Below are 72,089 nucleotides of genomic sequence, written 5' to 3' on the forward strand. Positions count from 1 at the left end.
AAAATGACCACGAACTGATAGCTAATGATGATGCCCACCAAGTACCATCAAAAGTACATAAAATCAAGATGATTCTGTATGAAAATTCCACATCATTCCATGCATAACCGCTTGCTATAATAAATTACAACCAGGTATAATGAGAGCAAACTGTAGGAAAATGAGTGCACCAAGTCAAACATTGACTATCAAAGCATAACGGGCATCAAGCGGGCATAAATCAACAAGTGACACTCATACGGACATCGAGCAAACACCCAAGTATGTCAAATGAATCCATCAGTAAGCCGGCACACCCCCTGTGTAATAGGGCAAAGTGTACACAACACCGGCAAGACCTAACACAAATAGGTGTATGCTCAGGAAGTGCAAAGCCCAAATCAGCCCAAATACATCTATGAGGACCACAGTATATCGACCATGCAACATCCAAGTAAAGATCCCAGTCTCAAGTATCCGAATGCTCAAGTAGCATAAATTGCCTGCTCAATGCCGTCAAGCGTATCAAGACACTCCCATTGGCATCAAGCAAAGAAGCTCAACAAGGGCATATGATAGTACCAATGCCAGAAGATCCAAGATCAAGGAGCAATAAGACCTCATGAGCATATAGGTCGTGTAGCTCCGTGTATAGCATCCATAGACATCAAGTATATCCAAACTGTAACTCTGGCAAGTCGAGAAATAGCCAAAGTAAGCTCTGAGAAATCAAATGTCAAGCCAAAGCAAGGCTCAATAGCATCCAACTCCAAACAATGTAATGGGCATGTAGTAGTGGCATAGGCCAAGCATATCAAGACCGGTCAGACATAAGCAAAGTACATGCCATAAGTACATTAGAGATGAAGATTCAAATGCTATGCAAAGCGAGCTCAAGATCAACTAATGATTTGAGAGCAAATCCAAGCTCCATGTCGATCCCTGAGAGTCACTACATCAATGTATACATCCAACACATAGCCCAAATCCAATAGGCATATCCAAACATAAGCAAAAGAGCTTCGGCCCCCTGAATATTCCAGCAGCAAATAAATGTCCAAAACTGAGCACAATCCAAGCTCAAAACCATAGACAAACCATACGCATATTTTCCCATATGTATAGGCATCAACCGAGCATAATCGGGCATCAAATGTCTATGTAGCATGAGCATAAAGTGTAATGAAAGGGGGTTGCCCTGTTTTGGGTTGCCTGTGGACTGTGTAAAATAGTCAATGACTGAGTAAATTCAGCCCCAAAAGTATCTCATATCATAGGCATACATTCACCTAGCATTCGGGACCAACAGAGCAACCAATGTCAATGCCAAAGTGGTCCATACATAAAATGCTAATGTAGCACTCCTGTGGACTACCTGTAAATTGTGTATAACAGTCCCAAACCTAAAGTAAATCACATCAATGCTCAATGCCAAGGCTCGGGATCAAATGCCAAGCATAAACCAAGTGTATAGTGCCCAAATGAGGATACCAATGACTGGAATGAGTTGGAGGAGATCAAACAACTGATCACATGCTGTAAATGCACCTGGAAAAATGATGCAAATCTACCTGGGGTTGTTGCTCACATTTTTGTGCAGGTCAGAGTGGTAGGAAGCTCAAGTGGGTGCCAAAGAAGGCACACAACAGGCCTGAGGTGCCTCAGTAAAGCCTATGTCAAGATATGGAGCACCAAAGCTTCAATGGTGCTGCCCCCTTTCACTTCTCAGACCTGTATACCTATAACCAACATGAAACCCTGAAGCAAATGAAGAAATACCTTTGTTGGAACATGAGGGTGCACAAAGGGGCCGAGTAGGTGCTCGAGAAGCCAGGGATTGACGAGAGCTTGAGAGAGTCGGCGATGGCTGCCAGGAAGGAGACCCAATGAGTATAGGTAATCAATAGGAAGCTGAAGGAGTCATGAACCAAGTCGGAATGCTCGAGCAACCATGCTCTGACACCAATTGAAAGGTGAGAAGGATTGAAGCTTGCTTGGAAGAGCTATGGCGAGAGAGTAAGAGCAAGAAAGAGAGAGAGAGAGAGAGACCAAATGGGAACTCCAACAATCACAATGTGTGATCGGGCCTTCCTTTATTCAAACTGTCACCAAAAGAATAAAGAATAAAGTGATGGTGACGGGCGCCCGCAACCTGTAGTGTGCAGTGAGGAGTATTGTCAATATAGTAATACACATGCAACTAGGCGGATGCCAATATAGTAATACACATGCGACTAGGCGAAGGTGCCTTTACCCCCAATACTTTGCAGCAGGGCCAGCACTACATGCCAACTTCACACCAAACTTTGAAGCACCACTATTACTATTGGTCTACACATTAAAAGGTATAAAAGAAGGAAAGAAGGGTGGTCTAGACAAAGACCAACCCATGCATGATACCTCTTGCAATTTCTTATCCTCAAGCAATCACATATGTAAAATAGGGCCTCACATAAAGTACTACACCATCACCTTGTTGATGGGGAAAGAGTGTGTGTGTGAGATAAGAAAGAGAGAGAGAATGGGGTAGCAATGAGATCAATGCTTCGAATAGAAGATTATACATTAATTAGGTTGACACATATATAGTCGAGAGTCTAGGTGTGATTGCAAGTAAGAAATATATATATATATATATATATATATATATATATATATATATATATATATATATATATATATATATATATATATAATTATTATTATTATTATTAACATGATATAGATATATAAGTTCATAATATGTTAAGATATAATATTATACATAATATCTTAATTTATATTTAAATATATGAATAATATGTTTATCAAATATTATACATATTAAATATTAAATATATTAATATCTTAACATATTATCTAAACATAGCTTATCATATTATTAAAATTTTATATTAGCACATTATTAATAAATTATTAAAAATATTATCTCATTAGTGATACATGTATTACTAATCTTATCATATTATTAAAAATGCATCATATTATCTAAGTGTGGCTTATAATATTGTTAAAATTTTATCTTAATGTATTATTGATAAGTTGTAAAATACCTTATCATATTATTAAGAATATCTTAACATATTATTAGTAAATTATTAAATATATTGTCATATTGATAATGTATTTATATGCACATATATAAACGCTCGTATCAACATACTATAAGGTTATTTTGTATATGCATGACCTGATGGGTCATTGATAACAATGAGACGATTCAATGAAAGCACACTTGCATATGCATTGAGTTACTTGTATTAACTTCATTATTTGATACAAATGTTTTAAAAGTTGACATAAATTTGAAAGCTATTGTTATAAGCATTTGGTTATTAATACATTTATGGTTTTGTATCACTTTGATTTGCCACTTCAATTGCATTGTTTAGTTCAAAGCTAGAAATAGAAGCATGAAAGCTTACTCTGGGCCTCTCATTTTGCACATTACATTATTATGTAGCTTATAATTTCACTTAAACATTGGATTTTTGTTTTCATTATATATTTGGGCTTTTATTGCAAGAAAATATAAAAACTAAAAGGATGATGCAATAATTGAAATGATTTAACTTGTGATTTGTAAGTGTGGATTGCTAAAATAAAAAGTATATATATCCCCACAAATTATACCTCATTAAGAGACAAAGCACCTCTTTCAAAAAAACAGACCTATTGCTTAATGCAAACCTAGAGCACAAAACATGTTTGGCAGCTTGGAGGCAACTATGGAGATTTATGAGGAAGGGGGTGGGGGGGGGGCAGCGGTGGTGGGGTGCGCCTGGACAAGCATGTGGGAGGGGCTCTACCCATGCCCACTAATAAATAGAATAGCTTTAGAACTATTAATTGTAGACAATAGAAAGTTTGTGCAAAAAAAAATTTAAGTCAAATTTTACAACAATATATGATTCAAGTAGAAAGCCCAAGGATCTACAATGAAAAGTATGGGCTGATTACAAAGTCCAAGGATCTACGGCAAAAAGTATGGATATATTTCATTAGCTAAAGCTCAAAGTATTTCAAGCACGAGAAATCAAAACTAGAAATATTAAAATTTTCAAGGGAACTCCATAGTTTCTAAAATATATAGAGCAAAACACTCTATAGGTAATTGTATTCTCAACTTGGCTCTACATTTTGTACATCTTTGTTTTTCAAAAAAGTTAGTTGATAGGGTTGTCTATCAAATTATGCTTATAGGCTAATCATCCTTCATCTACAACATTTGGGGCTAATGTCCTTGACAAAGAATATGAACATCTATAGCTCTAGCCTCACAGTATCCTAGTCAAGTCTATGATATTCATTATTTTGCATCTTCAATTGGCAATACTTGAACGTTGGGCATAAAGTTCATCACCATCCAAAGTTCCTACAATTTAGAAAATAAATTAATTTGAGAGTGATACTACAATTATGTCAATACAAGTCAAGACTATGAATTTTTTTTTTCATTAACAAATTTTTCATTGTACCCTTTGTGTCAAAATATTTAAATTTAAACAAGCCAACTTAAGTAGACATTTTTGGGTTCCATGCTTGGCTTCATTGGCTTCAACATATCTTCATGGTATATATACATGTAGAATATCACAATTGCACATTGGGCAATCCATTTGTTTCCAAAGTTGTAGTAAATGCTTCATCACTCTCTATGTTTTGATGGATATACATAGGAGCACACAAGTAAAGAGAGTAGTTGGTCTTGATTTTCAACCACAACTTTTAACAAATTGATAAAAATGTGTTGGAGCTTATTGTTAGCATTGTGTCATTGAATCCTTAAGTTGGATTAAACTTGATTTACTTGTGCAAGAAGACATGTTGCACTAATGCTTCAATCCTAGTGTAAGATCTCTGTATCTCTTTCTAAATGATCTATTATTCTAAGGCAATGATAATTTTCCCATGTTAAAGTCCTTGGATTTGAAAACTCTCTTCATACTTGGCCACATGTTCATCCAAGATGAACAATGGTATTTCCAAATGATCAAATTATCTTCGTCGTTTCTATTGTGCACTTTCATTGTCATATTATTTTCTCTTCTCTCTAACATTGTAGCCTATTAAAAACAAAAACAAATTTCTTAGTTATCACTTTGTATGAGAGAGTTTCAACCAAAGAAATATGAAATGCATATAGATCTCTATTAAAGAGATTGTCAAAGCATTTGTAGTATGGAGGAGGCAAGTGATTGAGAGTGTCAAAATCAAATTCCCATTTTAATTGTGCATCAATGATAAAAAATAGATGAGAACTTACCTCAACAAAGGTACTTCTCAAGGGAAGTGGAAGCTTCAATATATACTACACATATAGCAAGAGTCAAGGGCTTCAATACAAACATCACAAAGAACCTAAATCCTAAGCCCAAAACCATCAAAAGAAAGCTATTAGGGAGCAAGAAACTAGGAGTGTAGAGATCAAAACCTAGTTTGACAAAACATCCATGATATAAGATGAAAATTTACTTTACCAAAGGGACCCTTTAAGAGAGGCAAATGCTCTAATATATCCTTGTATCACACATAGACACAATCTAGATCAAGCAACTTAATCTAAACAAAAGAAGTGACAAGTGATCTTGAAATATTGACCAAAACACAAATTCACCTCAACAAAGGAGTCCCCTTGGAGACCATTAGATGTGACTCTATTGGCCCCTTTGCACTACATGGCCTCTATGTTTGCATCTCGTGCCAAGACTCCTTGCATCCTCATACTCAAGAGGGCATAATTTCGGCCAACATGCACTATTGCTATTTGAACATCAGCCTCCTGCTCCTAGAGATTTTACCCTTTTCTGGCTGTTGTGACCCAATCCTCACTCCCAATAATCAATCATATACTTGATTCTTGTAGTGATAAAGGCAGCATTCACATATTTGCAAGATTTCTCTCAGTTATTCTGAGGCATTTAGCCAATCAAGGTGCTTTTGCCTGCATGTATTTTTACAACATTGAAAAGTCAACAGGTCATTGTTGTTGAGATGTTTGATGTCAGTTGCAAGTATAAGCTCGTTTTTGCCTTTGATCACATTGTCTTTTTATTTTTATGTATGCACACGGGTGATTTCAGACAAGCACATACCCCCATGAGTGCAAATACTCGTTCGCATTTGGTGATCAAGCACTTCAAGTTGCCACCAAATTTGTTTCTTTTTTTTTTCTACATTGATTATCTTGTGTTTGTTAGGCCTCTTGTCAGATGCCACAGCTCCAATAGCTGCCATTATCAAATAAATATTACAGCTCAAAAACCAGATCCTGAAGGATGCATGACGATGAAACAACCCTTCCCCCCCCCCCCCCCCCCCCGGCAAATACTCTTTGGCATTTGGTGATCAAGCACTTCAAATTGCCACCAAAATTGTTTTTTTTTTTTTCTACATTGATTATCTTGTGTTTGTTAGGCCTCTTGTCAGATGCCACAGCTCCAATAGCTGCCATTATCAAATAAATATTACAGCTCAAAAACCAGACCCTGAAGAATGCATGATGATGAAACCCGCGCCCCCCCCCCCCCACCAAAAAAAAAAACCCAAAAAAGTTTTAAATTAAAATTAAGAGTTTAGCCTCTAGTCCTTTCCCTCGACAGACTATATTCCAGTTTCACCTTGGGGGTCGCAGAAAGCTCAAGCTTGCCCTTGACATGATGCATGCAAGGGGTATTAAGCAGCCTATTATACCAAGCATCAAAAATAAAAAATCAGGACTTCGTGAAGTCCCTCAGATAGATCAGTCCATATCCTCATCAGTCCTGTCAGTTCCTTAGTAAGGCCCTTCCCCCCATATCAGGTGTTGGAACAAACCATTCAATGCAATGCATGCCTGCCCACCTAGTGCCACACAGAAGTCAGTCATATTCAACATGGTGTGTATTCCTAGTGGAACCTCCCATGAGGGAAGCATACTCGCTCCCAACACCCCCCAACCCACCCCTGCGGGCTAAAAAAACTAAGATCATGCATTCCTCAGTCTTTCAAAATCCATGCTACTCTGTTGACCAATGGATATCCATTCACAATTTTTCATTAGGGCCTTCGATTGGGATATAATCCGTTTGACAAGTGTGACAAGCCAAACATTTGAATTCTGTATTTCATTTTCCTCTCTCTTGACAAAAGTTACAGTTTGCAACAATCAACCACTAGGGCTACCCCCTGGCAGGCTAAGAATTTGGAAGCACTCTGCAGGCCACAAATAACAAAGGCCTCTGCAGTAGAAAATGAGAAACCATTTACATGAAACAAAACAGGCCTCAGGACGCTGTTGCATTCTCACTCAAAGGAATAGATGGTGGAGCTCTTGTAGCCCACTTGCGAATCCTCTCCTGCCAAATGCTCCTCAGCTCCTTCATCTCTGAAGACCTCTTCAAGTATTGAGCTATCCAATCCATCATTTTCTCTTGCTCCTCCCAGACGATGTTGCTCTTTTCCCAGTCCCGCACATCTTTCCAACTTTTCTCACTGGCCACAGTGGGTGGTTTTCCTCTGAAGACCTTCAATGCTCACAAAGCAGACCCTCAGCCAAGTAAAATCAAAACGAAAGAGGAGAAAACACTATGTTTCAACATGCTGGATATTTTATGTACTACCGCACACACCTGGCAAAACAGCTTCGTACAATGTTTTGATCTCCTATATGGCTTCTTGGAGTTTTGAGCAGAAGGACCTTTAGATATCTTAACTGGTTGGTCCTGTGCCATCAAATGCTTAACACATGAGTTCAGAAACCAATCAGATTCATCAAGGCACTTTTTACCAGCATGCCCTACAGAATAAAAGAATAAGAATGACTGCATTGAACCTGGACCTTGCACCCTCTTAGCAGGCACATCTTGTATATAGATTGCATGACCTGTTGCCAAACTGGTGCTGCATGAGAGGCCCCCGTACCTTTACAAACAACAAGAAACATGTTCAAACCTGATGTCAAACTTGATTGTTTCAGAAAACCTTTTCAGGATTCAACATCACTCCTAAACCTGGATTAAGCCCCCCAATAGGACTGTTGTCATCATAGCCTAACCACACCTGTCACAAAGCCGAAGGAGAATATCACATCATTAACAACATTGACACCAACCACTAGACTGATTGTCAATACACTTCTTCTGTTCAAAACTTGAGATGATGAGTTTCTGCAAGACACTAACCACAGAAGTAAGGTCACATGTAAAGCCTGCAAACCATGCATCCCTAGAACCGCGTGACGTACCACTTGTGCCTGCACAGGGATGTTCTATTTGTGCTTCTCTCCCTGTCCTCCTTTGTACCACAGCCTGCAAAATTGTTAACAGTGCAGACAACCATGCAACTTGACCAACAAACAGTCAATCTGTGTGACCTGACTTATTACCTGTAATAGCTTATGTAACTCTGCAACAGCATGGTCATCATTGATGACATTTCTGTTACCTGCAGGATGCTGCCTCAAAAGGGGTTACATGACATAAAGCTTTAGACTAGAGAAATTATGGTTTCAGAGCTGGAAAACATACATTATGCACGTAGGAATGTTTACCTTAAACTCATCAAGCACTTCACCTTCCTTTGTCTCAACTCGGGTTATTAAATGTGGCTCATGATGAAAGCCTCCTGATGCAATAGTGCTATACAGTGTTCCAAGTTCTAGAGGGGTAGTCTGCAGATTCAAGGATAGACACATATGTAACTTGTTATTGCATATACACTGTACAGAGATAAACACGGACAAACATTGTGAACACTCAAATTGTTGAACATCTAAAGCAGACCAACTGGGAAAATACATGTGGCATCACAGCAAACGATCCTTGTGTGAACACTGAAGTTACGTTGATGATTGGAATAGATCCCTCTTCTAAGCCCAGCAGTTACACTGAAGAATAGGCAATGGGTCCTTCTATAGATGTGATGCCATAAGGCATCCCCAGCTCCTTCAACATATCCCACGCAATATGAATGCCAGTCCATGGCACATTACATACATATACTTGCCTATAAGAAGAAAGCATAAACTTATTGCTCATAGAAATGCAAAATTATAGACAGCAGAAGATAGTTTCAACGTTTTACTTCAGAGGATCCAGCCCCAAATCTGCAGCCAAGACACCTTGCCTCCTAAGCAAGCCTCCAAGGCCAATGCATACCACAGCTCTATGTTATTAGCAAACCCTTTTCCCATTACTTCCCCCAGTTTTTTGAGATTTCCTAGCAACCATTTACTAGTATAAAACTAGCTCTAAGAACTTTAAGTGACAAAGTAGCAAGTCGGGGTAATGCCCGGATTATAGTTTCTAACCTCTGCTAAAATCTAGTATCTTCTTACACTTTGCCCGCATTACACTATTCTAGAAGTGACAGACACTTTCAACAAGTGCAGAACTGCCAACAAAAGGAATATAACAAGCCAAATGCCTGTTGTGCATTGATTTCTTCCCCATATCTATAAATAGCATAAGTGTTAAAACACAGATCCAGCTTCAAAATGCATTGACAACATGTCACTAAAGAACCGATATCTTGTACTGCAGTGAATAGGAGTAAACTGAATGTACTTGTGCTTGTAAACATCTGTTAGAGTAGAGATAAAGATAACATACCTCAAAACCTCCCAAAGACACACCAAGGTCATGGGGAAGAGAAGCTTTGACTCCTAAAAGTTGAGTCATTCTACAAACCTGCACCAAGAGTTACAATCTGATTCTCCTGAAGAAAAGTTAGAGAAGCTGATGAGCAAATAATGATACCTTATCAACTCCAGCTTTGGCACAAAGCTTAGCAATTGGTGAGCTTAAGGGACTACGAATTTCTTCTCGCATTGTCCCCTGTAGATGTTTCATTAGAGATAATAAGTCAACTAAGACAGCACAGAAAAGGCAGCCTTCTCCACATATAGTAAGAGGTAAGTTTACTGTGTTGTTCTTTATCCCTTGAATGCTAGAAATGTCTAAAAAGTATAGGCAACGAACCTACAGCTTATTGACTCCCATTATAAGCTGCCTAATTCATGACATGCTCGTCACTGGATGCAAAGAAAGTAAAGAGGGTGCCCAACTCAAAGGCATCATTTTTACTAACATTGTGCACTAGGATTAGTCTCATACAAAAATGATAGCCCATTCAAATCATATGCAAAAGTTTGACCATTGCATACATTGACTACATTTGCATGGCCAACAAACAATCCTTGAAAGACAGTTCAGAGATGCCACGAAGCATGCGTACACATACCTCCTTGCTGGGATTTTTGCCTTGATTCTTAGGGAAAATATCTGCAACAGCTTGTTTTTCACCTGAGAGAACATGTCTTGGATCTCTATTCACAAGAGAAAAGCAAAAGCAAGAATCTTGAAGGACCAGAAGATCATCAGAAAATAAACAACACTCTTATAAACTGGGAAAATTTCACATACATTCCCTCCACCAATGCTGTTAGATAAACGACCGGCTTAAACATTGATCCTACAGATCGATAGGCCTGAGGGTACAGATAATAGCAAAACAATCACATTCCCATCAAGAAAATCATTGTAACAGTGTCCAAAATAAAACCTGCCAGACTCTCAAGTTCATTAAGAGTGAAGCTAACCTGTGTGACCCGATTGAAAGAGTTTTCAAAATACTCCCTTCCACCAACTAGCACACGCACAGCTCCATTTGAATGATCCAGCACAACCATTGCTGCTTCTAACCTTCCCATAGTGGCACATCATAAGATTTGTGACTGCATTTATGAAGCAGGTCCATTGCCTCTTAATACCACTGTGCTTTTCTAGGACCCCTTACCTTGATTTCATGGCTCTCTTCAATTCTACCTGATAGTTCTGAAGAGATGACTGAAGGACATCTTCTCTGCAGTCAACCTCCAGATAAGTTTCTGAACCACAATTGTTTTTGCGTTTACGATGGTTCTCCCTATGCTTACCTTAAAGAAAACTTCTGAACAATAGATGCAACAGCTTTCTCTGCCAATGTTCTAGTATCATCCTCACTCATATTTTTACTGTTGCAGGTAAATTCAGACGTAAGAATGAGTTAGAAAGATGAGTGATCCAATCATGTCACCAAAAGTTAGGAGTACAAGCTCTTTTAAGATGTGATGATAAGTGTTAAGTGACGTGTCAAGAGTGAACCTAGGATTAACATGTTGGGATTGAGCATGCTTATAGTATTCAAAAGTAAAACGGAAGAGACACACATTTGAGGAAATGTACTAATCAATGCCAAACAGCCCTGTCAGAAGCATGCCTGAGGTCTTTCTAAACCTTCAAGACACAGGAATGTGACGTACTGATCTAGATCATCTAAACTGGTAAGGAAACTTAACTCAGTCCTGAGAGATTTTGGTCATTGTGCAGTCTTTAATACCTAGTCTGAAATAACTCCTATGAGTGAGAAGTTGGAAATGTGATACAACTAGTCACACTCTGTCATTTGCATCAACTAGAAGTTGGATCAAGATCATAAGACTTTTTGCAAGAAACAGCAACAAAAATTGTGCCCCCACCCCTCCAAAGAAAATAAAGTTTATCTATAAGGTTAACAATCCATTTGTTGTGCATTTTCAAATGGTTGTACAAAATACCATATACTCTTATCTGCAAAACTTTTGTGTACGTTCAATACCAGACTAAGTTTGCATATGGACACATTGAATAAATCGTACCTAACTCCACGCTTAAATTCAGCCCCAACTAGACAGAGACAAGGAGGAGAAGTGTGCTTGTTTGAAGGGGGCTCACTCCTCACCAATCCTTGAGTTTGTGTGAATTTTCTCTTCATATATAACACCTACTCTGACAAGACAACTTTGAATGCAAGTAAAGCCTGGTTATCAGGCAATTTTTCCTTTTTTAGTCTGAGTAGAGATATTGGCAGTGGCAAAACTTAAAACCATTTTAGAAGAAAATATTCACCGAAATCCAGGACACTTAAGAATTTACAAATTATAATCTGAATTCCATGTCCATGGATGTTCAGAGAGAGTCATCCATGCGAGAAGAACTCTACAATTTATTATTTTAATCATACATCAAGTGTTGATGTATTGAAGAAGATTTAAAAACTTTAAAAGGTCTCTTCCCCTATCTAGTCTTTGTGAAAACTACAGCAGTCAAGTCAATACATTTATTTAATCGTCATAATTAGGTCATGTCCATATCTGAGGCTTTTCCAGAAGGAACACAATTCAACAACAGAGACATCCTCAAAATGCTAGCCTCAACACCTAATCAGTGGAGACTGCATGCCTGTAGCTAGGACCTAGACATACACTTCCAATAATTGCTCAAATAAAAAGTAACCATGAATCCTCGAACAACAGGAGGGCACAACCTTTACCTACATCATGCACAAGCGTTTTTGCACACAAGTAATATGATAGCTCCTATTAAGCTATCATTCAACAAGCTTAAACCATTTGTATTCTATTCACTAAAATCAGAGAAATCATAATCTTACTCATATATATAGGTAAAAGGACAGTGTTTTGATTGACATGATACTTGTGAACAGACATTGACCTTCAGCTGAAAGGAACGTATCTTCCAGAACTTTGAATTTAACTAGAAAGGATGATCAACTCTCGAAATTAAAGTAAAACAAATTGGGCCAATTGCCTTTGATCAGCAGACAGGAACCTCTTTTCCAACCTTAACTGACAAGCAGATGATCTATCATATAAGTCTCAAATTCAAGGAAAACAAACTTAGACCTCCCACAAGGGCCATTGCTAAGCTTTACCTATGCCAATGCATGGTAGTTTTCTTGCAAGACTTCACATTGCAAATGCTAAAGTTTACCTATGCCAATGCAGGAGAGCCTTACAAGTTTTCACATTGCCAAAGCTCCAGCAAGGTACTGAACTTCAGAACCAGGCAGTTATTAACACATCCTGTTCAAAACTTCAAAGAGAGGTGAAATGACATGTTGAGTGTGAGATATTTTAGTAACAAATGTGGCAAATCTTACGATAAAGACACTTGTGAGTTAGCTGCCACAATCTCAAGTTCACGATCTTTGCGACAACTCTCCATCTTTTCACAGATCTTCTGTAACTCTCCTTCAACAAAAGTAATTCGTTCATTGTCGTATTCAGTCAACTTAGCTTGAATTGCTTTCTCAGCAAGTAGTTGCATGTCAAGATCTAGTGTGGTATAGACCTACGACACAAAGATGAATTATAATCAACACTTTATCAAGCCTGAACTTGCAAATTGTGCATGTCCTAAGACAGGCATAACAGGCTAACAAATAACCTGACTGTTTCAGATTCCATCCATGATACAAGATTTATGTGGTAAGACTTCAGACTTCATCGCTCATGAGGGTACATCACAGCAGAAATGCCAACAAGGTTACACAAGCACTATTGCATGACATTAATGGCATGTCATTGCAGAAGTCATGACAAGATTACGCAAATCAACAAGTCATCAAACCAACCCAAACTCCTATGCTAATTGAGAGCTGAGCTAAATTCTGATTCAGCATAAGATTTTGGGCCACGAAATCAAGGCTGGCATTAAAAATTGATTATCATGCATTTATGCCTAATTTTTGCTCCTTAAATCAGCCTGAAAATGCTCTATTTATGTCAAAAAGGTTTTCATTTTGCAAAGTAGGACAAATGCACCAAAATCCCCCATAAAAGGGCATGTTGTGGGCATCCCATGGTCACCCCTCATTCACTCTGAATCACGCTCCTAAGTGTTGAGCTAAAAAATACACTAAAAACCGATTAGCTCTTTAAAACAGCCCCAAAACATTTTAATTACCCAAACTTTCATTAAACAGTGCATGGTCCTAGAGAGTGTCTGTCCCATAAGCCAAACCCTAATTTGGGAGGATCCACTCATCTATAAAATAGGTAGGCTGCCCACCATTCAATCTCATCCCTTGTCTTGTAGGTTTCAGCCATCAGCCCTCCCTCCAATGGCTGTCCAGCCCATCACGATTGCTACCACATCATTGCCAGCCCCTACCGCCATGTCCACTTCTACTGCCCTACCATCCAACCTCTTCACGAGCATCATATAGCTTGTGTTTACTGTAGTGCAATCTCAGTCTGCATCAGATCTTCCTCCTACAACTGTCGACCAACCTCCCACTACTGCCACAAAGCGGTTGTCATTATCTTCAAGCGTTTACATTGGTGCATTTACCAGCTCCAGCCCCAGAGACTACTGCATTTCGGTTCCCAGCCTGCTGCCCTTCCACTTTCTGCATCATCTTTGCTCGGACTGGTGGTTACAGCACTCCAGATCCATCTCCGATGGACATCACACTTCAACTACTCCCTTAGCCCACTCCCAGAAGAGCCATCAACTGTTGGATAGCTCTGAACTTGAGCATCTTGTATACTCTTTCCTTCATTTACAGCATTCATTCATTCACTTCAAAGTTATCTTTCTTCTATGTTTTTGTTTATGTTTGCGTTTTGCAATTTTGTGTTTTGCATTTTGCATTTTTGCGTGTTTGAGTTGTCTGTGTTTCAATCATGGTTGTACACCCAGTGTTTTCTTTTGCAAACCCTAACAAATCTCCACATGGTATGAGAGCTAGTGCTCTTCTAAAGAGTTACTTAGGCATCCCAAGTCATCCATAGGAACCTTAGGCTAGTTTCCTTTAAGCTTAGCTGCAATTTTTCAAGTCTTCTACTGCACACTTCCTACCTTTACGTCAAGTCTTCTACTGCACACTTCCTTCTTACCTTTACTTCCACTGCATCTAACGCTCATTTAGCTCTCCTATTCATTTAACACATCATCCACAGCATCTCAATATTAAACATATTGTATGCATGTTTCTTTCTTGATCCTTTCATACTGAGTCTTGTATTTCAATAGGACTAACATTGCACGTATTTTACTGGTCCTAATTGGGCCAAAGATTTGGTTTTTTGGTTCCTGCCTTGGGGAGCATTGCCTCCATCAACATGGAGACAAAGATAGTATCTCTTCTCTCAAGATCAAGCATTCTTTTCCCTTATCTTGGCATCTATCTTTCTTTCCTTTCAATTGAGGTGTTTTTATCATTTAACCATCATTTACTATGCTCCTAGTTCATTTATTCATTCAAATGGACTACCACCTTGGTGATTGTGGCTAGACTACTACCTTCTTGGTTGTGCCTTCACATTCTTGACTGGCATAGGAGCCATTTACCAAGGTCGAGTCTCAAGCATACCAATGTTGGCTGCCTTGTGGTTGACTCTTCCCCCGCTCTTCCTATTGGGGAGTGTCAAGTCTTCCTTCTTCATCCATTAAATCCATTTGCATGATGGACTACTACTCTCACACTTGTCAACTAGCATGGAGCCCTCTCCAAAGGTTGAGATTCAAGCTTACCTACGTCACTTGGTCAGCAAAGGAGTCCTCTCTCGAGATCAAAGCAAGCATGCTCCATGTATTAGAAGGTTGATTCTCCTTTGGCTATTTCAACTAACAAGCATTGAGCTACCTTCATCACCACATTGCATTCTTAATCATGGTTCTCAACACCATACAAAGACCAACATTAGGTTCCTCTCCCTCCTTCAATATTGATATCCACGATTGAGAGGGGATTCTTATCCTTCATTGGTATTGTACAGGTTTCCACATTTGTCTTACACATCAGCCTCCCTTCCCTGTTGTATCTTCCATTTGCATTGTATCATCATTATCACCTTTCTAAAAGGGCACCTGAGCAAGTGAGCAATTTTTCCACAAGGGACATTGTCCAAGTGGCACCTTGCTGCCTGCATATTCTCATCATGTAGCATTACTCTTTGGATCTCATCATGCAAATCACTCTTGAGTGAATCTTGAGCTAGTTTCCACCAAAGGTTTCATTTATCCCCTTACCACCACAACTCTCCACTTCTTCACCCTTGTACTTCGTCTCGATACCCACAAGTGGTCAGGATAGCTTGTTTGTTTTGTGATGTGGTGGATCTAAGCATCCCTTTCATTCTCCCACTCGAACACAATGACTTAATAGGACGAAACCTTATTCAAAACCATCCAAAAAAAGAAGTAAAAGACTTCAATGTGGTTTCATCCACCTTTTCACGTCTTGGTAGGCCATTGGGCAGCCACCTTGTCCGATGCCTTGGCCTCTCTGGGGTGATCACTTGGGCTCCCTTGGTAACATAACCTTCTCATATCCATCTACACTTCTCATTATCCCAAGCAAGTAAGAAAGCCAATAACCAAAAGCTTGTAGTAGACTCACCTTCTTACCGTCTCACATGGTAGTTTTGGGTTTCTCAAAAAGGTTATTGGTGGCCTCAAAATCCAAGCACAACTCTTTCCATCCACTCTTGCTATTCCCTACAAAATAGATACATGCCTCAAATGCTCCAATGAAGAGATGTGCCTAATTCCTTTAACAAAGGCCAATACAGATTAGGGTAGGCTTCCACTTCCACCCACACCAGGCATTCCTGTTGAAGCGCTCAAAATCAGCCATCCGTCTCTAGGGCACAACATGAACCAAATGTCAATCAAAGAACAAAGGCACCTTTGCCAAGAGATTGTCGCGAAGTATTGCGGATTTTAGCATTACTTCATAAAAGCCCCATGGTCCCACAAAAATCTCCTCCACATAGTCACCTAGCAGCATTGAATGCAACCATTGGCAAATCCAAGAAAGCAATAGGATAACCCCTCTTTCATAGGAGGTGGATCAAAAATGCAACACTATCTTTGTATCCACGGTAGCATCCAAAACATCACATTGGGCTTGATTAGAGAATTGTTCACAATTGTGTTGGATATTGTCTCCCAGCAACATATTGGCAAAACTCTAACAAATGCTCTCAGTCCCAATCTTGAGACTCCTCAGCGGGCAGTCGTGACTTGTGCATAGGAGCACACCTGATGATCATGCTACAGGAATTCTTTAGAATCCTCCATCAAAGCATCGGAAACATGTTTGTTGCATTTAACCGGTGGTTGAACATCCGAACAGAGGGCCACCATCTCAGTACAAGGAACCATTTCTCCCCCCTCCTCAATATCCGAATCAAGCCCCAAGGTCTCCACCACCTGATCAATGAAGGCAGTGTTCAACTCTAAAATGTTGCTAGATTAAGTGTTCAAAACTATCCACTCCTGATAGCAGGTCTCCTAGACAAGAGGACTGCATAAATTTGTACGCGATTAGGGAAGAACTTCAAGGTAGATACTATCTATAGCAAGCGACCACATGCTACGTCCATGCCTGCCTTTCCCTCACGCTGTCTGTCTCTGTGACACCCCTGTCTAGTAGGCGGCAACTTGTAAAGAAGAGGCAACACGTTGGAGTGCAAGCCCCTAAAACAATGTGGGGCTGCAAGGACCCCCCTGATAGGGCAATAGGCTCACGGCAAGCAAACAGGGCACGACTGCGCAAGGCAAGGTGCAGGGAACCAAGCATGATGACACAAGGCAAGATTCTCTCTCTCTCTCTCTCTCTCTCTCTCTCTCTCTCTCTCTCTCGGTAAGGATGATTATATTATATCAAACGACTAAAAAAGAACAAAAGTCACATGAGGAAAGAACACAAAGAAATATAAAAGTCAAGGCAGGATAACTGCATGCTGAATAAGATCAAGCTGCAATTGAATAAGTCCCTTAACCTTCACAATATGACTCCAGATGCCCGAGGCAGCATCAAAAATGGATGCATTGCCATTGATCCAAATATGCCAACAACCCCAAATTTTGAGAAAGCGAAACAGAAAGTGCCAAATTTTCCAAGCAAAAGGACACCAGATAAATCTGTGATGCGAAGACTCAACTGCAATGGTACAGAAGAAACAATTCCCATTGGAAATACCCATGTAGCAAAGAGTCAAAACATCCTTAGAGATCAGAAGGATGCCAAACTGTAAAGCAGAGAATCTTCTGCGAGAGCCAATTAAATGAGCAAGGAGAAAGGACTCTGAAATTTTATGAGGCCAGTAAAATTCAGCACATGCCACAAACAAACCCGAATAACTATGAGACCATGGGAGACACCAAACTCCTCAATAAACAAATTTGCAATGTCAATCCAAGGATGACTCTTCACACATAGGGCCTACGAAAGTGCCAATCTCAAAGCTATCATATGGAGATTAACATCCAACAAAGCAACTCCCCCCAACCGTTTTGGAGTAGTAACATGCTGCCAACTTCCAAGATACCCTTGACCCATTCCCTTTATTTCTTCACAACATAAAGCAGATGGGCTGCATCAATTCCAAGAGAGACTTCTTTGTCCAAAAAAGCAATGGAAAAAAAATAAGAAACCATACAAATCACGATAGATTGAGCCACTTTCAACCACACATGACGGGGCCAACCCTAAGATTTCCAAATACACAAACCTGTCATGAACTCCAGAGGATATACAATCAAGCAATGCCCAAGCCACATCCATGCCAATGGGATATGCTGATTGCCGTGCGATCTCTCTCTCTCTCTCTCTCTCTCTCTCTCTCTCTCTCTCTCTCTCTCTCTCTCTCTACTAACATAAACCAAGTCAACATCACCTGCTAAAACCCGCTCCCGAATGAAATGATAATGGACTTTGGTCCATGCATGATATACTAGATTCCTAGATAATTGAATGCTACTAAGGTTGTCTCACAGTATATGATAACCTTGTTATCCACCTACATCCCCAAATACTAAGTAGCTTACATAACCAAGCTACTTCACATGCTGTAATTGCAGCACCTCTATACTCTGCCTCTATACTAGACAATGCAATTATTGGTTATTTTTGCTCTAAGTAATAGCACCACTGCCAAAAGGGAAATGTAAAACCACTAGTAGATAGGGTGGGCTTCCCCTAAATCATAGCACAATGGTATCTGCCTCTCCTCCTGAACCACATTGGACTCCAACTAGGTACACTGATGCACCCTTCAAATCCTCCATGACATCTCTCTTCCATCCTAAAGCACATTTGACCCCTCCACCAAGGTACACTAGTGCAATTTTCCAATCCATCAACCATCATATCCTCCATGAGGATGCAGAGCAAGATGGCACTAGCCCCTCTCCATGGGGGGGGGATGCAATGATGTAGCCGCCCTTGGATGGGGGATCGACCCCTCCTCCACTACACCTATGGTGCCCAACCAACATTTCATCCTACACTACATCAACCCCTCATTCCAAGTATGTTCATATACTCTTCCCCTATACCATAGCATGACAAAATCTCCCTCCTCCATTCCTATCTAGATGAGTTCATGCTAGTAAATTCCAAAAAGATCATGAGATCCAGCTAAAGATTATACTCCAAACATTGCGTCATAAACAGCTCTATGCCAAGAAGAGAAAGTGTATGTTCTACATGGATTGAATCAAATATTTAAGATATATTATCACTATTGAAGGGAGGTCGATTGAACTTGCAAAGGACAGTGATATCTAAGACAATCAAGGATCCCATTAGTCTTAGAAATCCATAAAAATCCTTGGTTTTCTTAGGTACCTAAGACAATCAAGGATTTTTGTGGATTTCTAAGACTAATGGGATGCCTTTAAATTGTTGTCAAGGGTTTCCCTTATAGCTACACCCCTAACTAGTCTCCTAAAGAAATGCACCCAGATCATATGGGTAGTAGAGCACTACACTACCCTAACAAAGTTTATATAAGATCAAGAAATGTGTGACCATGACTCCAATATTGAAACTCCTTGAATTCAACCAAGCATTCAAAGTCCTAACTAATGCAGGTTGACTTACATTAAAGGATCCTTAGTGTAAGGAAAAAGATATGTGACTTATACTTCACGATATTCGAAACCCTATCAATCCAACCATGCCATGTTTGACTTGGAGTTACTTGCCATTAATCATTCCTTGAAGTAATGGAAGTATTACCTCTTAGTAAGGAAGTTTTCTTTGGTGATGGACCACAAAATTCTTAAGTAGAACTATGCCATGTTTGACTTGGAATTACTTGCCAATTTCATACCTTGAAGTAATGGAAGTATTATCTTTTAGGAAGGAAGTTTTCTTTGGTGATGGACCATAAAAATCTTAAGTGGATCTTTACTCAAGTATATCTATATTTGGGATAAAGAAGATGGATTGATCCATTGCAAGAGCTTCACTTTGAGTACAGGCTAGGAAAGGATAATGTTGTTGTAGATGCCTTAAGCAAGAAGGTGTTCCTTAGTAATGCTACTAAGGTGTGAACTTTCAGGAAGGTGTTCCTTAATAGCAACATTGTTAAGGTCTGAACTTTGAGGGCTATATCCACTCCTAATGATGGATCTATCCCAGAGCTTGTCCACCAAGCCATTTAGCATGACAAAGAGCATGAGCTACTCATAGAAATAGTGCTCCAAAGTCTAAACATAAACATGGAGCAAACAAGGATAAGGGACTACCAAACAACTAATGGATACTTTTCCACAAGAAAATAAATCTTCAAGGTTCAATTTTTCATTTTCACATCCAAGAGGACAGGATTCAGAATTCCCTCTTACCCCCAACCACCCCAAACAAAAAACAAACAAAACTCCCCAATACAAGCACATAGTCTTAACTATCTGTGTAACTTAGGAACATTAAGTGATTTAGAATAGTGGGTGTCATTTGAAACTTTACCTGCAGTCTTTGAAAATCACACATAAGTAAGGTCCATGCACAATTCAGACCCAGGGCCTAAATCATACTCCAATCATACTTCCATACCCACACAATCTCATAATTGATCATTTAATCCTGATCATCCTAGATTATTATTTATCTCTATTAGGAGGCATGGCCCAGATGTGTTCCATAAATACTCGCAAATTAAAAGCCAGCATTTAGTACAGGTCCCTACAAATGAGCTTTAAAACATTGCCATTCTAACTAGCCAAAGAGGCATACTCCCTAAATACTGATGCCTCACCTATTGGTCTCATATCAAAGATCAGCTGTGTGCAAGAAGTGAGCATAATGTACACAGTTATGACATGGAAGGTCATCTGAAAGTTTACCTTTAAGCCCCCTTCATACACTCTGTCATATCCATACTTCCTCTTCAATTCATAGACAACCTGCACAATACAAAAAATTTATGAAAACCAAATGAGCCTTTGTTGTCATGCAATCTTTTGATAGTCCATCGGATCTGACCTCCCTAACAAAAAACATTGTTCCAGATGATTCTAAATTGCTGTCCTCCCCTATGCGGTTCAATTCCAATGGTTCCCGGAATAGGGCTTCAGCAGAGTGAGTATCCAAGAAGCCTGCCTCAACCATTCGCCTTAGTGTTCTTCCTTGAGCTTTTTTACCTCTAAAAGAAAATAAAATCAAACAAGCAAATTCTGAAACAATTAGCTATAAGGTGACAGATTTCAAATTCCTCAAAAAATAAATGACACATAAACCATCAACAAGTACTTCTATGAATGTTTATACTCAGCAAGGAGCTTTAACATGAAGGATTTCTAGCTCACATCCATGTTGGAAGTAATTTGGAGTTTTTGGGAAGAAAAAGCAAGATTAGAACTGCTTGGAATGTGCTTAGAATTATGCAGCATGTCCTGTTAGTCTACAATAAATCCCCAGATCTGACCAAATTGAGTCTCGGTCTAGACTTGAAACTCCCAAATTGGGGAATGTGCTACCTCCAACAAGGCATGCATAGAGAGAGACATTTCAACATGTTTCTGACTGCTACATATGATCACATGGAAAGTGTTAAATAAACAATAGTGTCATACTTCATTAGGCCTTATGTGAGACTTCAAGATTTCAACATGTTTCTGACTGCTAGAAATGATGCTCAAAATCAAAAGATAGCATGGCGTTGCTAATAATATACTTTTTCTTGTAACCAATAACGCAAATTGATGTTGCGATGAAAACAAAGGACTAGGCTAATTGCAATGATAGTAAAAAGTAGCCAGACTGACCTGCTAGGATCTCGAAAAGGTGAGAACAGTTCGGGGGCAGGTATAAGTCCAGTTAACATTGCACAATCCCCTTCTGTTAACATTGAAGGATGCTTTCCAAAGTAGAAGGCTGAGGCAGCCTCAATACCATAGACACCATGACCCCAGTAAATCTGCAATTAGAAAATGTATTAGCATCTAACAGCGCTGTAGAATTAAAAACTACTTGAGTGTTATCAGGATCAAACCAATCTGTCCATTTACAGACAGAACTCTAGGGGGCAAGGCACATGGGGATGTATGCTAGCATTGCCTTTGCAACTTATCAGGGTGCTCAAATATTTTGCTTAAATGTCCAAAAAGATGGTACCTCAGTTGCATACCTTGGATCCACATGCACCACTTCCTTAAAGAGATTTTTCCAGTACACAGACTGGTAAGCATGTCAATGTCTAATGATATAAGGTTACAATGTGTAAGTGTGTTCCGGCTTTTTGTGTAAGGTGGTTTGTGTGTTGTGGTGCAGTGTTTGCTGCAAGTGTTATCAAAGTTGCACATATTGAGTTTTGTGTTTGTGCTTTGTATGTTTTGAGCATTTAATAAGCAGATAGTTTCGTAATGAGTGCAGTCAATATTTGCTTGCTACTTGAAAATTCTCTCATTGAAGGCTTGATTTGGATGCACGCAGTGTGATGTTGCTATGTCAATGGGACTAGAAGAATTCAGCCAAACAAGGTTGTTGAATCATCACAAAAAATGCACATGCAAAACAATAGCCCTTATAAAACAGAATGAGAACCAAAACTTGCTACAACCTCTGTTTTGTCTTATCAACCATCATTGTCACATCAGCTGCTGAGATTTTGACATTCTGTGAGATTCTCATTTTTTTCACAGGCCTCAATTCCTTCAGCCTGCATTTTCAGCCTAGTCTAAACACACTTTAGGGCAGGATCACTTGTGTCGCTTGTCATGCTTCTGTCACTACAGTCTCTTCACATCAGTTTCTCTGTCTTTTCTAAACTGTCTTATCTTTTTTTGAACTGTTGATCTCATAGCATTGGGCTGTCGATTCAAAGTGCATTCTCTCTCAAACCCCTTGCCTTACCTACTTTGCATCTCATCTACAACGGCTCCTCCATTCTGCAAGAACGATGAAAATCTTAAGGACCCAACTATCTAGCCTGGAGTGGAGTGATGTAAGCTTGGTTTGTGCAAAAGCAACTCTGGTACACTGTTTCAGAATCCGCTTGTGTCCCCCAAAGCCATCCCCCCATCCAACTAGGATGAAGACAACTATGAGGAAGCAGTCCTCAATTGGGACAAGGCAGATACAAAGGCATACTCTACTCTCCTTTGGTGCATCTCGAAGGAAATGCTTCCAACAATTACCCCCCAATGGACATCTCTAGACGTATGGGAGAAGCTTCAGCTTATGTACAAGGCTCCATCAACCATGCAAGCTATGGCCTACATGGCCAGCTGCAAATTATTCAGTTTGAGGCAACTAGTACAATTCGATCATTTCTTCTTAGAGTGACACAAATCCAGGATCAACTTCCCAACATGCAACCCACCCTCCCCAAGGTCCATCTTGCGGGAACTGTCCTCTACAAGCTACCTCCACAGCCTTACAAGCTTAGACACTGACAACAGCTGTCACTTTTAATTATATAACTTCGATGTTGCTTGAGCATGAGATTGCTTTGCGTTTAGAATGGAGATTACCATTTTGATCTGGCAACAAATCTTCAAATGCTTTGTTGCTTCATAGTGGGGTGACAAGCAAAAGAAGAAAAGTCGATGCTACCATTGTGGTAAGAAGGGGCATCTTCAAAAAGGATTGTAACAAACTAGTGGTGTTGTGGAGGAGAAGGAGAAGACAAAGAAGAAGGATAAGGACGACTCCAACAAGTCACTGTCCTTATATTTTGACTCCAACTCAAGCCATGCAACTTCCAAGACCTAGCTATGCTCTCATCCCTCGTCGCTCTCCAATGCCAAGGAGGGAGTGTGAGAGGGTGGTGGTGGTGGTAGGGCATCTGAGCCTCATCCATATATAGGCACGGTGGACCTTAAGAGTGGCTTTCCACATGCATCAGCAAGTTTGGCAGATTCAAAACTTGAAGCTACTTTGACTTTCAAGTTCATGATGGGATGTCTAGTACAAAGCGGTCTTCACTCCCAATCTCTTCTCATATGAGGGTACACTTCAACAATCTAATTGAAGGCAAGAAATGCATGGTCATGATAGTGCTTTTCAAAAATTCTTTCATGACAGACATCAAGATTTTGTTGTTTCTAGTCTCTGTGATTAGGGATTGGTACAATCAACATCGATATCAGTGTCTTTCTAAGGATCCTTGGTAGTGGCTTGATTGTGAAGAAAATTGCTAGGGTTTGCATTGAGGAAACACAAAGTGTACAACCACGATAGAAACACAAAGAGACAGACACAGACACAAAAAGCAAAACTCAAACCCTAAACACAAAACTCAAAAACTTAAACCCTAAACGCAAAAACTCAAAACTCAAACACAAACAAAAGAAGGGAGAGAAGAACACGACTCTGAAGTGAATGAATGCTGCAAATGAATGTAAGAGTGTACAGATACTCAAAGGCAGAGCACTGTGTCGGAGAGTGACGTCCACCGGAGAATGATCCCAAGTCTATGACCACCAATCAGAGTGTAGGATGGAGAGGATGCAGTAAACGTAGGTGTTAGGAGGACTTGGAGCACCAAACGCAAGCTCGACAGATAACAAAGAGGACGGGCAGCTGTCGCCTGGTGCGGAGGAGCTATCACCTGGGAAAATGACACCAAACACATGCTGTGGATGCAGTCACCAGCTGCCGCCAGGTGTAGAATAGGTCCAAACGCAGTAACAAAAGGTCGCCTGATGATGGAGATGGGCTACCAACTGTCGCCTACACACTGAAGGAGCAAACAAAGCAGCAAAAGGTGTGGCAGCAGTCTTTGGGGCTGGACAGCCACGTGTGTGTGGACGGATAGCTGAAATATGCACTCAAGGGTGTGAAACCTGCAAAAACAGGAATCAGGCTGAATGGGGGTAGCCTATCTATTTATAGACATTGAAGGGTGCCCAAAAGAATTAGGGTTTTTTGGGGGACCACTGAAACTCTCTCACAGCGCTCCTCTTTTTAGGGTTTTTCATTATTAATGAAGTGTGTTTTGGGGCCGTTTAAGAATGGTAATCAATTGAAAAGTGTGTTTTAGCTCAACATTGTTCACCCATTGCTTGGGTATACATGGAGGTATCCAATTGTCAATGTTGTATACACTCCGTGAAGAGTGTGAGAGAAAGCAATCAGAATATGCGCGTCGATCGAGGCGTGCAGCAGTTGAGTGAACAATAAGTGAGAGTTAAGAGACGAGGGATAGATGTGTACCAGTATGGTACACAAAGAATAAAGGAATATATTTATACTTAGGATACGGTACACTTACACCCGCAAGGGTGTGTTTACATGTGTAAAGTAATATACACTCGAAAGAGCGTAAGGGCCTTTACACCCAACAATGCTCGTGTTGAGCCTTTGCGAGACTTTTAGTGAGAACATCTGCAAGGTTATCCTAAGATTTGATCTTAGTCAGTGTGCCTAGACCATCATCTAGAACTTGTCCGATAAAATAATACCACACATCAACATGTTTGGTGTGTGCATGAAACATGGCACTTTTAACTAGGAATACATCTAAGTACAAGTGTTTTGGTGGCCAGCCCAAAATCATCTACATAAAGCACAAGTATAATAAGGCTTCCATAATCAACCTTCTTGATATATAAGCAGTGATTTGCATTGCTCCTTTTAAACCCATGTGAGAGTATGAAGGCATCAAACTTTTTATACCACTGTCTAGGAGCCTGTTTCAAACCATACAAGCTTCTCTTAAGTTTACACACGAAGTGCTTTCCTTTTAAACCCATGTGAGAGCATGAAGGCATCAAACTTTTTATACCACTGTCTAGGAGTCTATTTCAAACCATACAAGCTTCTCTTAAGTTTACACACAAAGTGCTCCTTTCCTGGTATAACAAAGCCTTCTAGCTACTTCATGTACAACTCTTCTTCCAAATCACCATGCAAGAATGCAATTCTAACATCCATCTGATCAAGTTCAAGATCCATAGATGCTACGATAGCAAACAATACTCGAAGAGTGGTCATTTTGACAACACGTGAAAAGACTTCCTAGAAGTCAATCCCCTCTTTCTGTGTATAGCCTTTAGCCACAAGCCTAGCTTTGTATTTGGGTTTGCCGTCCACACACTTGATTTTATAGACCCATTTGTTAGGAATAGCTTTCCTATATTTGGGTAATGGAACCAAATCCCAAGTATCATTCTGATACAATGACTTCATTTCTTCCTGCATAGCTAGCTCCTACTTTTTCTTTAGTCACATGATAATGCCGCTTTGTATGTAAGAGGCTCACCTTCATCTATGGGTGAAATGCAGTCCAAAGAGGGATCAAACCTTCATATAGGTCTCCTGACACGAGTAGACCTTACCCAATGACCTGTGTTAACAGGCAATGGATCCACATTCAAAGAAATGTCAAAGACCTCATTATTTGGCTGTTGAATTGCATGTTCAAGTTGCTGTAATACATTTTCAAGCTATTGTATTTCATTTTCAGCATGCTGATTTTGTTGCCCAAGCTGGTCTTCAGCTATAGAGGCTGGGAGGGGCACGAAGATCGAGACAGTGGGTATTCCTTAGTTGCAAAGAGATAGAGTGTGTGAGAGAGAGAGCAATAGCAGAGAGAGCACGTTTGTAAGTGCAATGACGAGAGTACCTTTAGGTTTTTAGATAGATATATATGTGTGTAAGTACAAGTGCTAAGGATGTGTTCACACCCGAGCACATTTAAAGGCACGAGGGCCTTTATTCCCAACAACCTCCCACCTAAGGGCAATGTACCTTAACAGGAGAAAAGAATCAACTAAGTCTAGGTATGTCTAGCTAGGTCTGCAGGATTATCATTTGTATGTACTTTGATTTGACAAGCTCAATGCTCTTGCTATCAAGTATATCTCTAAAGAAGTGATACTTCACCTGTATGTGCTTTGTCTTTGCATGAAAGACAGGATTCCGTGCTAGCATGATAGCACTCTGACTATCACAATGGAGAACAGGTAACTCTGTGATGCTAAGCTCTCCTACCAGACATGAAAGCCATAAAGCCTTCTTGCATGCCTCAGTGGCAGCCACATACTCTGCCTCTGTAGTAGACAATGCAACACACTTTTGTAGCCTGGAGATCCAAGAGACTACTCCTCCTGTGAAAGTAAACACATACCCAGAAGTGGACTTCCTGCAATCCACAGGGCCTGCATAGTCTGCATCCGTAAAGCCAACAACAGATGCCTTCTACTTCCCAAAGTAGATGCACAACTCCTTTGTGCCTTTGAGGTATACATTTCACTGCATCCCAATGCTTCTTGCCAAGGGTTTCCATGTATCTGCTAACCACTCCCACTGCAAACCCAATGTCAGGACGTGTAGCAACCATAGCATACATCAAACTGCCAATAGCTGAAGCATATAGTATCTTGGCCATTTCAACCTTCTCACCATCAGATGTAGGGCTGTCCTCTACACTGAGTTTTACATATGGAGGCAATGGAACCCCCCCTCCATATTGAAACGCTGCAAAACCTTGGAGATATACTCCTGCTGAGATAGATAGAGTAGGCCTTTTGATCTATCTCTGAGTATTCGCATGCCAAGAATGTGATTTGCATCACCAAGATCCTTCATGTCAAAGCTGCCATGAAGACTTTGCTTCAATGAGTTCAAGGCATGAGTATCCCTGCCAGTAATCAACATGTCATCAATAAACAAAACCAACATAATCAGGCTGCCATCTGCTACCTTCTTGGTGTACAAGCAGTGATCCACTTGACTTCTATGAAAGCCTTGAGACTGCATGAATGTGTCAAACTTATGATACCATTCTCTTTGTGCTTGTTTCAGCCCATACAAAGTCCTTTTAAGTTTACATACCATTTTTTCTTTCCCTTGTTCAACAAACCCTTCAGGCTGCTGCATATATATGTCTTCATGAAGATCACCATGTAAAAATGCAGTCTTTACATCCATCTATATGAGCTCCATATCCTCAACTGCAACCAAGCACAAAATGGTTCTCAATGTAGTCATCTTGACTACACGAGAGAAAATCTCATCAAAGTCAATTCCATGCTCCTACTTGTATTCCTTTGCAACCAATCTTGCTTTGTACTTTGGTGAGGAACCAGAAGTAACCATCTTGTAAACCCATTTGCATGGAAGTGTTTTTTTCCCTTTAGGCAACTGCACCAAGTCCCAAGTGTCATTTTTCTCAAGAGATTCCATTTCTGACAACATGGCTTTATACCATTTCTTGCTGTCCTGTCTGCCCATTGCTTCCTTGAAACAAGATGGTTCACCACAGTCTGTCAACATGACATAATCAGCCACATTGTTTGCACTAGGAACAAATCTGTCAGGTTGTCTAGTAGCCCTAGACGATCTCCTAACCCAATGATCATTGTTTACTGGCTATTGAGCATTTTCAGCTTGCTGTCCTGGCATTTCAGCCTGCAAATCAACATTAACAACTTGTTGTCCCGGTTGTTCCTGCACATGTAGTGGCTCATTATCATGGGCAATAGCTGGCTGATCATTTTCAGCATATTTTCTGCATTTACAGGTTTATTTACAACAGGTATTTGTTGCTGTACAATGGGCACATTTTGTTGTCCAAAAGGTATTTCTTCCCGAAATACAACCCTACGGATCTCCTCAGTCTTTTCGGGCTATTTATGCATGTGATCTTCCCGAAAGATAACATCATTGCTGCGTATTACTTTCCTTTTCTCGAGATCCCACAATCTATACCCCATTTCACCCTCATCACCATATCCTAAAAAAATGCATTTACAGGACTTTGGCTCAAGTTTGCTACGTTTTTCTTTACGAATATGCACAAAAGCCTTGCAACCAAACACTTTCAGATGAGCATATGAAGGTGGCTTGCCCAACCACGCTTCTTGGGGAACTCTCCCCCCCCCCCCCCCCCCCAAAAAAAAAAACTGTTTAGTGACCGATTAATCAAGTGTACGGGTGTCGTAACAGTCTTTGCCCAAAAACCATGGGGTAATACAGCATGAGACAGCATCATACAAACCTTATCCTGTATGGTCCGATTCGTACGCTCTGCAACTCCATTTTGGGGTGGATTATGAGAGACAGTGAGCTCCCTCTTTATCCCTTTGTTATCAAAAAATGCCTGAAAGGCCTTGGACACACATTCCCCACCATTGTCAGAGCGAAAACACTTAAGTGTCTTATCTATCTAATTTTCAATCAATGCCAAGAATTTTTTCAACTTGTCAAGCACTTTATCCTTGCTACGAATAGGATAAACCCATACCTTTCGTATAGCATCATCGACAACGGTGACAAAATATTTTTTTCCCCCTAAAGATAATCCTAGCATCTGACATACATCCGAATGTACTAACTCTAAAGGAGAAGATTTCAAAGAAAGAGACTTTTTATGAGACGTTTGTGCATGTTTACCATAAATACAATGATCACAATGCTCAAAATCAGCATAACGAAGACAAGGCAAGTAATCCAACCGAGAAAGAACTTTCATTCATATTTGACTCATGTGTCCCAACCGGCCATGCCACAAAGAAACGCTTGGCTGCTCCGTCACGGCAACAACATGATCACTCACACTAGATATATGGAGAGAATACAAAGTATCACTTTTACAACCTCTGGCAATCACTCTAGATCCCTTATAGATCTTCCATTTCCCATCACCAAAGGTAGTATGAAAACCATCATTATCTAGCTGCCTTGTAGTAATCAAGCTCTTCTTGAACTGAGATACATGCCATACATGCTGAAGTGTAAAGACAGAGCCATACTAAAACTGTAACTGCACACTGTCAATACGTGCAATCTCACATGCATAGTTGTTCCCAAGATGGACAACACCATGTCGACCCCCTATATAGACAGAGAACCACTCACGATGAGGGGTGACATGAAAGGAAGCACCTGAATCGAGAATCTAGGTATGCATGTCATCATCTGTATCTACAAGTAAAGCGTGTACACCAAAGTGTGAAGAGACAAAGAGTACGTCACTTCCACTATCACTATCATGAGTGACTACATTCATCTCTTCAATTTTTACACTCCTCTTCTTAGGCTGACTGTCCTTCTTCTCTTCCTTGCTATCATCTGTCTTCTTACCTCTTCCTTTCTCTTTCTTCTATTTGTAGCAATCACGTTTAAAATGGCCCTTCTTGCCACAATGATGGCATTCAACATCTTTGCCACGTGATTTACTACGTCCCTTACTATCAGATTTGCCTTTCTGCTCTGATCTACCCCTAGTATACAAATCGCTAGAATACTTACTGATGCATTGTTCTACCAATTCATTTCTTCCATGAGTAGAGCACTCTCTACATCAGCATATAAAAGAATCGCATTCACATTGCTCATAGCAGTCCTGAATGTATCCCAACTCTCTGGAAGAGTGCAAAGCAAGAACGTAGCCTTAAATTCTTCATCAATCAAGAACTTCAAGACAACCAGCTGGCTGAAAATAGAGTTAAACTCACTCAAGTGAGTAGAGATTGTTGTATCCTCTTTCATACGCAAATCCATAAACTTTTTCAGCCAATACACTTTGCTTGCAGCACTTTTCTGTGCATACAATTCTTCCAGTCGAGTCCATGTAGCATATGCAGAATCCAAACCTTCAATGTTAAAACAGCAAGGCATTAGAAATCGATAGCTCGATGGTTGAGCGTGCAAGCTCATTCAACTCATCCCAATCTTCCTACTCCATGTCCGCGAGCTTTGCCCCTTTGGTTTTAATCAGCTTTGCCTGCTTCTTTTGCAACAATATATATTGTAACAATGTTTTTGCCAAACTGCAAAGTTATGTGCTCCTTCAAGCTTCTTTATGTGCATCAAATTACTGCTGTCATTGCTGCCAGCCATGATTCTTAACCCAAATATGACCAAAAAACAGCAAATGCAGGCCCAAAACTGTCACCCAAGTGACCAAGGTATAAACAAGTACCAACCAGCAATAAATGACCACTTAGAAGCACAGATTTTAGATCTGTAATTAAATTTTCAGAAGCACCAAACCATGTGCTACAGCATTCCACAACTGATTACAGTTGTTCCAAGGGCATATGCATCACATTACATGAGAAATCCCAAATTTTAGCTGCAATGTCTGTTGTACATGTACTCACAGGCATAAAATTTGACACGAATAGTCAAAAGCCCCAAAATTTTTGTGCTCAAAGCATCAACCACACATCTACACTTTCTCTGTCACCCATAGAACAGGCCAATTTTGCCAAAATAGAGCAATTTCAGCAAAACCCCCAAATTTTACCAAGTGTTGATGTCCAAATTGCGTGGAATTCAACCTGCATGTACATAAAATGGCCAAATGCCGCACAGATTTTGCCCAAACTGCAAAAGCCCCAAATTGCACGGGATTCAATGTGCATCATTGTTGAGAAATTGGGTAAATTTCAGCCCTATTTGTGCATGTACATGAACAGCCCCAAATGTCAGAGGCAAAATGTCACAAATTCTTGCAATTTCTAAGATAGATATCACTGTTGCATCTTGCTCGCACCAAATCTGGACAAATCCCCAAATTTCCCAAGTCTTGCATGCACTAATTTCAGTGAAATTGAAAGAATTTTACTAAAATGTGAAAAAGCCCCAAAATTTTTGGGCTTGAATTACACGGAAATTTGTGTTGTGCCTCCACGCATGAACCCTCGATAGGGGAACTTGAAGGAAAAAAAAAATTTTGAAAGAAAAAAAAAGTTGAACGACGGGTCAACGGACCCGCCGTGCAGGCCGCTGCCTCGTACCTGATGTCGCGTCGTACCTAATGTCGCGTCACGTGTGGAGGCTGTCAGCAACTGCGTCATGCAGCCCGCTCTCTGCTGAACTCGACAACGTGTATGCAGCTCGGCACCCTGTCACGCCGTCAGCGCCGGTCAGCGTTAATCGTATCCTGGCCGCATGCGCCTTCTAGCGCCTGGTCACAGCTGCCCGCTGCTGCACGTCACGACTGCTGCTGCCCACTGCCTGCCAGGTCAACGCCTACTAATTGACTCACGCCATCGACTATCTGCTGTCTGCCAACGGCCCAGTCTGCAACCTAACGTCTACTCTTCAACTCACCCTCTGCGCGCATGGTCTTCTGCCTCAGCCCGATACACACGTCGCCAAGAACTCTAGCTATTTGCTGGTCTCATCAGATCTCGGGAAGCGCGCAAAACCTGATGGCTCTGATACCAGTTTGTATAGACCGGGAAAAGGGGGCACGAAGATCGAGACAATGGGTGTTCCTTAGTCGCGGAGAGACAGAGTGTGAGAGAGAGAGCAATAGCAAAGAGTAAACACGTTTGTAGGTACAATGACGAGAGTACCTTTAGGTGTTTAGATAGATATATATGTGTGTAAGTACAAGTGCTAAGGGTGTGTTCACACCCGAGCACATTTAAAGGCAAGAGGGCCTTTATTCCCAACAATTTTCAACATCCCTTTGTTGCCCATTTTCATCTGGCTCAATGATGATACGCTGATTATCATAAGTAGCATCAAATGGAGCTGAATTTTCAGTGGTTGATGGCTGTTCAATGGCTAATCATGCTGAAATTTCACTTTCTTTTATCCAAGTTATTAGATGTGACATTTTTCAGCAGCTTTGACTCGTTAAATACCATATCCCAATTGCATAGCACCTTTTTCATGCTTGGAACCCAAACTCTATAGCCCATTTCACCTTCATCGCCATAACCCATGAAGATGCCTTATGGGATTTCATGTCAAGTTTGGTTCTGCTATCAACAAGTACATGTACATAGCATTCGCAACCAAAGACCCTTAAGTGGTCATATGAAGCAGGTTTGCCAGACCAAACCTCTTTAGGGATGCCACTTTCAAGTGCACGATGTGGAGATCGGTTACAAATATGCACTGCGCTTTTAAGTGCCTCTCCCCAAAACGATTGGGGGAGGTTAGCTGTGAATAGCATGCACCAAATCCTCTCACATAACGTGCGATTCATTCGCTCAGCCACACCATTAGATGACGGATTATAAGGAGTTGTAAGCTTCTGTTTAATCCCATTGACATCACAAAACTTATTGAATTCTTTAGATACATACTCTCCCCCGTTGTCTGTTCTTATGCATTTTAATTTTAAACCCTTTTTAGTACTAACAAAGCATGAAACTTTTTGAAAGCGCCCAATGCCTTGCCCTTTTGCTTAAGCAAGTAAACACATAGCTTTCTAGAATGGTCATCAATAAGAGAAAGAACAACGAAAACCACTACGAGTTTTTATTGGCATGGTGCATACATCAGAATGGACTAAATCCAAGACATGCCTTCTTAGAGGCTCCATGAGAGTTTGACCTCTTTACATGTTTTCCCAAAACACAGTCATCACAAAAGTCGAGCTTTGAGTTTTTCACATCAACTCTTCCAAGTGAAAAAAAGGGACTGCAAACCCTTTTGGCTCATGTGCCCAAGACGCTTGTGCCATAACTCCATGTGTGACTACACTTCAACAATTGCAACAATCTTTCCACGAAGTGCCTTGCAGTAGAGATAATATAGAGTTCCCTTTTTACCACCTCTAGTGACTAGCATAGACCCTTTCTATATCTTCCACATTCCACCACCAAAGATAGTGAAGTAACCCCTGTTGTCTAGCTGCCCAACAAAAAGTAAACTCTTCTTAATGCCAGGTACATACCTAACATCATGAAGAATCAATTCCTTACCATTTTCAAGAGCCAGGTGTATGGTGCCCACTCCTTCAATGTCACATGCATGGTTGTTGCCTAGATAGACTTTTCCAAGGTTACCTTTTGCATAAGAAGAAAAACCCTTCAAAGATGGAGTTACATGAAAAAAAGCACCATTGTCAACAATCCACGATTGTGACAAACCATCATGAGCTGACAACAAGGTATCTATCACATCCCTTTTAGTGATATACATGTCATCCACTGTCATAGCATGTGGATCTGAAGATGCAAGTAGCAAATCAACATCTTTATCTTCTTTTATCACCTCAATAACAACATTAGATACCACATTTGCTTTTTTGTTTCTTTAGAAGTAGAGCTGCCATCCTTTTCATTCTTTTGCCCTTTTGCTGAAGGGGAGAGAGTGCGCAATGGAGTACGAGATAGAGGCGCGAGCAGTAGAGTTGAGAGTTAGAGAGAGTGAACGCAAAGATAGGTGTACCAAATTGTGATGGTACACAAAATAATGAAAGAATTTATTTATATGTTAGGGTACGATAAGAGTGTGTTCACCCCCGTATGACTATATACATGGAGACGAAAGGACTTTACACCCAACAACCTCCCACCTAAAGGCCCGAAGTGGTACCTTTAAGCTAACCAACTCCCACTAAACGAATGCAATGCTCATGCTGAGCCTTTGCAAGACAGTGAGAACATCTGCAGGGTTATCTTGGGTTTTGACTTTAGTCAATGTGACAAGACCATCATCCAAGACCTGTCAAATGAAGTGGTACCGAACATCTATGTGTTTGGTATGTGCATGGAACATGGCATTCTAAGTCAAACATACTATACTCTGGGTATCACAACCAAGCACTGAAATATGTGAAGAAAGACCAAAATCCTTGACCAGACGGCCAAAGCCAAATAGCTTCCTTAGAAGCTTCTGTGACTGAAATATATTCAGCTTTTGTAATACTCAGTGCCACAATTTTCTACAGTCTTGAACACCAAGAGATAGCCCCACCAGTCAAAGTAAAAACATACCCACTAGTAGATTTCCTAGTGTCAAGATCTCCTGCCATGTCCGATCACAAAATCCATGGCTTAGAAGCTTCTGTGGCTGAAATATATTCAGCTTTTGTAATACTCAGTGCCACAATTTTCTACAGTCTTGAACACCAAGAGATAGCCCCACCAGTCAAAGTAAAAACATACCCACTAGTAGATTTCCTAGTGTCAAGATCTCCTGCCATGTCCGATCACAAAATCCATGGAACTCTAGTGTACACTTTACATAGTATATACACTTTTCTTGTGTACCTTTCAAGTATCTGAAGATTTCAAGATACATTTCACTGCTTCCCAATGTGGCTTGCCAAGGTTAGACATGAAGCTACAAACAACTCCCATTGCATGAGCAATGTTAGGGCAAGGCGAGTTGCAAACATGGCATACATCAAAGATCCACAAGCTGATACATAAGGTATACCCTTCATGGCACTAGTAGTTGTATCATCCTTAGGGTAATCAGCTTTCCTAAGCTTTGTATGTGGTGGTAAAGGCACACCAAGAGGCTTAGCATCAACCATATTAAACTTGTCAAGTACTTTGCTGATGTACTTGTCCTATGAGAGAAACAAAAAACGTTGCCCTCTGTCTCTTTTAATGCGCATGCCCAAAATGTATTTAGCTGCTCCCAAATCTTTCATGGAGAAGGCTAAACTCAGCTGCCTTTTAAGAGCGTAAGTACTCTTATGCTGTCCTACAATCAGTATGTCATCCACATATAAAACCAGCACAATAAGGCTTCCATCATCAGTCTTTTTAGTGTATAAGCAGTGATCTGCATGACTGCATTTAAATCCATGGTTGAGCATAAAGGTATCAATTTTTTTGTACTATTGTCTAGGGGCTTGTTTCAACCCATATAAGCTGCATTTCAGCTTACAAACCAAATGCACTTTTCCTGGAATAGCAAATCCTTCTGGTTGCTTCATGTACAGCTCTTCATCCAAGTCACCATGAAGAAAAGCAGTCTTCACATCCATCTAATCCAACTCTAAATCCAAGGATGCAGTGAGAGCAAACAAAACACGAAGCATGGTCATCTTCACCACTGGTGAAAAGACCTCTTGAAAGTCTATCCCTTCCTTCTGTGTATAGCCCTTAACAACCAACCGTACCTTGTACTTGGGCTTCCCATCAATACATTTCACTTTGTAAACCCATTTATTAAGAATAGCTTTCCTATCCTTGGGCAAAGGTACAAGCTCCCATGTGTTATTTGCATAAAGAGACTTCATCTCTTCTTGCATAGCAAACTCCCACTTTCTCTTGTTTTCACATGACTGTGCTTCTTTAAATGTCAGAGACTCACCCTCATCAGTCAACAAAATGCAATCCAAAGATGGCTGAAACCTTTGTGGCTGCCTTCTAACACATGTAGACCTCCTTAGCCAATGATCTATATTATCAAGCAATGGGCCTACATCCTGAGGAATGTGCACACCATCACCTGGTGGCTGATTTTCAGCATTTTCTTGCTGTTGTAACTTGTTTTCAGCATGTTCTTCTTGCTTTCCTATTTCATCCTGTGCATCTACTTGCTGTCCATGATCTTTTGGTTGTAGCACAATAGGTTGCTGCTCATTTTCAGCATCAAAAGGGACAAAACTTTCAGCTAATGGCTAGCTGTTCATGCTGAAATTTAACCTTCTTTTTGTCAAGATCACCATGTGTAGCATTTTACAGCAACTTTGCCTCATTAAATACTACGTCTCAGCTGCGTACTATCTTCCTGACTTGAGGAAGCCAAACTCTATAACCCATCTCTCCCTCATCTCCATATCCCATGAAGATGCCCTTGATGGATTTCATGTCTAGTTTGGTCCTCTGTTCTACAAGTACATGCACAAAGGCATCACAACCAAAGACACGCAAATGGTCATATGAAAGAAGCAGGTTTGCCAGACCAAACCTCTTCAGGAATGCCATTTTCCAATACACGATTGGGAGAGCAATTGCATACATGAATTGTAGTTTTAAGAGCCTCTCCCCAAAACTATTGTGGGAGATTAGTTGTGGACAGCATGCATCTGACTCTCTCACAAAGTGTGTGATTATATCTTTCAGCCACGCCATTTAATGCAGGATTATAAGGGGCCGTCAACTCCCTCCTAATGCCATGCATCTCACAGAACTTGTTAAATTCATTTGAGACATACTCACCCCCATTATCTGTTCTTATGGCTTTCAACTTGAGCCCTTTCTGTGTGATAACAAAAGCATCCAACACTTCCTTTTTGCTCTTAAATACATACACCCATAACTTTCTACTAAAATCATCAATGAAAGTAACAAAGTACCGTGCAACCCCATATGAATTAACAAGCATAGTGCATACATCAGAGTACTAAATCAAGAGCATTGGATTTCTTAACGACACCAGAGTAATAAGGAGACTTCACATGTTTTCCAAATTAAGCAATCATTACATAATTCGAGACCAAAGCCTTTTACATCAAATCTCCCTAAAGAGGAGAGAACCTGAAGGCCTTTCTGGCTCATATGACCAAGTCTTTTGTGCCAAAGATCCATCTGTGAATGGACTTCAGCCACAACAAAAAAACTTGCCAAGTAATGCTTTACAATGCAAGTAATATAAAGTTCCCCTTTTGCTGCTTTTAACAATCAGCATAGAGCCCTTACGGACCTTCCAAGATCCACCACCAAAGGTAGTAAAATACCCTCTAGCATCAAGCTGCCCAATTGATAGTAGACTTTTCTTTATGCCAGGTACAAATCTGACATTCTACAAAATCAGCTCTTTGCCATTTTCAAGGGCCAAGTGAATGGTGCCAACACCCTATATCTCAAATGCATAGTTATTACCCAAGTAAACCTTGCATAGGCAACCTGTAGTGTATTCAAAAAATGACTCCAAAGAGGAGGTAACATGAAAAGAGGCACCCCTATCTACTATCCATGATTGTGACAGGCCATCATGAGCTGAAAGTAAAGCATCGATTACATCCCTTTTGGTGATGTGCATATCACTTGTTGCTACCATAATATCTGCACCATTACATGAGGCTACAACAAGTACCTCTTCAGTGTCAAGAAGCTCTTCAATAACCACACTAGATGCAACATTTGCCTTTGCAACTTCTTTTGAGGAAGAGTTGTCATCATCTTTCTTATCATTCTTCTTTTTCTTACCCTGCTGTTTCTTTCTTTCGTGCTCTTTTTTGAAGTACCAGCAATCAGGCTTTTTGTGCCCTTTACGCCCACACTGATAGCATGTGACATCCTATTGTTTGCCCTTGCTTTTGCATTTACTGGCTGCATTACCCCTCTTTTTAGACCTGCCTCTTACATGGTAAGCTGAGCCACTGCTTTCACCACTAGACTTTCTTCTTATTTCTTCATTAAGGATTGAACCTCTGACACCATCAAAAGTCAAAGCGAAGTTGTTGCTAAGTGACACAACCAAAGATTCCTAGCCGTCAGACAAAGTCATCAATAAGAAAATAGCTTTCAATTTATCATCAAAAGCCGCCAAACCAGAGTCCTAAAACTGACTCAAAACCCCGGTGAAAGCACTCAAATGAAACAAAATGCCTTGCATCCTATCCTACCACAAGTCAAAGCCAGTGCCATCAAACCTCTTGATTTCAAAGAGGGATTTAGTGTCACTGCTTTGCTAGAAGCATTTGCAGCCATTTTTCAGCAATACACCAGAAATTCAATGCTGCAATTTATGACAGCAAAAATGAGTTGAATATTCAGCTGATTTCAGCCCAAATTTTCAGCAAATAATAGAAAGATTCAGTCCGAGTACATGTACAACAGTAGAACGAATGACTTTCAGTAGTATGACTGCAATTTCAGCATACGTTAAATGCATACATCACTGCCAGGTAACTCCAACTTCAGCAATATCACCAAAAATACATCTACAACAATCCCAGATCTACAAATGATCACTAAGACTGTTGCAACATGAATAATCAGCAATACATCAACTCAATGGGAGCTGCCCAACATGTGTACTACATACATATGTGCTCGTATCAACTTTTGATACACAAAACACCAAGAAATCTCTGCAATTTCTCCAAAATCGCACAAGCGGGAGATAAAAAATGCTCAAATCACTCTGCATGTGGCAACAAGATTGCTTTAGCAAAATTCCCAAAGTGCATTTCACGATTCAACTTTGCCAAAATCCACAGATTTCAGCAAAAGCCCCAAAATTTCACTATCAAATTTGCCCAATCGCATTAATACATGTTCCGGAGAGCATAAAGCATGCAAATTTAGCAAAATTTCACAAAACTTTGCAAGAGCCCCAAAATTTCCAGGTCCAAGTGTGCACGAATGTCAACCAATCTGACTCAGATGAACAAAATTTCACCAATACAACAAAAGCCCCAAATTTTATGGGTCCAATGTTGAGAGATTTTGCTCAAAGGAGCAAAATCCTATCTAATTAGGCAAAATCCCCAAATTAATTGAGGTCATCACATGCAATGTCTGCAATTTCTGACTTGAAAATCACTGACGGGTATAAACAAGGTCAAATCTAGGAAAAACCCCAAATTTCGGGCTCGATTTTGCACAAAATTTAAAACCGTGCTTTCACGCATAAATCCCTCACATGACTGACATGATGCCAGTCGCTAGTTTTCCACCTAGTCGCGTGACTGGTGCAACGCTTGTCGCTAGTTCCCCGCTTGATCCTCGTCTGCCCGTCGCCACACTGGTTCCCCCTGCTAGACCCGTCCCGTTGCAACCGTCGCCTGCACGCTGGCGTCTAGTCAGCTATTGGTCACGACCTGTCTGCGTGTCGCCTGGACTGAGGACCCGACTGTCCTCTTGTCAACCTGTTGTTGCCCAACTCTTATCACGTCTTTTGTCTACCGTCAGTCGATTTGATCTCGAGAAGCATATATAACCTATGCTCTGATACCAGTTTGAAGGGGAGAGAGTGCGCAATGAAGTGCGAGATAGAGGCGCAAGTAGCAGAGTTGAGAGTTAGAGAGAGTGAACGCAGAGATAGGTATATCAGATTGTGATGGTACACAGAGAATGAAAGAATGTATTTATATGTTAGGATACAATAAGGGTGTGTTCACACCCACATGACTATATACACGAAGACAAAGGGACTTTACACCCAACATTTGCATTAGCCTGCTTCTGGCGTTCTTGCTCCTTTTTATAGTACTTGCAATCACGTTTTTTATGCCCTTTGCGTCCGCATTGATAACAAGTGACATCTTGTTGTTTTTCCTTGCTTTTGCTACGATTTTTGTTCTTATTTGCAACATTTTACCTTTTTTCAATTCTTCCTTTTACATTATAGGTCGATCCACTGTTTTCCCTACTTGCCTTACATCTAATCTCTTCATTGAGAATAGAACCACGCACACCATCGAACGTCAAATTGGGGTTGTTGCTCAATGACACAACCAATGCTTCCCATGAATCGGGCAAAGTCATGAACAAGAAGATAGCCCTCAATTTAGGATTAAAAGCTCGCAAGCTTGCATCCTATAACTGACTCAAAATACCAGTGAAATAATTTAAATGCTCTGAGGCAAGCTTAGACTCGTCAAGCTTCAAGTTGACCAACTTTTGCATGAGATGTTCCTAATTGATAGGAGTTGTATTCTCATACGTAACCTTGAGTTTCTCCCAAACTGCATAGGCAATGGTAAGTCCCTTGATATCAACCAAGATATCATCTGTGACAATCATTTTAATGTAAGTAATGGCATTTTTATTCATTTAAGCCCAATCCTCATTTGACAAAGCAACAGGCTTATGTTCTGCCAAAGCATCATCACAATCCTTCACAAAGAGTATACCCTACATACAATCTTTCCAAAGCCATTGCCATCAAATTTATGAATCTCAAAGAGATTCTTTGTGTCAGATGTAGATGCATTGCTAGCCATCTTCAACAATGAAGTACTGCAATAAAATGTTGAATGCTTTTAGCCAATAGATAGCAAGGTTGCTCAATGTAACAGCAAGTACACACAATTGTACTTCCAAGGTGTCCAAGAGGCAGATGTTTTGCTGCAATTTCAATCTCAGGTACCAATTATAGCATGTACATGAATCAAATCTGATACATTTGCATTAATGATAGCTCCCACTTCAGTAATGCATCACCATAATACCCAAATGCAATATTCCAAGTGCTGTATATACCATTGTTTCACTGCATAATGAGCATTCAGCAATACATATACCAAGAGAAGCTGCCTTTGTACAATATTTGAAATGTCCCAAGTTCAAATTTCTCCCATTCAGCAGTGAATCTGCTGTAATTTCACTGTCAAAGCTCAAATCGGCTCAAAATGCATCACCGATGCGAAAAGCCCCAAAATTTTTGCGGTGAATCTACCCCAATTGCATCAATACATCCTCCTGAGCATCAAATATGGCCAAATGTTGCAGAAATTTCGCGAATTCTGCAAAACCCCCAAATTTCGGGGTCCAAATCTGCACAAATTACAATGAAATTCGCTTACCTAAGCAAAATTTCACTAATACATGAAAAGCCCCAAAATTTCCGATGCATGTGCACCCAGAGTCTACAATTTCTAGGTCAAATGTCACTATTATGCATGTCCAGCATCAAATTTGGGAAAAGCCCCAAATTTTCAGATGTAAATTCGCACAGATCTGAGCTCTATGCTTGCACGCATGAACCCTGTTAAAAAATAAGGGGCCTGCTTATGAAATGAATTTTTTAAAAATGCCAAAAATGTCAGAAAACTGACAAATGGCCCCAGCCGTTGACCTGTCGCGTGTCACGCTGCCCGTCGCCTGCAATTGACGTCGCCAGTCCTGCACACGTGTTGACCTGACGTCGCCAGCCAGCCAGCCACGATCGCTGCGAACACTGTCACAGCTGCTGCCTGCTGCAGAAATCGTCCCGCATGTCTCGCAACTGCCTGTTCAAAGCCTACCGCAACTTTTCACGACTGCAATCACTGCCTGCTGGTCATGATGGTCATGACTGCAATGACTGCCTACTGGTCACGACTACCAATGACTACTGATCACAACTACCTACACCAGTTCTCATGCTCTGATACCAATTTGAAGAGTGTGAGAGGAAGCAATCAAAATATGCACATCGATCGAGGTGTGCAGCAATTGAGTGAACAGTGAAAGTGAGAGTGAAGAGTCGAGGGATAGATGTGTACTAGTGTGGTACACACAAAGAATAAAAGAATGTATTTATACTAAGGGTTTGGTACACTTACACCCGCAAGGGGGTGTTCACATGTGTAAAGTAATATACACTCGGGAGAGCGTAAGGGCCTTTACACCCGACACTATGATGTGTCTTTCATCATTATATGTCTTATTGTACAGTTCACCCATCATATGAGAGAGGGTGTTAGAATTTTGCATATCCTCGGTTGTCAAGCTTAAATCAAAGGGCATTTCTATTTGGAGTCAAGTGCATTTAATGTTGACCGACCTAATTTCTAGCCACATTTTATGCTACCCAACCTGATCATATATTTGTATTTTCTCAGCCTATTTATTAGGTGCTCCTCCTCCACTGTTTATCACTATTTCATACATGCATGCCCTGCTTCCCATTGGAAAGAGGGAAACTACAACACTCTATTGGAAGTTGCCCATTGCCCGTGCCCTTGTACACACTCTTGAACCTTGGTATATGGATTCCATTTCCCAAGTCTGCTCTCTTTGACTTCATGTGTTCTTGCTATTCTTTTCTATTATATGTGTTTACATTGTACAACAATTCTATCAGTTTCATCTCTTTGCTTCCACTACTCCACACCATTCTAATAATAGAATCTTCGTCAAGTTGTATTGATATATTCATAGCTTTGTATTCATGTATTTGCATCTTGAGGATTTGGGCTTGTAAAACGACACTTAGGCAAGTGAACAATTCCCCTATGAGGACACTGCTAAAGTGGTACCATTGCATTGTGCAAAGCATTTTGTTTAAGTATTACAATTTGCATTATCGCTTACATCTTCCCATCCATTGGCATTGTGCTAATGTGAAATGGAGTGCTTGGGATAAGGGGAAAGCCTATATTTCCATGTGTCCATCCAAGAATAAAAATTGCATTCTATAGCATGTTTCCCTTGCTGCTCATGAAAAGGAGGGGTCGACTTGGATCTCCATATTCATAGCATCTCACATAGAAGCAACCTCTTAAGGTAGTGTCACAAAGGCATGTATCTTTAATAGCTTTGGCATTATTAATATGTGCACCTGTGAGGTGCTCATCTGAAGTGCAAGTCAGTCAATCACATTGATGGCCTAAGTATCCCAAGTGAGCAATGGGTGACATTGGAAAAAGTTGTATAAAGTTATGTTGGACAGGAACTTGTGTGTGCCTAGTGCCAATGGACAGGTACTTGTGAGCTGCACATCTGAAGTACAAGTCAGTAAGTCACAATGATGTGAGAGTGTGCAACAAAAGAGAAACACAAACATGGAGAATAGAGAGAGAGAACAAGAGAGAAAAGAATGAAGCGATAATCTGCACTGAATCTGAATGGAATGCTGAATACAATGGGGGACGGATCAATCCCTACAAATAGCCCAAGGCATCAATGAGGGCACCGGATCAGGCCGTGATGGCTGCACCAGAGGCAGAGGATGTTGGAGATGGAGTGCGTTGAACCTGCAGAAGAATGATGAATGACTGCTGCCTCCAACCAGCTTGCTATAAATAGCAGAAAATGACCAGAACTAGTCACCCTGAATATGATGAATAAAATAATGAAGTCAGCAAGCATAATTCTGGCTAACCACAGAGACAACCGTGAAAAGATGGCATGTTTAACGGCTACAAAAACTCAATATGACACTCCAGAGTCTTTTCAAACTATATATTCTGTAAACTCTCCAAACAATAACAAAGCTGAAATACTATCTTGTCCAACAGAAATTTTACATACAATGGGACTGTTCCAAGTACATGCAGAATAAATAGAACTTAAGGCACCACCTTCTTCAGATACATATACAATATGTCCCACTTCGTCATTTGTTTCTCCAAAAATAATGCCAGAAATATTTCCAAAAGCTTGCGGGCCCATTTTCTTTCATTTGTCAAGAAGACATTTTTGACAAGCTGGTAAGATGGACAACAAAGCATTCCAGCTTTAGAACGCTATCAAAAACCAAATTCTTCTTATCTTCTAGAACATTAGTGCCAATCCCACCTTGGAAGTGAAGTCACACCTGTTGAGTGATGGTGCTTCCACCTCCGCTCATTGATAAAGAAATTGCAGCCCTTGCAATTCCACTTGGATCTATACCATGGTGTTCAAAGAAGCGGCGATCTTCAGAAGCAACCACTGCTTGCCACATGAAGGCTGGAATGTCAGAAGGTAGAAGATTTGGACTATTCTGTGATAATCTCTTTGGATTCTCTACAGCACCAACAGTGGCAATCAGTCTCCCGTGGACATCATATATCCTGCTGCCAAACTTCCTCTTTGTCTCTTGAAGATGATGAATGGAATGTTGTTCATAAAGGAACCTGTTCCATCTTTGGCTAAAGTCTGGAGGTAAACCAGAAGACAGAACTTTGATGAAGCCTGCAACACCACCAAAGAACAATGCAATCGCAAGGTTACGAAGCGTCAAGCCCTTCATTCGAAGATAATTCAGGCTTCCATGTCTGCAACCATTTCCGCCGCAAGGCTCAAGGAATGCCTTACTGTTTCCAAGTTTTCCATTTGAAGCACCAGGCTTTGTAATGAACAATCTGTCAATGTTCCTGCCGGTACCATGGAAGAGATGCACAGGCCTCTCCTTTGCACCACCTGCAAACGAAAAAGTATGATCTCTTGAAGCCACAGCCTCCTTAATGGACGATCTGTCGATGTTCCTGCCGGTAACAAGGGAGAGATGCACGTGCCTTTCCTTTGCACCACCTGCATGCTCTCTTGGGATCCAAGTCTGCCTATTCACTTGGCCAACAGTTTCACATGCTGGTGCTAGCATTGTTATGCTGTCTCTGCGCATCCCTCTGACTTGGCCAACAGTTTCACATGCTGGTGCTGGCATTGTTATACTGTCTTTCACTATCCCTTTGTGCTTCTCAAAAACCAGTGTCGAAGGCCTGGCATAATGCAATTCGGGCGTCGTGGCAGATTCCAGGTACGAATTCTGCATGCAAGCCGTGTCAAGTACTAGAATGTTTCCTGTCCTTGGGGTACATACCGCAAATGCACGCAGGAGCCTTGCAAGCGCATGAAGGACCTGCTGGCTCGAATGATGAATCAACCCATCCTACAGCGATGATGTTTTTGGCCTACCCCATTGGCACAGGGCTGGGAACAATGATCCAAGTGGAACTCTAGGCTTCTTCCCCACACATTATAGTTCGCTTTTTTCATTTTTTCTAGCTAGGTTGCTTAATGGTGGTTTATTGTGTGAACCTATCGTGTGACAACATCGTAATAGAAACAAACTTGCCATTCGCGAACAAAAAACGCTAGGCCGCCTCGCAGTCGCTGCAACTTCACCCTACTACAAAGCAACTTCTTTACCCCACGCATTGTCTTTTATTTTCCTCATCTTTCTCTCTATTTCTCTGAACTCTATTCTTTCTCACCCTCTCTCCATTCTCTCTCTTCAAAAAAAAGTTATTCCCTTCAACTCTCTCTCTCTCTCTCTCTCTCTCTCTCTCTCTAAATTTTTATCCTCTCTCCCTCCAAACTTCTTCCTTTTCTCTCTCTTCTCACCTCTCTCCCTCTCAATTTATTTATCTGTGAAAAAGTTTGAATTAATGTATAGAAATATTTACATTAGGCCTTCAAGCCAATTAAACATAAATTCCAAGAGCTATCATGAAGCCAAAAGGCCAACGAAAGAGCACAATGCATGAACAAAAACTCTTTAAAAAACTATCAAGCAATAGTCCATAGGAAGGAAGGGAGGGGATCATCAAGATGATACAACAGCGGTGGAGCGAACAATGTCCATGCATGGAGGAGCCACCTCTTCAATAATGAGGCCAATTGAAAATAAAGGCATTTCTAGTGCGCCAAATGGGCCAAAGAGTAGTCCATTGCATGAAGTGAAAGAGGCAAGGATAATGAGACTACAACCTAGCCAAGTAAGGCATCTTACCAAGGACCCAAGAATGGACTGGCATTCTTTGACATGTTAGCGAGGTTCACACTTTGGAAATCAAGTCCCAAACCTATCTAGCAACCCAACAAGAAATTAAAAAATAAATCGGTGTCTCATCACGAGCAGTACAAAAGATGCATCTACCCCAAGTTATCTTTCAAGCCCACAACATATTTCCTATGGAGAGATCCCCAATGAGAAGCCTCCAAATAAAAACTTTCCCTTGATAGGGAAGCTTTGACTTCCGTAATCAAAGCAAGTGATCCCTCCACTTAGCTACATTGTCATGAATCAACCAAACTTAGTTAGCTTTTTTTGTAATCCATCTCTTATCCTCCACCATTTTGTGGCAAATTTTATTAGTTGGTCGCTTTTAAAAATCCCAGAGTTGCACAAGAGCCCAATCCAACCATGGCAATAAGGGCAAAAGAGCAAGCAAGGGAGAGTGCCTCTGAAGGCAGTCCCCCAAGGTTGACTAGAGTAACCTATAACTTCATGGAATTCAAAAGTACTAGCAAATGCAACGAAAAGAATAAGCCCTCACCCAACCCGAGATAGCAGCATCTTAGATTATCTTTAGGTCCAATCTCACCATCCTATTAAATTTAGCCCTTTGCAATTGCTTGTTAAGCCAGTCAAGCAGCCTAGAAGTAGCCAACACCTTTGTTTGTAAAGAAATTGCTTCCTTTCTACATCCTAGAGGACACCATACAATAAGGTGAAGAGAGTCTTGCCATAATGCAATCAACTATGTGAGAAAAATAGACGTAGAAGTTTTAAATGGTTGGGTGGAATTCAAGATGTTCCACCCATGAGGCCTCGAAGGTAGTACGCCCATGGGACATGCCCACATCCTCCGTTAAAAAACTTGGCAATATCACTCAAAGGGTAATGTTGAACACACAAAGCCCACAAAAGAGCAAACCTCAAAGTTATCATGTGGATTTTCACATCCAACAAGGCAGCACCCAATGCCAGGAGGCATATTTCATGGTGGATTCCGTAACCACGGTGGATTTCGTAAAACTATTTATTGTCAGGGCTCGTACACAAGGTGGATTCCTTGTACAAGAAGTTGACGGGGACGCTTGTCCTTTTCGGGTATCAAATTAATTTAATGTGCACCTAGGTGATTCCATAGCAAGTGATTCCATAAAATACATATTAAATTAGTGGACATTACAAGTTTAGAGTGTGCACTCGAATTAATTTAAGATTAGGACAAAGTTCCAACCTATTTAATTATTTTGTAGCTGAAGACTGCTAGGTATTCACTTTTGTTGGGTTTTATTTAATTATTTTCTAACAATTGTAAATGCTTCAATTGGTATGTAGAGTAGGCGGCTGTGACATTGGGTAGCACCGGGCGATAGCATTAATCCAAATGCCTAGAAGAGTTGCTATTTTTTATGGGTACGCACCTTATTATTAAAGGCATGGCGCCAATATTTATTCAAGCCCGCTTATTTATTAAAGCACTTGACAAAACATTTATTATCTTATATGCGCATAGGCGCTAGGTTAAATATTTCATTATTTGATATTTGTATTTGGACACAGCTCGACTTTTGGACACCCAAACGCCTTACTCTATATTTGGGTAAACGCAAACGCAAAAGCAAAAGCATGCTATTTGAAAAGTGGGCTATTTTTTAGCTTGAAGATAAATAAATCTATAAATATATGCCTTGTGAAGCGCTCACACAAGGCATGTGGGGAGATTGCACTCAATTTGTTTTTTTGTCTCATGTCGTGTAATTTTGCTTTTGCTTTGTACTTGAAATTATAAAGGTTTGTAGAGTTCTTTGTTCTTGGGGACCTTCCGGCATTTACTACATACGTGTACAACATCCGATTTGCGCACCAGTGGCATTAGAGCGGAGCTAAGATCAAGAGCTTACAATCTCTTGCCATCTTGCGCAAAGGTGAAGCTCCTAGAACGAACAGGCTCTACAGACTGAACTGACAACACATGCATGTTCTCGGCAGTGAAGAACCTCTTGATGTACCCTCTGATCACAAAGGACCACGTGCAGGAGGTGGAGGACCACTTAGAAAGTTTCTTTCACAAGTCATTTTTTCTCACATAGAAGCAGACAAGAGTTTATCAAGTTTGAGTTTACATAAGCTTAATAAGCTTAAAAGAGGCACAAGCCTCATCAAATTGACAAATCGTGGTGGGAGTATATACTCGCTGACGTCGAATCAATCAAAGACATGCCGTCGTCCTACACCGATTTCATCCAATTTCTTAAGCTTTTTAAAGCTTAAGTTATTAGTTATTTAGCTTAAGCTTAAAGCTTAATTATCAATACTTCACATAGCAAGTGTTCACATTGTGGTACTCCCGAACCGGTTTTGAAGCTTCAGTAAGCCCCTATTTCCACCTGCAACTTGGCTGAACAGATTTACAACAAGTAGGTTGTCACACGCAGTCTATGGGGAAGACTATTTTGCTTGGAAGAAGACCGTTTTCAATTATTGTACCCGAAAGAAGCAAGTTCGTAGTGATCTTATTCACATGTGACTAGAGGACGAGTGACGGATCTTCAATCAAAACCACGATGTCGGATCATAACATGGATGATTTTATTGGTGAATGCGATTTGCCAAAGCCGACTATGGAACGAAAATTGGATCTAATGATGATGCAACTTTAAGAAAAGTGAAGGAAACATCAAAACTTGCAAGCACAATTGGCTGCACTTCAACAATCCATTGTCGAGCAAGATGGAGCGTAACCTAAAGATGTCATTCGATGTACTATTAATGTGACACTCGATGCACATACTCTTAGGAAAGAGGCCAAGATAAGTAAAACATATTTTAAATTCCACACTTTTAATGGGCAACGTGATGGCAAAATTGTTCTTGCTTTCATTAGTCAGTTTGATGACTATTTTCATGGAGAGCAATATGCTGAAAAAGATAAACTTAAATGCATCACTAACCATCTAGTAGGCAGAGCATCATTATGGTGGATTGTTGTCCGCAAGAGTGTTGATTGTCCCTCTACTTGGAAAGCCTTTCAAAAGAAATTTTTGTAGAATTTCCTTTTGCCTCAATTCCATGAGAAAGCCATCAAATATTGTAATCTCCTACAACAAAGAGATCGTGAATCCATCCCACAATACATTGAGTGTTTCTAGAGTGCCGCTTAAAGATATTCCTGGGGCGATCCACAAGCACAAGTACATGTCTGGTTTTCTTGGTCACTTCTATGTGAAAGTGAATATGTTCAAGCCAAAGACTTTGGATGATGCAATTTCTTTAGTGCATGATGCGTGTGATAAAATTTGTGGATGAGAAAAGTGACCGCAATAATTTTTTATTAATGGTAATTTTGTACAAAGCAATTTAATTCTAACTTTCAAAAATTTAATCAAAATTGCTTTGCTCCTTCTTCTTTCCGTAAAGCCTGGACTCGACCTCCTGCTTTAGCATCAACTACTAATTCAAACCCTAAGCCTTCCCTCTAACCAAATACCAATATACCCAAACTTCCAGCCCTTACCAACAATGTCTCCAAAGAAAAGCTTATGGTTTGCTACAAGTGTCATCAGCCTGGATAGTTAGCAGCGAACGAAGATATGCCAGACTTCACTGAAGATGATGATGATATCAGTGATGCTTCAGATACTTTACCAAGTATACCAAATCCTCATTTGTTATTAACAATGAAATATTTTGTGCATAGTCAAGAAAAGATTGTTTTGCATGATGATGGAAGCACGCATGATTGTATTTTCACAAAGTTGGTAAAATAATTAAATTTATCTATTGTCCCAAGTCATTAAGAAGTGCATGATTTAGATATTAAAATCGGTAATTATGTTAGGCGTAGAAATTTATTGGTTGTGCCTTTGCAAGCTAGTGATATTATTTTAAGAATGCCTTGGCGACACAAATATAACACTGATATAGATTATTCCACACATTCCATGAAAATTCATTTTAACGAAACCCAAATCACATTACATGGATTGCACACCTTTGATAAATTTCCACTGCTTAGTCACACAGAGGCTAAACGTGCATTGAGAAAATGTAGTAAATCATATTTAGTATGGATGAATGAAATTGAAGCTAAAGAAAATAAGATACATCCTAGGCATGCACAATTTCTTTCACAATTTAAAGATTGTTTTGCTGCTAATTTACCATCTGGTTTACCACCTACATGTCCTAAAGACCATAAAATAGATTTAATACTAGGTTCTCAACCACCATGTAAAGCACCTTATAGACAAATCAAATTGAACAAAAAGAAATCCAAACACAAGTCGAGGAACTATTGAACCGGGGACTTATTAGGCCCAGTAGTTCTCCTTTTTGTGCTCTTGTCCTATTAGTTAAGAAGAAAAATAATACCTATAGGATGTGCATTGACTATCATGCCCTAAACAAAATCACTGTAAAGAATAGATATCCAATCCCTAGGGCAAACAACCTCATGGATAAATTACAAGGAGCCACTGTTTTTAGCAAGATAAATCTCAAGTCTGGATATCATCAAGTACGCTTGGATGCACTTGACATCTTTAAGATTGTACATAGAACTCAGTTTGGTCATTATGAATTTCTTGTTATGCCTTTCGGTTTGACCAATGCACCAGCTACATTCAGTCATATGATGAATCATATATTTTTGAAGTATCAGAATTGTGTGATTCTTTTCTTTGATGATATATTGGTTTTCAATAAGGATGAGAATGAGCATTGTGAACATCTATCTTTAGTTTTCAAATTATGGAAAGAGAATCAATTGTATGCTAACCCTGACAAGAGGGAATTTTTCCAAACCCAGATTGAATACTTAGGTCACATTGTTTCTTCTGATGGTATTCGCGTTGATCCTAAAAAGATAGAGGCAATTTTGAATTGGCCAATCCCTAAAAATGTGCATGAGTTACATTCTTTCTTAGGCCTTGCCAGCTTTTATAGAAAAGTTGTGAGAAAATTTTCATTGCTTGCATTGCCCTTTGATGAAATTGTTAAAGAAAGGTGTTCTATATCATTGGTTTGACAACCAACAAAAGTCTTTTGATTTGTTGAAACATGCTTTAACACATGCACCTATCTTGCAATTACCTGATTTTAGTCAACCATTCTTCCTAGTAGTCACTAATGCTAGCGGATCAGGAATAGGAGCTATCCTCATGCAAGATTCACATCCCCTAGCCTATTCTAGTTGCAAACTTAAACCTTCTAAGTTGAAGTATTCCACCTATGATAAAGAATTGTTAGCTATAGTTCAAGCCTTACGTCAATGGAAACACTATCTCATGGGATCTGAATTTATGATTAAAACTGACCAGCAAAGTATCAAACATCTCCTTAGTCAGCCACAAATTTCTGACCGCTATATTAAATGGACTGCTTCCATTCAAAGTTTTCATCCACTTATCCAATATTAGCTAGGAAGAGAAAATGTTATTGCCCATGCATTGTGTTATGGCCTATCAAGATCACAACAGAAGATGCATGAAACATCAAACTGCCTGAAACAACTACGTTATTATAGGAAAATTCTTGACATGATTTACAACCATTTCATACATTTATTCTTCAGGAACACTATGCAAACACGAACTACATATTACATTCATCAGCCCAGAACTACTTTCCTGAAATCTATCACACAATTCTCTGTCACCACGACCACTCCTGATCAAATAACTCGATATGGACAGCGTAAATACTCAGGAAATGGGTACACAATAATAGAACCAGACATAAGCGACCAAAATCTGGTGCTGTCCTGAAGAATATCACATTCCTGATCACACAGGATCTCAAAAGGTACAAATTCCTAAACGTCAGGAAGGCGCTTGAATGTCATGTAAAAACTTCATATGACATTTTGAGTCACTTTACATATGCTAGTTCTCCATGTATACTAGTACTAAGGTATAAAAGTACTAATAGCAAGTGCAATTTGAGCCTCAACACCTGGCACAGCCCGGTGGATGACTAGGAAAGTCAAGACTCGAACCCACAAGTATGCAACTATCTAATTGAAAGTATAGAAACTAAATATGATAATGAGTAACTTAGATAACACAGTTATGCCTTGCCAGAGGCCTTGCACCCCTGAACAAGCCACACTAAGCAGCAGTGAGTAGAGCCCCTCTAGGATACTCAAAGCCCTTTGATGTAGTTGCATAATTGATTCTAAGAGTCAACAAAGTGCACTATAGTATATCATGATCAAAAAAGAAGAAATACATCAAAGGCAACTAGTGAAAAGAACTAGGAGTGTAAAAAATAATGTCTCTGCAAGTAGATAGTCGACACAACGAGCCCTCAATAACCCATGCACCTCATGAATAACTTCCTGCAACATAGCATCCTTGTCCATCATCTAAAAATTCTTTTGTTGTAATAAAGATGTCACATAATCATCACTCTTCCTCTTCTCTTCCAATGCATTCTCCAACTTGGCAATAAGAACCATATTTATAGCCTGCAAATCATATACTTGTTGAACCAATGCATTCTTTTCATGAATCAGTGCATCATACTTAGCTGACACAAAAGCATCCTTAAGCATGTGATATGTATAGAAACCATATTCTCAAATTGCCCAGCCATAACTTGCCAAGTATTTTTAACATCAGTAATCAAAGCATACTGAATCTCATGAAATTCAGACTTTAGTACTACAGAAGCATCAACATCCACTTCTAAATTCTGCAATATCTGCTCTTAAACATTTTTAAGAGGCTTAAACCTCTCCATCATCATCTTATGTTCAACATGCAACCCAACATGCATATCCACAAAATTCTGCAATTCTTGCATACATTTATCCTTCAATTCATGAGTCCATCTTTCAAACAATGCTATTGACATCTTTCGCTTATCCAATAACTGCTCCAAATTTGCAATTTTTGCAAGGTACTCAGTTTGCAGTGAATCATATTCAACTTGCTTCACCTGCAAGTATTTGGACAACTCATCACACCTCTTTTGTTGAATACCCAACTGAAACTTTACCTGCTTAAGTTCAACTGTTGTTTGAACATTATTCTTTTCAATTTGCTCAAAATATAGCATCCTTTCTTCACCATATTCAATGCATTTGGCAAACTATTGAATTCAGCATCATCAACCTGAGAGTGAGCTGAAACAAATGGAACATTTATCTTATCAACATCCACATGCTCACCAACAATCACCGATTTTGCAGGAACCTGAATATTTGCAGAAATATACTGCTGCTTAACAACAGATCCATGCATACTTCTTAGCCAAATTTGCAAATTTTCTGTTTCTTTTTTGAATGCTACTGGCCCTTAGTTTTAACAGTACTTGCATATTCCTAGTTCCCATAAGTAACAATATCAACCAAAGACACATCTTGATGATTTTTTTAAACAAATTCCAATGCAACCTTGCAAGCGTATTCTTTGTCATAGCCAACCTACACTAAATCCCTGTAAATAGCTTTTTTGTGTTCATCACCTGCAAAGAGGCTATCACTGTCATCATCCTTTTTGGTAGAAAACCAGCATTCTGACCATCAACCTACACATCATCGCCGATTGTAGACAATGGTTTCTCCAAAGCAACATCAGGATACTGTGACTGAGCATATTCGTAGAGTGCAACTAAATAACACCCCATTCGAGATTTCTGAAAAACCTTTTTAGGCATTAATTTCTTAATCTCAGCCATTAGTCGATCAAGCATCAATCCTGCCCAATTCGATATGCCAATGTTCTCTGCAAAGTAAATAATTCCATAAGTTTCCCTAGCTATACTGTCGGTTTTAATAAACATCATGAAGCGTTCCATGAACCAACACAGCTGCAATTTTCTCACAGCATCAATTCTTTTCAAGACATAGACATTTCTAGGATTAGTAGGGTCCCCAAATGCCTAGTATGATTGTGGTTACCTCTATGCGACCTACAATCATACTCTACGTTTGTCTCAACACATCCAATTGTGTTGACGCATAACCATTCGCTGCCCATCGAGACCATGGTAGACATGCAAACGCATATAGGTCAATGCTTTGCAGCCAACCACTGTGAACCTCGTCCTCAAGATCAAGCACTAATGTAGAGTCAATAAAGGGAGTACTCATAGCGCTAGGACTCCATAGCTGCGACACCTACTTCGGTGTTGATTCATCATCCTTATGTCACATAAGTCAGTCACCATCAGACACGTCATACTCCTCCTCCTCCTCTTCCAACCGAGCACGCTTTGGTAATGCCAGCTTCCTTGCAGAGCTTTGACATGTGTGAGTCATGGCAGCAACAGCAAAGCGTGAAGCACATGATGGGGGAGAAAGAGAAAAAACATCAAAAGACCATGTGTCCTTCTCCATTTCAAAAGGGAAGTCTAAGTCATCTTTGAGTGACCCTTCATTTGTGCCAATTGTCATGTCGAAATCATGCAATGGTGACCCTTCAGACATGCAACCCTCGAACATTGAGTCCTTTGCCCCAACAAGAAAAATTAAATTAACAAGTGAATAATAAGGTTGCACTAGCCTTTTCAAGCTGAAACCATTAACTGCAAGTTTCAAGATATTGCCTTGCAAATTTTTCAGCAGAAATGTACCTTGTCCAAGATCTTCATGAATGATAAATGGTCTAGCATACCGAAGCTTCAATTTACCTGGGAATTTTCCCAGTGAGGAATTGTAAACAACAACCCAATCCCCTTTTTCAAAAATTTTCTTTTTAATGTGTCTATTCACCCAAGCTTGTCCTTTTTACTGTGTGATTCCTGACACATAGGCAGCTAACACCCTATCTTCCTCCAACTTCAAGAGTTGTTCCATTCGATGCTGTACTAATTGTTTAGGATCCCATTTATGTTCAACAACAACTCTTAAACTTGGGACTACAAACTCCATAGGGACCACGGCTTTTAATCCATACAACAACCTAAAAGGTGTAAGCCCAATTGTCACCTTGTATGCAGTCCTAAAAGCCCACAATGCAGAATCCAACTTTACATCCCAATCCTTCCTATTATCCTCAACAATTTTCTTCAGGATATGGAGTAAATCTTGTTGGAACTCTCAACTTGCACATTAGCTTGAGGATGGTATGGAGTCGTTTTCTTATGAAGAATCATGTGCTTGAGAGTCAGGTCCCTAATAACCCAATTCAAAAAGTGCTTTCCCCTATTACTGACCAACTCAATGGGGCATCCAAACCTGGTCATGATGTTAGTATACAAAAACTTGGCCACACTAACAGCTTTATTATCCTTCAAGGCTTGAGCTTCCATCCATTTTGTGGCATAATCAATGCAAGCCAAAATATATTGATTACTTATCCTTCAAGGCTTGAGCTTCCATCCATTTTGGCTTGCATAATCAATGCAAGCCAAAATATATTGATTACTTGTCCTTTTGGCAACTAGCTTAATGGGTCCAAAAAAATCTATCCCCCATTTCTGGGATGGTTCAAGTGGTAATACAGGATGATCTTGCATTCTATCCCTGTCAAGAGGTTGACCCTTCCTCATGCATTGCAAACACTCCTTACCATATTGATGAGAATCCTTCAGAACATTAGGCCACCATAGACCTACCTGCAGAATTTTCTTGTTTGTAATTTCTCCAGAGAAGTGACCTCCTGATAGTCCAGAATGAGCTTCATGAAGAACTGTTGGTTGCTCAAATTCAGGAACACACCTCCATAAAACATTATCAACTCCTCTTCTGTACAAAAGATTCATAATAACTTGAAATGACTGACTCAATACCAATCTTTTCCTTTGATCTGCTGTAAAGTGTGCATGCATCACTCCCTCCTATAAAAAATGCAATATCTAATCCTAATAGGAGTCATGGTCTATTACTTGAACTTCAAAAAGTTCAGCATCAGATTCCCTTGACCTACTTGGCATAATTCGGATTCATCCTATACCTTTTCTGAATAATTGGGTTGGCATCTTTTTTAAGATTTATTGTATGTTGACAAACAACTGGATCAAATCCCTTCATATCTGTGTAATCCCAAGCAAAGATATCCTTAAATTCTTTATACAACTAGATGAGGTTTTGCTTGAACTCTTCTTCCACAAAGATATTGACCTTAATGGGTTGAACCTCCCCTTCAAGATTCAAGTTGACTTCCTGAACCTCGTCTTCAACAACCCTTATAGATGTTCTCATGGTATGATCATATCTCAACTCAGCCTAAATAATTGCTTTTTGACCCCCCTCGGTGTCCAATACTTTAGGGCTATCCCTACATTTTTCCACATCAACAAGCTGATTTCCAAGTGTTTCTCACTAAAATTCTTCAGGACAATTGCTATCCCAATCCTGAACCATTTTCTGGGTCTCATTTTCTAACCTCTCTTGAACATTAGGCTACTCCTGACCTTTAGGTTGTTGTCCTAAGTGGTTTCTTCCTCCAATTTGAGCAACCTAGTGGTCGAAGACTTCATGTTCGGTAGGTATAGAAGAATCTTGATACTTCTGAATAATATTATCCACATCAATTTCAAACATTGGAACTACGGAAGGATTTGTTTGAAGAAAAATTTCCTCCTCATCATCTTCCACTTCATCTGCCAGATTAATAATCTGAGCTACCATAGGTCAAGAAGAACTCTTCAAGATTACCTTATTAACTATTGATAATTTGATCTCTTTCAATCCTCTTGGTATACATACATAATCATTCTCCCAATCTTGCTTCAATTTAGCTAACTTAAACCATGGTCTACCCAAAAGCATCTTATAGGAATCTCCAATCTCTGACATTCGTAACACAACAAAACTTACCATGAACTTCAGGCCAACTACTTTAATTTCTTGATTCCTGAGAATTCCCAGAGGTTGTAACCTCCTCTAGTTTGCCATCCTGACCTGAAACGGAGCTGGTAGCAACTCATCCTGTTTTGTTGCTGTATATATATGTTCAAGAAGTATATTAACTCTGGAACCTCCATCCAACAGGACATCATCATGCTTCCTTCTTGCATATTCAACTTAAACAGTGGGCACTTGATAATCCACAACTTCTTATTGGGTTGGTATAACTACTTGATAGTCAGGAACTACCTGATCTTGAACTGATGTACTTTCAAGTACCTCTTGCTACTTTTCCTTGATCTTTAGGAGGAACTTCTTCTTGAAACTTGGAATTAAATCCAAGATCTGCTCCAATGTTAATTGCAAGGAAGACTTTTCTAGAGCTTGGAATAGCTCTATTGAACCTCCCTCTTGAAATTTTCCTAATTCTTTATCTTCAGGATACTGATTCTGCTCATCAGGATACAGGATTCTTGAATCTGCTTGATCATCAAGCTCTTCAAATCTAACTTTCCCTGCAAGTTTTTGAAACCCTTTGACCTGCTTTGTTGCCTTTTCCTTGGCTTTCTCTTGTTCCTGTGCCAATCAAGCTTCAAGTCTACTTGGCTTCTGGTAACCACTAATACCATAGCTTCATCAGGACAATCCTCTAATGCAATTAGAACAATGACATTCCACATGCATACTTGCAGCATTTGAGTTACCTGACACCCCCTCTTGCCATTCGTGAACCTCTTCTTGCTGACTTTTCCTGCAATTAGCAGCTCCTGTAGCATTCATAAATTGCCTTTTCTTATCTTGGTCCGGTAACTCTGAGGACTGTTGTAACTGGGGCACGTGGATGCTGTAGATGAGATGCTCCTCCAGGTCTTTCATCGTTGTGGGTCCTTGCTACTAGCATTCCTCTCTCAGTCCTATGCCTTGCCCAAAGTTCATAGTTTGGTCTAACAAAGTGTCATTGACCTCCACAATAGTGGAACACTCTAGTTTGAGTAGTTTGATGTTGTGTCCTTAAATTTCCCCAAGGCTGTCTTGCATGCATTCTTCCAAATCCCCTGAAATATCTTTGAGGCATTGTGTCACTAATAACTTGATTTACTGCAATTGGCTGCATAGGTCTCGGCCTAGGCTACCCCATTGGCATATGCTGTACCATCCTAACATTAGGATTGTACCAACATGTCCTGGTTTCATGGCCATTTCTTTGGCATATCTCATAGTACTTTTCCTTCCTCTCAATGTTTGACAGACCTAAATCTTTCAGCTTTTGCTTAATCTTCTTATCCAATTTAGTCTCCTCTGCTTTTCTTTTTCTTCGATCCTTTGTTTTTGTCCTTTTAGACTTGGGTTTTCCTAATTTTTTCTTCTTCTTTCTATGTTTATTCCTGCTAGACTCCTCATCATCGGAGTCATTGGAATCATTTTCTGAATCTGAACTATTCTCACTATCATCATCATTAGTGTCACTTTCAGATCCTGAATCTGAATCTATATCAAAATCTGAAATTGAAGAATCATCATCTTTATGTGTTTTTGAACAAGATGTACCCAGTCATCTTTCAACACTCATAGTAGCCCTAATCATAGTATCTAATGTACCATTTTGTCCCAATTCTACATTAGCAATTGGGTTCCTAATTCTACTCCTCAAACCCTTAATGAAGTAAGTAATTTGCATCTCCACTGATGGTGCATCAACATTATCCAACATGTTCAATAGGTTCCTAAACTTTTGAGCATAATCTTCCACCAATATACTCTTTAGCTTGATTCTCTTGATCTTCCTCAGAATACCCCCCAGGGTTTTATCTTTTCGAAACTTGCCTAAAAATGCATTTTTAAACTCATCATATGTATTAAAGGCTTGCCATACCATAACTGGTAAAGGGTTAAAACTCAAAGATTTATTTACTGGAACCCTTGCATTCCTTAACAGGAATGTCCTTCCTAACACCGAATGCTGCAATCTTTCAAGTGCATGCCTTGGAGGAGTACCTTAGTAGCTAGGAGGCAATATTGCTTCTTCATTATCTGACAAACCTCGTATGCTTGAAGGAGTTGGAGGTGTTGGGGGAGACTATGTAGAGATGGTAGGAGAATGGTACACTGTTGAGGTACCCTCAGAGGAACCCACCCCCAAGGGATTCTACCCAACATCTGTGAACTCTTCTTCATCCAGCCTACCTAATTGCACTGCTTCATCTATACCATTGTGCCTTGCAGTTTGTTGTTGCTATCTTGACAACACCTCCCTTAATTCTCAAGATCTACTCCTTGTGAGGATAGGGTTGGATAAATAAGGATAATTGTTTGACATAAAGAGTGCCTATGCATAGCAACTTGTACATCTCCAATGCCATTAGCATCATGAATTCATGCATCCCAATTTTGTAATTATTCTTTCCAAGCCTGATGCCTAAATCATGAGAGTTATTCCCATGAAACTAGCAGGATCACCAAAGTGTTATGGCCTATCAAGACCACAACAGAAGATGCAGGAAACATGAAATTGCCTGAAACAACTAGGTTACTGCAGGAAACTTCTTGACATGATTTACAGCCATTTCATACATTTATTCTTCAAGAACACTATGCAAACATGAACTACATATTACATTCATCAACCTAGAACTACTGTCATGAAATCTATCACACAGTTCTCTGTCATCACGACCACTCCTACTTAAATAACTCGAAATAGACAGCGTAGATAATGAGGGCTGAAATGATGAATGGGTTGCCTCTTACCCTTACCCATCCAACCTCCAATCCTCACTAAGGGAACTAAAGAGGGGCACCACCTAGCCAAAGGGAGGATGGGCTAGGACATCCATTTTCTCAAAGAGAATCAAAAGAACCAAGACACAAATTTACAAGAGAGAATATATGTACTAGACACCATATTAGAATATGAGAGAGAGAGAGATGAGAGGAGAGGGAGATAAGAGGAGAAGAGGTAGAGGAAGCTTGCCATTATGCTACATAATAAAAGAACTTACTCATAGCTTACCTCAAAGAGATGGACTAGCATGAGGGTATTCTAGAGTGCTCTCATGTGCTTGTCATTGTCATTCTCATTGTTATTGTCCTCCTCTCCATGGGCTCCTTATATAGCCTCCATAAGAGATTAGATTAAGCTAATCTTCTTGATTAACATAATCCTAGATAATGTATGGCATCTTTGAAAATATGGAGAATAGTGGATGGGACAAGTCCCCACCTTGGTCATCATGCAAGAAGCCAAGGATGGTGGTAGACAAAATAGAGAAAGGGAGCTAGATTACAAGAGGTGGGTGCCCAAAGCACATTATTATAATATATTTACAAGAAGGATAGAATGGAAAGTTGGTGTGGTGAAAGAGAGAAGAAAATTGCATGTAGCCAGCAGTCTGTGCCTTCGTAACTTCAAATCGGTGAAGAATCTGAAAAAAGTTTCTTCTACAACTTTGTAGACCAAGTCGAAACCGATCGGATTGCATCTATAATGTACATTATGCATCGACTTTGACCAAAAGCCTCTATATGTTGGAGATAGTTGGATGATGCATGCTATTATGTATCTTTTGGTGATTTTGTATGGAAGATTACCCATGGGAATCTTTTTTTTGCTCGAGGTACCAAGGCTGGTAGCTTCTATCCTTATTTGTATCTCGATGTGGTTGACATACCACATGTATCTTTATGGCATTGTCGCTTGGACACATGTTCTTAAAGGAAATGAACATGCTTTCTCATTTGTAGTATCTTTTGCCTCTTGATTACAAATGTTTTGATTCTTATGATCATTTTCTTTATGGCAGGTAGACCCATAGTTCTCATAAGAAGTTTTGCATTACATACACGGGTGAGCCTTTGGATCTTGTATATTGTGATGTATGTGGTCCCATGCCCTATCACTCATTAGGTGGCCCGAAGTACTTTGTTACATTCATTGAGATTATTTGCATAAGGTGACATATCTTATTAAGTAGAAATAAGATATCTTATCTACCTTTCAACATTCACTTGCTCTTGTCGAGAACAAGTTTGGGTATAGATTGAAATACCTCAAGTTTAACAATGGAGGTAAGTATGTTTCTAAAGCATTTGAGCATTTTTGTGATGAGAGGATTATTAAGTGTCAATTGACTAACCTATACATCCCATCCCAGTATGGTACTGCTGTGCAGAGTGCATGAATAGGACCATTTAATAGAGAGTTAGCATTATATTCTTAGTTAGATAGGCTTATCGTAGTATTTTTGGGTTGAGATAGTTATTATTTCCATAATTTGATAAACATGTCCCCATGCATTGCTATTGATTGTTAGGTTGTAGAGGAGATATGGTATGAAAAATCTCTCTCATATGCGCATCATAGAGTCTTTAGATGTGAGGCTTCCTGCTATTTACCCAAGGACAAACATAAAAAATTGAATCCTAAGTGAAATACATCTTTCTTGCTTATGGGGTTGCATGTAAGATGAGCTATTGCCTATGGGATCTGCAATCTCAAAAGGTTATCCATAGCCATGATATTTTTTTCCATGAGGAGAAGATGCATAAGCAACTTGAGCAAGTAGTTGAGGCATGTAGGGTGATCTTTTCAGGAGGATTTGAGGTATGTAGGGTGATCTTTCAGGAGGAGTTGAGGTATGTAGGGTGATCTTTCAAGAGTAGTCTCCTATTACCATATAACTAGCTAGACAACTTGAAGCTAATGTTCCAGTGGCCCACGATCATGATGTTGGATAGGGTGTACATGCCCCACAACTTATTTTGAGACAGTCTTCTAGAGATAGATATTAGCCTAATCAATTTGAACCCTCCATGAACCATATTATGGTGACATATTGTGGTGACCCTCTTACTTATGAGGAAGCCATGCATAGAGGTGGTAGTCACTCTTGGGAGAGGGCCATGTAGTTTGAGTTTGATTCACTACAAACTAGAAACGTACCCATATTGATAGATCCAATAGTTGTTTTCTACAATGAGAATGAGCCTCTTATATAGGTTGAGGCAAGTAGCTTGCTTACATCATCAATGATGCCAAGATCACATGGGTCCAACTATTTTTCTCAAAAGAGCCTAAATACATCTCCCCCTTTTTCCACCAACTAAAGGAGGACTCACATGAGCCTATTAGAGGGGCATATTTCAACAGATCACAAAAGTCTCAAATGGATCTTTACCCAATGAGATCTAAATATGAGACAATGAAGGTGGATTAAATTCTTATAAGAGTATGACTTTGAGATCAAATGCATCCCTAAAGGAATTGTAACATTCATAGGAGCTAAGGTAGCAACAATGTTGGTTTCAATTCCCTAACATTGAAATGGTAGGTGTGATCCATACTCTCAAGTTGTGGAGACATTACCTACTTGGCACAAAATTCACTTTGGTAAATGTTGGAATTTTGGTACTTCCACACATAATCTCAAGAGCTCAATGACATGGCTATGGGGAATAGTGTCGTAGAGTACTCATGATAATGTGTGAGAGAGAATGTGTGTATGGAGAGAAAAGAGAGAGCAAGATAGACAAGCTAGAAATGAAGTAGAAACATACTCATGTTAATAGATCCAATAGTTGTTTTTCACAATGATAACGAGCCTCTTTTATAGGTTGAGGAAAGTGGCTTGCTTATATCATCAATGATGTCAAGATCACATGCGTCCCAAAATCCCTTGAAGGTTTACTCAATAAAAACTTGAACAAATCACATACATTCAAAGCCAATATCCTAAATCCCTTATTTGTGATTTTCAAAGTAATAAATTATTGTATCCTATTCAATTGGAATCTCCAAAGTTTTTTGGGATTTTTTCAGACAAAACCCTATAAGATTCAAAAGATGGAATATCGTTCTCTTGAATTCTCATGATAGGCGCTTTTTTATACTTAGTAAACCCCTCGAACATGACTATGCTCATCACAACATAAGCATATGAGAATAGAGTGTTGACAACTCATGGTTTAAAGATTTAGATTGCATGGCATATAGCTATGGATCACCTTGATTGGTGTCATCAGATGGAGTAAAGTTGGTCCAATCAAAGTGACAATCAACTTGGGTGGAAGTAAGGTAGTACAAACATGATTGCATTGAAATGTGCCAAAAGCAAAATATACTAGACTTGAATTTTCATAAGGCACTGTAATAAACAACATGGGCCATTATTGCTTAACCATGATGTCGCCAAACACTTTTTGAGCCCTAGCTAGCACATAATACACAAAAATAATCCAAAACTTGTGCTAGAATCTCATGGGATAAATCCATCACTAAAGGAATCACAAGTTTTTTTACCAATCAACCATATAAACATAAATTGATCATAGACCATGACTAAGCTATTAATGCCATCATATAGCACACTACTATGCATAATAATTAGTTGAATACCATTGAAAACTAATGATCTCATCCAATTGAAAACTAGTAATTTCCAATCAATCTCTCATGATCATGAGACTGATGAATCATAACTACTAATCATAATCTAATGTAAATGTATAGCTTTAGATTTGCAAGTGAAAAATGATATAATCTACACACCACATATTTGCATAGATCATAGACGTATTGTTTTATCCACTCGATGGTTCCCTAGTTGAGAAGAACACATAACTTGCATGTTGAACTCCATTGGCATGCCCCAATTGATAACCCTAACAAACACCCTCCTTGATGTTATGACAAAGTAAAACATAATGATGTCATGGGCATTTTGACATAAAGTGTGAAAGCAAGGTATGCTTTGTCTTGTGGAAGAGTTCATCTTTGTCTACAGAATGGTAAATGATAGACTTCTTAGTTAGTGGACTTCTCTAACCTACTCATTGTCATGATAATAGGAGCTATTTAAGTGGAGTCTTGGGAGTTAATGAACACGTGACTTTGAGTAGTGATTTGTAGTCACATAAGTGACTTGTTTTGTGGGCAATGTGGTGAAGAATGAAGCTGGGATCAAGAAGACTGTTCATCACAGATTTAGGGGTTCCAACAAGACTAATTGGGTGGCTGTTGTCCAGCATGGCCACAAAAGTGAAGGAGATGGCATGCTAATTTGGAGAGGACACAAGGGAAAGGTAGGGGGAAAGAGCTCATGCATTGGAGAGGAGAGTATTGGGACTATTTTGAATAGGGAAAAATAAGGGAAGAGAAGGTAGCAAGCTATCCTTAAAGATCTTCATCTCTTACAAGGTCTTTGAGGTGATCTCTCCCTTAATTCTTGGTCCCGAACATCAAGGGAGCCATTTTTTATCATCAAAGAGGAGTTTTAATGGGTTTATGCTTTTCATGTGGACTATTTGGGCAGTGAATACCTATCAAGAATATGGTAGCAAGCTAGAAATGGAGATTTAATGCTCAAATAGGGCTTCTCTTGAGTTCAACTGCTTGATTCTTGATGTCTACCTTTGGTAGACATAATATAGACAACAAAGATAGAGTTTTTTTTTTTGGATTTGGGTTTGCATCTATACCATGATTTTCTACTGTAATAAACTTGAAATAATAGGAGAAGTGCTTTTGAAGGCCCATAGAGGGTATTTATAGGGATTTATGTATTCATATTCATATGTCTTTTCTATAGTGGTTCCATCTATCATATTCCATCATTAGATTGATGTATACATAACATTTTGAGGTGTTATCCACAACTTTTAGATTATTTTCAATAGAGATTATTCATGTACTAGTGTGTATACTAAGCCATAGTCTCTGTTTGTGTTGGTCTATTGTCCCAAGTATGTGCATGTGCCTTTGTCTTGGGCATATCTACGAGATCTATCAAATGTATTGCAAAGTGATTGCTTTGCTAAATCAAATGAAGTGAAGTCACTTGGTTTCATCTTTATTTGTCTCCACTAAATCTTCTAAATTCTAAGTTCTCTTTGTTATATATTGTTTCATCTCTTAATCTCCCTAAACCCTTCTGTCTCTTACCCTTCAACCCTACACTCTTTGACATTGGTGAACCTGACATGAAGGTCAATGGAAGCAATGTGATCATGGGGGATTCATTAGGTGTTGGTTTAGAAGATATTATGAATCAAGTGGTATTGCTATTACAATCATAGTAGTAGCAAGCCCAACAACAACAAAGAATATATGATTCTAAAAAACTTGATGCTACAATTGTGCATGTTGGATAGAATATCAGTCTATATATGGGTATATGTAGGCAAGATGATTTTTCATGGAGTTCCTGAGTATGCATGGAGATGGTATTTTTCTCATCTTGCTATGCATGCATTATTGCAAGAACGATTGGTTGAATTGTATCTTAGAGATGATGATTGGGTCACCTTTAAGAAGGCTCTCAAAGAGGAGTTTTTCCTTAAAGACAGAAGATTAGTTACATGGAAAAACTTTACAGACTGGGTGGAAAAAACCTAGCAAGGGTCTTGCTGCTATGTAAATTTCAAAGCCAATATTCTTAGTTGAATGTGGATGACCCTATGTTATAGGAGAAATTGACTGAATGGCTAGAAGATGAAACCTTAGAAATTGGGCTGAAATTTGAGTAGACACATGCCAATGATGCTATAAATATGATTGTTAAGTGAGAAAGGATGAGACTGAGGTTGATTATAGGGTCTATACCTATAGTTTCTATGAGATCGAGGTTGAGTACAAGGTCTACACCTATAATTTCTATGATTATGAAGTGAGAAAGGATGAGACCGAGGTTGAGTACAAGGTCTACACCTATAATTTCTATGATTGTGAAGTGAGAAAGGATGAGACTGAGGTTGAAACATGATCTACATCTATAGTTTCTATGAGAACTCCTAAAATTGCAACAAAGTCATTTGTATCTATGGCTAAACAACCTACTATGCCTATTGGTCCCAACCCAAAAAGGAGATATTATGGATGAATTGGTGAAAATCTCGCATGACTTGTACTTGAATATGACTCACTTTCACTCAAAGGTTGTAAAATTGGATGAGAAAGTGGAAGAGAAGGGGTAGGCAATAGCCCAAAGTCCTATTAGAGAAGGGTTTAAGAGAGGATATATATGATGTGATAGCTTACAACATGAAAAGCAAGAGTGTATGGCTTATTGTGATGTAGAAGAAAAGAACTTGGTGTTTTGGAAAGATGGAAAAAACATGCAACTAAAATAGGGTTGCCTCTTGAGCCAAACTTTGGCAAAGGGGATATGCAGAAGTGGTTGGAAGAATTGGTAGCAAGAAATGCATTTGCAACCATACATGCTGCTATATATGGATTGGAACTTGATAAATTATATGGTTCTTTGCATGCATGTAAAGTTGATGCAAAATTTATAGTATGGTTATGTGTTTGGCTTGTGTAGAGAAGGAAAAGATGGCTAGTGTTGAATGGATAGGTTCTAGTTAGAGTATACGTGATAAAATTGAATGGGATTCTCCCATTGATTCATTTATTGCCTATGCATATTTGGCTAAGGTGCATAATAAGGATGCTATTGTCGAGAAAAAGAGAAGAAGGGATGAGAATGCAAGTCCTTCCACTACATGTCATTCAAAGTGCATGACATGAAGCAAGATGGAGAAACAAAAAGGATGGCACAAAAGTTAGTCCGGAACATGTAATGGAAGATGTCTCTCATGAAAAGAAGCAAGAGGGAAAAAAGAAAGGCAAGCATCTTGGTTACAAGTTGTAGTCTAGATATAGCAATCAACATAAAGAAATTTCGTAAGGAACACATTCTTGGAAGCAGGATTGAATTTATGATTGGTGAGGTTCTTGGCATCATTAATCGTGAATTCCATGACTAGATAATAGATATCATTAAGTGAAAAAAATAGTTTATAGGAGAGCCTACTTAAGCACTATTGCAGGTTGAAGAAGACATGGGTTCACAAGGTATTCAATTGGAATCTATTAATGATTCCATTGTCGTCATAAAACATGCTAATGTTGAAAATGGGTTGTATAAGGATGGAAAAAATAATGTTATGGTGGGCGGTACTATACATAAGGGAGTTGTGCAATAAGAGGCTCATGAGAAAGAGGATTCTCACTTTATTCCTAACATCCACTACTCTTGTACGCACTAGGCAAGAGCTACAATTGAAATTGTTATGAAGATAGGTGAGCACAAGATACCATGTATTGCTCTCTTAGACCATGGGTTTGAAATTACTATAATGGCACACAATTTGTATGAGAATGGTGGATGACCAATGGATATGGATCTTGGCTAGCATATGGGGGCTACAAACAACTCATCAAGGGATCTCTATGGTGCATGCATGAGTGTTCTAGTGACTATTGGAGATGTTTGAGATGAATATCACTTCTTTCTGTAAGATTCATGTAGTTATCTAGTTATCTTGGGGCAGCCATACATTTTGGAATCAAGGATGGAAACTGAGGTGATAGATGATGGTTCTTCTTATGCTCATGTACAATGTAAGGATGGTAGAAGGACAATTCAAGTTTAACTATATATGTCAATCATTCCTATAATTGGGATACACTTAGAGATTATTTGATTCTATCTAATGGTAGAGAATTCAAGGCTTTTTAAATAGCACCATTGTAAATACAAGCTATGGCATTGCTACCTGGAAGATGTTTTTACCTACACAAAAAGGGAAAACTATATTTGTGGTTCGCTTTCAAGAATGGATAGCAAACAATGCAAGTAGATTCAAGATTATTTAGCCATGTGCAAGGCTAAAAAGGGTTATGTACATCAAGCTGAAAAAAATGGAAGAAAAATGGTATTTTAGCTACAAATGACTATTTTTCGAGGCTATTTGTAGGGCTAGAGAATTCAAGGGTTTTTAAATAGCACCGTTGTGAATATAGGCTATGGTAGTGTTGCTTGAAAGATGCTTTTATCTCCATGAAAAGGGAAAAGTGTCTTTGTGGCTAGTTTTCAAGAATGTATAGCAAGCAATGCAAGTAGATTCAAGAGTATTGCAACCATGTCTAGGGCTAAAAAGGGTTCTATACATCAAGTTGAAAATGATTTGAAGAAATATGGTATGTTGGCTGTAAATGACTATTTTTCGAGGCTATTTGTAGGGCTAAATTTTACTGATACATCGGCTGAAATTACTACAATAATTAATGCTAAAAATAGGATTGAAAAGCACGTCATTCATGTATGTACTTTGGAGATGTAAAGTAAATTTGCTAAATAGGAATGTAAAAGACTGCAAAATAGGGCTAAAGCATAGTATAAAACAATTGACAAAAAGGTTAAGATGGTGGCCTTACCTTCACCCCCTAACGATCATGGGCTAAATGATATAGTGTCTAAACAACCAAGTCTTCATTATCCAAATGGTGTAGAGCATAAATTTACCATAGAAACATCGAAAGAGTTGAAGGATATAATGGGTTTCTCTTGCTAGCAAAAAGGGACTGTTTTATGGAGATGTTAGCAAAGCATGGAAAGGCTTTTGCATTTCAACCTCTTGAAATTGGATACATGGATCTGACTGTTGTGGCTCCAATGGTGATTTTTACAATGCTACATGTTCCATGGAATCTTAAACTGATTCTTGCACCTCATGCACTTGTCTAAGTTGATGGAGCTTTGAAATGAGAAAATCAAGGTGAAGATTTTGGAGACATATTTAGCTCCATACTCTAATCACTAGTTTGCAATCCCAAAGAAGAATGGGCATTGTGGTTTATACAAGATATACAACCAGTTAACAAGGTCATGATAAGAAATGTAGGTACAAGCTGCCTATTGTAGATGAGCTTGCAGAAGTATTTGCTAGCAAGGCTATTGATTCCATGGGGGATTTATACTTTGGCTATGATCAATTTCAACTTGTATTAGAGAGCTGAGATATCACTACTATGTAAACACCAGTTGGCTTGGTGTGCATGTGTACCCTTCTGTAGCTCACAATGTCCTTTCTTGATAATATCTCCCTATTAAGGGTTGTGAAGTGCATGAAAAGGATGAGGAGTGGGATGATAGGGGTTGTAGGATGTTTGTTCTTAACTACATAACTGATTGCAAGAAAACTTTGACTCGATTAGAGGAAGTGCATCTCACTATATTAGGTGCAAAATTTGTCTTTAATGTTGAGGAGGTGCTAATTGTAGGGTATATGTGTGGCTTCTATGGTCAAAAGCCTTCACCACTTAAGATTGATGGGATTAGCATGATGGCAGAGGTATGCTCCAATATATCAGAAGCTAGGAGGTTTTTGGATGGATGCGTCTTCTATTTGATATGGATCCCTCATTTTGCACATGTGGCTGAAAGCCTTTATTAGTTATTAAGGAAGGGGAAAAAGTTTCATTGGGAGATACAACATAAAAAGACTATTTGAATGTTAAAGAAATTACTCAATTCTACACCAACCTTGAAGAAGGTGGATTATTCAGATGCAAGGCCTATCATCCTCACTATGGATATGAGCCCTATTGGTATTGGTTGGGCAATGGGATGGAATGACGCTGAAGAGAATAGATATGCTATTAGATTTGTGGAAAATGTACTGAACGAGAGACAATGGAGGTATCTACAAGTCAAGAGGGAGCTTTAGGGAGTGGTTACACCTCTTAAATGTGATACAGAGTATTTTATGTAGTGGTGGAGATAGATTGTCTACTGTTATTGGATATAATAACCAATTGTGCTACTCCCAACATTGCCAATGTTGTGTTGGATAGCTCATATGAAGTCACTCAACCCTGATTTACATCATATTGAAGGAAGGAACAACCCAAATAGCAGACCCTATGTTATAGGAGAAATTGGCTGATCAGCTAAAAGGTGAAACTCCAGAAATTAGGCTAAGATTTGAGTGCCCACATGTCACTGATATACTATAAATATGATTATGAAGTGAGAAGGATGAGACTAAGGTTGGGAATAGGGTCTACACCTATAGTTTCTATCAAAAGGCCTCAAATTTGCAGCAAAGCCATTTGTATCTATGGTTGAACAACCTGTTATGGCTACTAGTCCTCCCAACCCAAAAATGAGATATTATGGATGAATTGGTGAAAAGCTTACATGGGTTGCACTTGAATATAACACATCTTCACTCAAAGATTGTAAAATTGGATGAGAAAGTGGAAGAGAAGGGGCAAGCAGTAGTCCAATGGCTTGTTAGAGAAGGGTTTAAGAGAGAATGTATATGGTGTGATAACTTATAGCATGAAAAGCAAGAGTGTATGGCTTATCATGATGACGAAGCAAAGAACTTGGTATTTTGGAAAGATGGAAAAATTCATGCACTTAAAATAGGGTTGCCTCTTGAGCAAGCCAAACTTTGGCAAAGGGGGTATGTAGAAGTGGTTGGAAGAATTGGTAGCACAAAATGTATTTGCAATTGTGTTTGCTACCATATATGGATTGGAACTTTAGAAATTATATGGTTCTTTGCATGCATATAAAATTGATGCAAAATATGCAGTATAGTAATGTGCTTTGTTTGTGGAGAGAAGGGAAAGATAGCTAGGGTTGAAATGGCAGGTGTTGGTTAGAGTATACATGATAAAACTGGATGGGATGCTCTTATTGATTCATTTATTGTCTATGCATGTTTGGCTAAGGTGCATAAGATGGATGCTATTGTCAAGAAAAAGAGAAGAAGGGATGAGAATGCAGCTCCTTCCACTACAAGTCCTTCAAATTGAATGACACGAAGCAAGGTGGAGCATTAAAAGGTTGGTGAATAAGCTAGTCTAGAACATGTAATGGAAGATGTCTCACATGAAAAGAAGCAAGAGGGAAAAGGAGCAGCAACAAGCAGCCTGGTTACAAGTTGTAGTTTGACATAGAGACATCAACTGACATAAAGAAAGTGCTTAGGGAATGCATTCTTAGAAGCATGATTGAATTTATGCTTGTTGGTGAGATTCTTAGTATCAGTAAGCGTGAATTCCATGATGAGATAATAGTTATCATTAAGTGGAAAAGGCGGTTTATAAGAGAACCTACTCAAGCACTATTGCAGGTTGAAGAAGGCATGGGTTCACAAGGTATTCAGTTGAAATCTATTGATGATTTCATTGCTATCATAAAATAGGTTGATGCTGAAAATGGGCTATATAAGGATGTAAAGAATGATGTTATGGTTGAAAATGTTATGGTGGGAAATACTACACATAAGGGAGCTATGTAATAGTAGGTTCATGAGAAAGAGGATGCTCACTTTACAGCCACTACTCGCATACGCACTAGGCAAGAGCTACAACTAAAATTGTTGTAAAGATAGGTGAGTAGGAGACGCCATGTATTGCTCTGCTCGATCATGGGACCAAAATTAGTATGATGGTACATAGTTTGTATGAGAATGATGGATGACTAGTGGATATGGATCTTGACTAACATATGTGGGCTGCAAATAACTCATAAGGGGAGCTCTATGGTGCATGCCCGAGTGTTCTAGTGAGTATTGTGGAGATATTCGAGATGAATATAACTTCTTTGTATAAGATTCATGCAATTATTTAGTTATATTTTTGGGGTAGCCATGCATTGTGAATCAAGGATGGAAACTAAGGTGATAGATGATGGTTCTTCTTATGCTCACATGCAAAATAAAGATGGTAGATGGGTAGTTCAATTTTTAATTGTATATGTCAGTCATCCCCATAATTGGGATATGCTTGGAGATTATCTAATTTTGTTTAATGCTAGAGAATTCAAGGGGTTTTAGATAGCATTATTGTAAATAGAGGCTATGGTAGTGCCGCTTTGAAGATGTTTTTTCCTCCAAAAAAAGAGAAAATTGTCTTTATGGCTGGTTTTTAGGAATGGACAGTAAGTAATGTAAGTAGATTCAAGAGTATTGCAACCATGCATAAGATTAAAAAGGGTTATGTACATCAAGTTGAAAAAGATTTAAAGAAATATGGTATTTTGGCTATAGATGACTATATTTTGAGGCTATTTGTAGGGTTAAATTTTACTAATACGTTGGTTGAAACTACTACAATAATTAATGCTAAAAATAGAGTTGAAAAGTATGTCATTCATGTATGTACTTTGGAGATGTTTGATGTCATAAGTAAAATTGTTGAATAGGAATGTAAAAGACAGTGGAAGAGGGTTGAAGCACAATATAAAACGATTGACAAAAGGGTTAAGCTCATGGCTTTGCCTTTACTCCCTAACAGTGATGGGCTGAATGAGATAATGTCTAAATAGCAAAGTCTTTGTGATTTGAATGGCGTAGAGCATAAATTTACTATAGATTCATTAACAGAGCTAAAGATTGGATGTAATGGGTTTCTCTTGCTAGCAAAAAGGGATTATTTTATGTAGATATTAGTAAAACATGGATAGGATTTTGGATTTTAGCCTCTTGAAATTAGCTGCATGGATTTGATTGTTGTGGCCTCATTTTACTAACATTTGCATAAACAACTCTTGAACTTTTACATTTCAACCTCTTGAAATTGGCTGCATGGATCCGATCTTAAATGAGAAACCAATTCTTGTGTGCTCCATTGCCGCGAGCAAGACAAGAGAAGAGAAGAGAAAATAAGAAG

At 39.4% G+C, this 72,089-nt stretch overlaps 1 protein-coding gene across 7 annotated transcripts; it reads right to left on the minus strand.

Annotated features, from left to right (window-relative positions):
* Nucleotides 1-6,986: 6,986 nt before the first annotated feature.
* On the minus strand, nucleotides 6,987-45,136 carry LOC148031270 (uncharacterized). Of its 7 annotated transcripts, XM_087684784.1 has the most exons (21): nucleotides 44,412-45,128; nucleotides 43,930-44,288; nucleotides 43,694-43,819; nucleotides 21,846-21,997; nucleotides 21,064-21,223; nucleotides 20,925-20,984; nucleotides 12,940-13,130; nucleotides 10,895-10,972; nucleotides 10,756-10,821; nucleotides 10,559-10,661; nucleotides 10,383-10,447; nucleotides 10,201-10,285; nucleotides 9,717-9,794; nucleotides 9,570-9,647; nucleotides 8,510-8,629; nucleotides 8,345-8,413; nucleotides 8,142-8,267; nucleotides 7,971-8,019; nucleotides 7,793-7,881; nucleotides 7,590-7,682; nucleotides 6,987-7,484 (listed from the first exon to the last, which is right to left on the minus strand). In XM_087684784.1, exons 1-21 carry the CDS (start codon nucleotides 44,866-44,868, stop codon nucleotides 7,245-7,247), a joined length of 2,844 nt encoding a protein of 947 aa, XP_087540910.1. In that variant the 5' UTR covers nucleotides 44,869-45,128; the 3' UTR covers nucleotides 6,987-7,244. The 7 variants fall into 7 exon arrangements, 5 of the variants coding, with proteins under 5 accessions (XP_087540910.1, XP_087540909.1, XP_087540911.1 ...); XM_087684783.1 differs by having other exon boundaries at nucleotides 8,142-8,253; nucleotides 8,345-8,403; nucleotides 43,930-45,126; XM_087684785.1 differs by lacking the exon at nucleotides 44,412-45,128 and having other exon boundaries at nucleotides 43,911-44,048.
* Between the last annotated feature and the right edge of the window lie 26,953 nt (nucleotides 45,137-72,089).

This window comes from Lygodium microphyllum, chromosome 9 (assembly GCF_053477565.2).
Source record: "Lygodium microphyllum isolate KBCC chromosome 9, Lygodium_microphyllum_v1.1.10, whole genome shotgun sequence".
In the NCBI taxonomy this organism is placed as follows: Eukaryota; Viridiplantae; Streptophyta; class Polypodiopsida; order Schizaeales; family Lygodiaceae; genus Lygodium; species Lygodium microphyllum.

Excerpts from the sequence above, each read along its gene's own strand:
- LOC148031270 (XM_087684781.1), bottom strand. The coding sequence starts at position 44,868 with ATGCAGAATTCGTACCTGGAATCTGCCACGACGCCCGAATTGCATTAT. Across the intron at positions 21,224-21,845 it reads CCTTTTCGAGATCCTAGCAG|AGGTAAAAAAGCTCAAGGAA; the intron begins GTCAGTCTGGCT and ends ATTTTCTTTTAG. Across the intron at positions 8,414-8,509 it reads AAGTGCTTGATGAGTTTAAG|CATCCTGCAGGTAACAGAAA; the intron begins GTAAACATTCCT and ends CTTTTGAGGCAG.